This window comes from Gymnoscopelus microlampas, assembly GCF_963454915.1.
Source record: "Gymnoscopelus microlampas genome assembly, chromosome: 2".
In the NCBI taxonomy this organism is placed as follows: domain Eukaryota; kingdom Metazoa; phylum Chordata; class Actinopteri; order Myctophiformes; family Myctophidae; genus Gymnoscopelus; species Gymnoscopelus microlampas.
Window position 1 is genome coordinate 35,562,518 of NC_139939.1, and position 70,304 is coordinate 35,632,821.

A 70,304-nucleotide genomic window follows, 5' to 3' on the forward strand; every position below is an offset into this window, starting at 1 on the left:
TCTAACGGAAAGCTACCCACTGAGTGGAGCCTACCTGCCTGGCCTGGCCACTGTGGCCACACCTTTGGAGAATAAACATGCATGAAATACTTATCCTATGACTGATGCTGGTCTTCATAAGCTGACATGGTTATTGTTTGTTTCCACAACACAAAGCACTCCCTGTGCATAATCTCTCTTTTCATATCCAGTATTGCTGCATAAGCTAATGCACACATTTTATTGATTGATTGATTGATTGATTGATTGATTGATTGATTGATTGATTGATCGAATACTTTATTAGTCAGAAATTTAAACAGCTCAGTACAGTAAGAAATTAAAGCTAAAACGATTAGTGGGGACTTGTTTCCGTTGTGGTCCTTTCTATTAAATTAATCAACATAGCAGCATACACACATTAACACGATGTCATCAACAATTACAAACACTATATGTACGAAAATTACATTTGCCTCCACTTTTGGTGTCCTGATGGACAGGTTTTTCAGGGCAATTTGCTGAGTTGTATTTGTAGGTTATTTCCCTAGGCCTAGGGGATCAATCAAGCCAACTGAGTGAAACTAAGAACCATAGATATCCTAGCATCATACTAGGACACTTTACCACTCTACAGGCTTTTAAGCTATATTCTACAGCTGTAATGTGTCAGGGGTCAGCACATATAAGACAAGCCATATTTATCATGAAATAATGAAATTATTTACAGTTATGAAACTTTTGACACTGCGTGCTGGGTATAAACATGACTAATTGAAACAGGCCTTATGCCCAAAAGCAAACAACAACCCATTACAGTTATGTTTTTGTATTGATATTTGAACTGTGGTGCCACTATGACTATGAATTGAATACCAAGGACCTCATTGGAAACAAGACCGCAAGGACTTTTTTAAATGGACCTTTTAGACAAAGTATTTGAAATGTAACTGTGCTGTTTTACATTTTTGCCTAATAAAATATAATCAATCAATCAATCAATCAATGGGTCGTGGTTTGCTTTTGGGCATGGAGCCTGTTTTTATGAATCCGTTATTATGGTACAGTATATGTATGCTGGCTCTATGCTCATGCTGCGTGGAACTATGTTATTGTTACATTATTGTTTCCTAACCCAGAGACACAACATACTGTTCCAAGAGATGGTGATGTGGTGTAAGACCTTCATCACTGTAGGTGACTCAACCCCTTTCAGCTTGTCAGTAAACAGAGGGGGGGAATTGTTACAAAGTGCTGTACAATGGGGAGGTGGACGTCAAGTATGTTGAAATCATACAGTGCTTACGGGAATTTACTTCAGTATGTAGACAATGCTGATGTTGGTTTCAGAAAACGGATGCCCTGTGATGTGTCTGTGGTGGAGTGGGAGTTAACAGCCTGGCTCAGCCACCAGTTTCTGAATAACTGATCACATTGCTTCAGATTTCACTGGAACTCAGCTATATGTTCCATGCAGTTTACATGAAAGGCATGGTGGCTGATGAGTACACAGGATTGCAGCAATCATGTTTAAAAGTGGTCACCTGTCCACCTGACCTTATTCCGTTACACTGAAAAGGTAACAAGGCATTAATATGGTTTAGCCTTGTTAACTAACTGTATCCCATCTGCAGTGTTTTCCCTGTCTTGTTGTCTACATCTGTGTCATCCTATAAGCTGAGCTAATGTATATAGCTTGAAGAACCGAATATAACAGGGCGCCACTTCTCCATTGAACTCAATGGACGTGGTCGCCATGTTCTTTTCTGTCGCTTTATTACATTGAATGGTGTACTCGTACTTGATAAATGATGCTGTACAAATCAATTGTAGGCCTATTACTATTGCTATGCTAGTACATCACTGGCATGGTTATCTAAATGTATGTCTGTCTCACTCACTGTCTTTATGTCTATGTTTAAAGGAAGACTTCACCACTTTTCAACATATCTTCATATAATAGGTCCTCTCTAATGCTCATGATAAAATGGTACAATTTTTTTCTAATCAGTCTGTGTCTCAGAGGAGGGCTGTAGACAGTTCAGAAACCCGTCTACCAGTGACATCATCGATGGGGAATCCAAGCTAATAGAAACTGCAGGCTTTGTATTCCTGGAAAGTTGCAATGCAATGATAGATCCCATTGTTCTCGCCTTAATAAAAATCTGAATACATTTTTTAAAATCTTTTTGGGTAAAAAAATCTTGCCTAACGATGATGTCACTGGTAGACGGGTTTCTGGACTGTCCACAGCCCTCCTATGAGACACAGACCAAGTAGAAAAAAATTGTATCATTTTATCATGAGCATTAGTGAGGACCTATTATATGAAGAACCTTTAGACTCTAAAGGTTAGTTGTTACTAGTTCTCTCAGGCTATTTAGAGAGCCTGCCAGTTGTTGTTTGTGTGTGTGTGTGTGTGTGTGTGTGTGTGTGTGTGTGTGTGTGTGTGTGTGTGTGTGTGTGTGTGTGTGTGTGTGTGTGTGTGTGTGTGTGTGTGTGTGTGTGTGTGTGTGTCTTTCCTAATGGCATAGAAAAATAATCATCCCATCCGTCCTCAAGGATTTGTACTCACCACATCTTCATCTTCCTAGCCTCATCTGCCTCATACTTTTTCTCAGTGTGTGTGTGTGTGTGTGTGTGTGTGTGTGTGTGTGTGTGTGTGTGTGTGTGTGTGTGTGTGTGTGTGTGTGTGTGTGTGTGTGTGTGTGTGTGTGTGTGTGTGTGTGTGTGTGTGTGTGTGTGTGTGTGTGTGTGTGTGTGTGTGTGTGTGTGTGTGTGTGTGTGTTTCAGTCGTGTCCGCCTATGCACTTGTGTTTCTACATTTGTGTGCCTGTGCTGTTTTGTCCCTTTGCACTTTACGTTTCAGCCACCAAAGTAACCACAAATGTCTACATCCTGTAACATGACTTCCTGTTTTTTATGACTGAACTAGCATCTCTTCCATCTGCCAGAATTGAAATCTCACCAGTCGGATCAGTACAACAACACTAACCCCAGATCAACATTCAGCGGCCTTAATGTGCGGTTATTAAGTGATCAGTGTGCTGTGTAATGCACAGAAGCGTACCGAACCGAGGGTTTGGGAGATGCTGAGACAATAACATGGACGCACATAACATGGACGCACATGAAACTCGAAACGTCTCAAGACTCCTCTCAGGTAGGCATAGAAAATATCTTGTGTTTTATGTGTGCAATGGAGAGGGGGAGAGGGGGGGGGAGAGAGAGAGAGAGAGAGAGAGAGAGAGAGTGTGTGTGTGTGTGTGTGTGTGTGTGTGTGTGTGTGTGTGTGTGTGTGTGTGTGTGTGTGTGTGTGTGTGTGTGTGTGTGTGTGTGTGTGTGTGTGTGTGTGTGAGAGAGAGAGAGAGAGACAGCAAGAATGAGAGAGAGAGAAAGAGAGAGAGAGAGAGAGAGAGAGAGAGAGAGAGAGAGAGAGATAGTAAGAGACAGAGCGAGAGTAAATTATACGGTATATTCACATTCATATACTGTATATATTCTTGCAGGTTACATTTACTACAGTAGCCTATACCATTCATTTTTGGGTTCTCAAATATCCTAAATAAAGTGAGGATACATAACCTTCTTCCTCTAACGAACATCTGTCTTTTTCGATACTCATGGTGGTTGAGCCACTTCCTGATCAGTTGCTGAGTATAAACACAAGTGTTACATCTGCCTTTTCTAGTCGAATATTTCCTTCGGCATATTCAACTTTACAAAGTCACATGATATACGGTATACGTATATATTCAGTATATATATTGCTATTACATTCTTTTTTATTGTATTATATTTATTAGACTCTGTGTCATTGTTTGACATTGTCTAAGGCTTAGAGACAATATAGTAATAACAACTTTTTATAGCAGCGCTTAGACTCTAAGCACTGCTATAAAAAGTTGTTATTACTAGTCTCACACATCTTCTCTGTCCAGCCATTTTCCACATGTGAACCTTCTTTGTTTCCACAGAGGAAAGTGTTTGCTCCAGCATTATGTCCAGCGTGTCTGATGACTATGTCTACCATCACACCGAGATCTTCGACCAGCTGCCAAGCTCCCAGGCTGCACGGCCCCAGCAGGCAAGACCAGGGGAGCGGGGAGCCTGCAAGGGCCCAGAGGAAAGGCCCAATGCTGGGTTCAGCCATGGTCCCTTCTCTGGTGGAGCTAAGGACAAGGCATACGTCGATCCTCCCAAGAACCTGGCTGAGCCTATGCAGGGGAGGAGAGAGGCCTGGTGAGAGATTCAAAACGAATTTAAGTAATTTATCTCATGCTTTTAGAATGCTGAAGTACGGCTATATCACAAGATAAGGGGGGAAAAAACTCTGTCTACGCTGTTTCTTCGCTCTTGTCTTGATAGAATAATGACTACTTACTACTTAGTAGCTGCTACTTTTGGAACTATTGGCTGTTTGGGACCTGAATTGAAACATTTTCTACTGTTGAAGAACAGTTGCTCTTTGTAAAAGTGTCAGCTGAATGTACCCAATCTAACCTATATGATAACATAACGTAGTGCAATTTAAATGCAGCATCCCCCCAAAATGATAATTTCTTTCCACTTGGGTACATCTGCCAATGAGGGGGTGGAGGAAGCTGGAGTTTGAGCGAGAGAGAAGAACTATTGGCTATTGGGAATCTTGGAGGCGGAGCCAGAGTATCAACAGGAAGAGAGTGTGGGCAAATATGGGAGAGGCTTTGCTGAGCCTGTTGCCATGGAGAAAAGTTCTCCACACCATTGAAAGTGAGAGGGACTTCACCAGATCATCATTTGTGCTCTATATCATTTGACCCAGGGGTTGTGGCAGCCTGGAGCTTATCCACAGTAAAATCCTAAGTGCTACTTTTACTCTGAGAGTATAGGCCTACAAAATGTTACAGCAAGACGAGACATGAAATCCTCAATCCTCTCCTCTTGTTGTTTTCCAGGTAGATTTGGTGTAGGTGTCAATGCCTACTTTGTGTTCCTGAGGTATCTGCTTTATTTGAACCTTCTCCACTGTGTCATCATATCAGCATTCATTGTAGGACCAACAGCGTTTTATGGCAGGGGCTACAGCTCTGGTGAGTCACGCTACCAGTAGTAACATAAATTATTTGGTTATAAAAATAAGAATACAGTTATAATTGCTTTCATTTTCATACCACAAGCAGGTTTAGTTTAATCATTACAGTGATAAAATATGCCAGCAGTAATAACAATATTAATCGAGAATCATGAATCAAGACGGTTTATTTGTCATTTACTCATACAGGTACGTGCAGCGAAATGTTAGTGTGACATGTTCTGCAAGACTGTGCTAACAAGCAGCAATACAACATACATGAGATAATAATAGAGCTAATACTACATTGTAATGACAGAACAAGAACAATAATATAAGATCAAGTAAGTAAAAAGGTTAGAAAGTGCAGGCTGGGCACACATTCTGACCTTAAAAAAACCCAGCAGCAATGGGGATGTGCAAAAAATCAATAAAAGGGGGGCATAATTTAGTATCAGATTTGTAGAAGGTGTATTACATCTAATACATCAGTACACTTATACAGACTTATAGAAGGTACATCCATCTACAGTAGCCTATACATCAAGTACGTGTATGTATCTCTGTACATTAGTGCAAGTAACAGTGAGCAAAATTAGCAAAAAGTACAGTACAGTATGTTTATTTACAGATGAATACAGTTTTGTTTTGTTTAATGTTTTAATATTGAAAATCCTTTTTATTTGTTTTTTAACTGTATACGGTATACAGTATATACATATTTTTTATATAGCCTAATGTAAAGCAGATGTGGACACCTTGAAGTAAACTTTTATTTTCTTGATTTTCTTCACCTCTAGAATCACTGAACTTCAATGTCAACGACTCAGTTCTTGACTTCTTCCTGGGAACAGTGAGTGTGTGTTGTTTGATTCTGTGAGAGTGTGTGTGTGTGTGTGTGTGTGTGTGTGTGTGTGTGTGTGTGTGTGTGTGTGTGTGTGTGTGTGTGTGTGTGTGTGTGTGTGTGTGTGTGCGTGTGCGCGCGCGTGTGTGTGTGTGTGTGTGTGTGTGTGTGTGTGTGTGTGTGTGCTTTATTGTCACATCACAGGTTTACAGGTGTAAAACAGTGGGTGAAATTTGTTTTTGTGCAATTCAGGAAAGTCGTTTTCCTGTGTTTGCTATACAGACATCACTGTCCCGTTTCCTCTCTGTTCTTCAGGGCATTCTGCAACGTTCTCCGGTCTTCTACAGTTTCTACACGCGAGGTTCCCTGAAGCTGTCATGCTTGAACACACCTCTACTGTACCTCAGTGGAATCCTCACCCTGCTCTTCATCAGTTTCATCCTGGTGGTCCGCAGGTCAGCCCCAAACAACATACTAACATTGTTGGTGAAAGTATTGAAAAGTACTTAAAAAATGTGCTTAGGTCAGCGGTTCCCAACCTTTTTTGGATCAGGGCCAACTTCAAAATGTCAAAGGTGTTCACAGCTCACCCATCTGACCACTTGGCTGCCGCGGTCACCTTTTCAGAGCATGTTTATTTTAATAACCAATCGATCGATTGTGTTCCGGCTTGGATCAATTGAACTAATGCAGGTACTTTCAGTTCCTATTAGTCAGTATCAAGTTGTTTTGTACATTAATTTCTTATTATCATTAAAAGCAATATCCTGACAACCCACCAGTGGTTGGGAGGTTGGGAATCGCTGGCTTAAGTTACGATTCTCATTACAATTATTAGAAGAAACTGAAAATGTTATGCAAGTATAATTATATGCGAGCTGTTCTAAGATGCTGTTGCTGTACACTTGTGTGACAGACTGGTAGTTGGTTACAAACACAGTTGGTTGGTGGGGAACCGTTACCATGACATTGTGAGCTTCAAGGCGTTTTGTGGATGGGACTTCACCATACAGGACCCTGATGGGGCAAGGATCAAACACGGCATCATCAGATATGACCTCAAGGTAAGGTGAGGCACGCACGCACGCACGCACGCACGCACGCACACGCACACACACACACGCACACACACAGAGCCACGTTGATGCTAATGTCTCCACAGCTGTTCCTAGACGAGCAGAATTTCGGCCTGCGTGAGGCAGGGAGGACGCCGGGACAGTGGGTGCGTCTCTACCTGCTGAGGATCGTCTTAAACCTGCTGGTGCTCACTTTGCTGGCTGGAGCCTTTTGCTTGATCTACTTTGCCACGGTCACATTACAGCTAGAGGAGCAGCAGGTGAGATTGATACATATTATACAACAGGTAGTTCCGACCAAGCAATCTGATTGGTTGAAATAGCTTTCTAGCCGTGCTTCAAACCAGCATCATAGCACGGGCCTAATCACATTAATAAATCACTCCGCAGTGCAGTCCAGTCCGCACCTGATTAGACCATTATATGGCACAGCTGTGCTGTGAAGTCACTCTGTCCCACGGTAGGAAAACAAACAGACAGTAGCCTGACCCACCGCCGCCACCGGAGAACAAACAGCTATGCAAAATGGACTATGTTGTTAATTTGGTGGATTTACGGTTGATCAATGGTTAGAAGGTTATAAATATCCTCCTGTGTAAAGTAAAATGACTCCCATTTCGTTAACAGTCGCGACGCGTTGTCAGCTTGTAGATCAGTTATTTTGGCCGCGTGACACGGTCGTACGACGGAGCATATAGCCTACTGGAATTCATTCCACTGCGCAAGCATTGATAGCTCAGCTGTGTTGATGAGACGGTGCCTCAAACTCAAAGCACTGCTACAGGGACTATTTAATGTCTCTCAGTCAAAAACTCTTCTCTTTACAGGGAAACGGACAATAGCGAAACATTTTTATTATTAATTGCCCCACAATATGAATACATTTGGATGTGTTTTGTTGGTAACTGTTGTATAATCGCAATATTACACTCGAGGGTGTGCTTTACCTTACATTATTGGCACTTCAGTGATGCTGGCGGAACTCGGCTTCGCCTCGTTCCTGACCGCATCACTGGCGTGCCAATAATGACGGTAAAGCACACCCTCTCGTGTAATATTGCTTAAATCGGTGTCGACACCGGCATACTACAGAGTATTACTGTACTTATACACCGGACACCAATGACATGTGGTGGTTTTGGGGGGCTTGTCGGTTCAACTTGAGGTACTGTTTTTATTATGATGTACCTATCTCTCTCTCCATGTCACCGGTGGTTCTCTTCTCTGACTTTTTTTATTTCATTTCAATTCAGTATGCTTTGATATCATAATCATGTATGCCAGAGGGTCTGAATACAAATGTTGGGAAAACAGACAAATTGATAGAAACAGTGATCATTTGACTTCTGTTTGTGTGTGCGTGTGTGTGTGCGCGTGTGCGTGTGCGTGTGCGTGTGCGTGTGTGTGTGTGTGTGTGTGTCTCTCAGAGTCATTATTGGTTGGTCAGCCTGGTCCTTGAGTACCTCCCTGCCATGGTTTTCACGCTGGTCAATGCCACCTTACCTTGCATCTTCAGAAGGATTTCATTTTTTGAAGACTACTCCCTCACCATGCAAGTTAACGCCACCTTGGTCAGGTAAGGAGGGATACGGGAACATGGTACTGTAATGGTCAATGGGCTGTGCTCCAGCCACTGAGGAGAACCGGGCAGAAGAGATTTTGGATCACACAGCACAGAGCTTTGTAGAATTATAGGATGATACAACACCAATTGGTATTATTGAAGGGGAATTATTTGTACCCCACTGCAAATTAGGTTTATTGGCAAAATGTACAAACTGTCATCTCTTTGCAATAAATCAAACAATTTAAATAGCTCAGCACAACCAATATGACAAGTGGTTTCTCCAAATTCAACACAAACGGCCAATTTTAATGATAGCTGCAAATGATTCAGACCCTTCACGACAAGCGTCTTTAGTACTTAGTAGAGCACTCTTCTGCTGTGACCTGCCGCAAACATGATGCATAACCTGACAACAGCTTCTAGCAGTGTTCCAGAGGAATCTTGGCCTCCAGTTCGCTGATATTCTTGGGTTTGCGTTTTGCAACTGTCTTCTTCAAATTCCTCAGAGATTTTCTATGGAGTTCAAGTCATGAGACTGACAGCCATTGTAGAATCTTCCAGGACCTACTCAGACCTGTTTTCTTGTTCTTTCACTCAATTTCTATTCGTGTTTTCTCCCTGAAAACTGCAAATGAAGGGAGCTTATACCACCTGTAACCTGTGTGTTTAAGCTTAAGTTGAGCTGTGGCAGGGATCAAAACTGTGACTACTGGATAACAGGAGGGTCGCTCTGGTATCTAGGCCATGCTGCTATCGCAAACATTCGCGAGTCACCATATCTTTGTTCCCAGGAGTATCTTCTTGAAGTTGGCTTCTCTGGGCATCTATACGTTCTTCCTGTTCTCCGCCAGTCAAAAACAGAAGGTCAGTTAAACTGGATTGAACAACAATCTCACTCAAAACGGTATAGTGTTGATGATCAGGGAGTATGTGTTAAATTAAAAAATGAAATGTGTTCTTACTTTTGGGGGATTTTCAATGTGTTTTAATGTGCGTGTGTGCGCGCAAATGTGTGCATGCTTGTGCCGGTGTACCTGTTTATGATTTTGGTTTGTCACAAAGGTTTGTATATAAAAGTTTTTTGTGTAGGAATTTACTTTGTTTTTGAATATTATACTATTATACAGTATACTGTACACAGTATGTTGTTGTTTTGTGAAGCATTTAGAGATTTGTGTGTATAAATGGAGTTTTGTGTGCGCCTATAGTGCCGGGAGAACCAGTTTGGTAAAGAGCTATACAAACTCATGGTGTTTGACTTCTTGACCTGTTTCTGCGAGACCTTCCTTGTGAATCTGCCAAGGATGTAAGTTTGAATCAAACAAATAACACAGCCACTAGGGGGCCAAAAAAAAGAAAAAGTGTTTTAATTTATTTATTTTTTAATTTTAACTTTCATATTATAATTATGTCATGTATCTCCTATCCAACAACTAGCGTTATTATTTTAGTGTGCAATAAAAAATTACATAATGATTTTATAATGGGGGTGTTTGGGGGGGGGGGCACCAAACAAAATCTTGCTTAGGGCCACGAAAATCCTAGGGCCGGCCCTGCACACATTTCAAACTCCAGGCAGTTGTATGTTTGTTTGTTTGTTTGTGTATGTTTGTCTGTTTGTGTGACCACAAAGATTATCAAATGAATATCAAATGTAATAATAATCTTTATGGGACCTCAACGTACACGATTGCTACATACATGTCCCTAGAAGGCAAGGCTAACTGTACTAATTATTACTTATGTGGCTTGCAATCAAATCAAAATTCATGACAAGGGTTGTCAACCAAAATAATGCACCCATACATCACATCTAATTCTGTAGAATACTCTGTAGAATACAGAGAGAGAGAGAGAGAGAGAGAGAGAGAGAGAGAACTCTTAAGACTTCAGTCCTGTATTGTCCAACCTCACGCTCCAGTTGCTGTTCGTTGTCCGAAGCAATTTCTTCATTACTCTTTCACATAGGCTGTTGCAGAAGAAGTACCCTGAATCCTGTCTGGGACGGCTGTCCAGCAAAAATCACTTCCCGATCACCCACAATGTCCTGGACCAGGTGTCAAATCAGACAGTTTTATGGGTTGGTGTGTACTACTGCCCCCTCTTGCCATTCTTTGGTACTGTCAAACTGGTGGCCACATTCTACATGAAGAAGGTTGGTTGATTGATTTTGTTAATCTCTCTCTCTCTCCCCCCTCTCCAGTGCCGGCTGCAGACAGTAATAAGCAGGGGGGCATTAATTATTCTAGGGGGGGCACCTGCCTGTCCCTCACGCACGCGCGCGCAGCGCGCGTGCGTGAGGGACCCGTGCGCGCCGGCGCTTCGCGCCGGCGCGCGCTTTTTTTCGGTTATTGGATGGATATTTTACTTTTTTGGGGTGTTTTGTAACTCTATTTCGGTTAATTCGGTTCATTTACCTTGCCCCTATATGCACCAACAACAAATACAATTACAGCATTAGGCCTATAATGTCTTTAATGTAATGTCGGCATTGCATCTCCACAGGCACAGACTCCACAGCGGGAGAAAAAAAAGGCAGGCTATACTGCGCTGCGCTGCTTGAAAAAAATTAAAAAAATAAAAACATCTGGCCAATCTGAACTGGGGGGGCACAAAGTCTAATCTGGGGGGGCATTGCCCCCCAATGCCCCCCCATAGGGCCGACACTGCCCCTCTCTCTATCTATATATATATATCTATCTATATCTATATCTATATATAATCTATAAACAATATTACTCACCTTTGTTTGTATATTTGTAACTCATTCTCTATCTCTCTCTTTCGATCTCTCTCTACTTTTCTTTCTTGTTGTTCCCGCACCTGTTTCTATATAACTGTATCTCATCTGCTCCCCCACCCGCCACAGTTCTGTGTTCTGCGGTGCTGTGTTCCAAAGCAGAAAGTGTTCCGAGCCTCCAGTTCCTCCGTCCTGTTCCACTTCATGTTACTGTTGGGCCTCACCATGGCTGCTGCCTCACTGGGATTTGCCCTCCACCAGTAAGAAACTGATGGAACATTCACACTGTGTGTGCTCATGAAACTGTACTCAATGCCCTTGATGTGAATTCCTGCTCAAGTTGAAATACAACACACACTCGACCACTCCCGGTGGAAGACTTATGGTTTTTATAACATTATATATTTGACATATTTGATATTTGATATTGTGCCTTGACAATTATTCAGTTACATTCCTTTATTATCATTGCAGGTGCAATAAAAAGTCAAATTTCTCCCTGTTCCTAAACCTTTCATTATACTCTCTTCCCCCTGAGGTTCTCTCTGTCATCTACTTGTGGACCATTTGGGGGCGGGTCCAGTGTGTATAATGTGACAGGGGATTGTGTGGACACTTTACCTCGCCCTGCCCAGAATGTCCTGCGGTACCTGTACTCGGAGGCTTTCGCCATGACACTCATCCTGGCAGAAATGTGAGTTCTGTCTGTGACTGTCAGTTCCTCTCTCCATGGTGTCTCTCTAACTCAACGTTTCTGTCTATGGCTCTCTTCTCTCTCTAGCCACAGGCCTGGCTGGAAAGTCGTTTCTATTGCCCCGCTTTAAACAAGTGCTTTGCTCTTGTTGCATTGTTTACATTTGCATTGTGTTTGTGTTTTTTCTAGTTTATGTTGAGTTCTGAATCTATCACTACTGCCTATCACTAGCTTTTAGATTTAAACAAAAACCCACACTTAAACATACTCGTAGTCGTATCCAATTCTGTATGAATAATTAATTTGGTATGATAAGCTTAGAAGTAACATTTACTACAGTGATATTGCTCATCATAGGAGAAGAGACAACCTGTTTATATATAGAAGTTGTCTAACATTGACACAAATTTTACCGGGAGAACAAGTTCTTGAAAACCTGTCGTGTCACAACATACCACAGGGCATCCTGTAATCCTCCAACACTGTAAAATCCTGAGAGATGTAACCAATGGGTTACAACTCCCTCAGTTACAAATACAGATAAATTACCATTTTACTGTGAACTTGAATTATTATATAATTATATAATTGAATTCCTCATTTTCCTTTCTCAGAGTAATTCTGACTTCCTATGTCTCGAGGGGACGAGCCAATCAGAAGACCATAGAGCGACTGAAGGACATGTTAGTGATGGTAAAGACATTATCCGTTTGTGTGTGAGGTGCATGCAGTGCATCTGTGTGTATGATGTGCATATTAACCACATGAACCCTAGTAGTATCCGTACTCTGGGGCAAACGTTTGCTGAAAAAAGCTGATCCACGAGCTCACAACGCGTCACATTGCGAAGCGCTGTGACCTCGTAGATTGGTTATTTCCGGCAAAGACATTTGGTGTAGAGGGGGAAAGGAGGGGGCCTAGTATAGACCTCTGGCGGACTCCGTTCAACAAAGTTGAACATAGGGTTGAAGTGTTTGAACTGCTCATCGTATTCCTAAACATGCACGTCATTCTCTACACAGGCCAGTTCAGACAAGCGTTTCCTGGTGAAAGAACACACCACACTGAAGAGGCAACCGAGGAAGACCCCAAAAACCATCTATGCAGACACTGAGCAGGACAGCCATTTGAACCAGGAGAAAGAACCCTCTCCACACAGCTAAAGACATTCAAGATGGTTGCTAAATGTGCATTTCACCAAAAGAACAGAGATTACTTCTGCTCTACCGACAACACCCATCCATACAGCAAGGCAAAACAACAGACTTTTAAGTCCATCTATTAAAAGCATGTTGAGGTTCAAGATAACATGAAACACATACAAATTTACAATATGCCACATAATAACATCATGGGCTGAATGGGAACTTTAAGCAGAGATGAATAAATAAACGCTTGCACACTCAGGGCTCCAATGCGACAGATGCTTTATGGCCTTGGTTCTCAAAGTGGGGTCCGGGGACCCCCAGGGGTCCTTGGTGGGGTACCAGGGGGTCCCCAGCAAAATGTGTGTTATACTTTGGCTATTCAAAAATAGCAGATATACAAGCTCATAGCGCGGCACTAGCTTGTAAATCTGCTAATTCTTTTTTAATCGTGGAACATTTTGAGAATCTTTGAATATCTTTTATTTTAAAGCGAACATTTAATAACACAAATCTTTGCTTCTGGGGGTCCCTGGCACAAAGCATTTTCAGATGGGGGTCCGCAGCCAAATACATATCATTTTGGGGGTCCTTGACACGAAAAAGTTTGAGAACCATTGCTTTATGGCACCAAAAAAGCTGTGACGTTTCGAGCACAAAGCTCTTCCTTAAACTTATTTTGGGGCAATAAAGCATCTGTCGCATTGGAGCCCTCAGTGTGCGAGCGTTTATTTATTCTTCTCTGCCTACTGTTCGTCGCTCAGCACCTGCCCAAGCTTGGGTTGGGGATGTGCATGTTGTTTCTCTTTTTTTCTGAATGGGAACTTTACCAGTGTCCAAATTGTGTTATAGGACACACCCATTATTCCTCCTATATCAGCCATTTCAGAGTTTCAGTATTACAGTCTGGACATGTGTGATGGACGTCCCTGGTCTATCAGCCCCGTCAATGTCTGCTCACACCCATTCTTAAGAAAAACCTAAGTAGCTTTATAGGAAATACCAAAGTGAACTGAACTTACATAATTTCCTGTGTCAGACACATAAGCCATGGCTAGATGGCTAGAGGATTCTGAGTAGAGTTTGCACCCAGAAGCCACAGCTCTCTATCTGTGAAGAAAATAAATCTCTCATACACAGTATATCAAAATCATATATGAAAATCATCATCATGATCATCATCATCTCGCCCAGTGGTGGAAAGTAACTAAGTACATTTACTCAAGTACTGTACATAAGTACAATTGTTAGGTACTTTTACTTTACTGTACTACTTTTACTTTTACTACTACTCCAGTACATCTCAGAGACAAATATTGTCCTTTTTACTCCGCTGCAATTATTTGAAAACTTTACTTACTAGTGACTTTGTAGATTTGAATTATTATTACAAAACATACATTAACCACTTCAGCCCTATTTAAACTTTGGCTATTTGAAAATAGCAGATCACAACGCGTTGCAATGTGATGCGTTGTGAGCTTGTACATCTGCTATTTTCAAAAGATTTTAATACATTTTATATGATACCCTGTGAAACAGCACATTCTGCATAATGAGTACTTTTACTTTTGGTACTTTAAGTATATTTTGATGCCAATACTTTTGTACTTTTACTTTTGATTACCGAACTTTTACTTGTAACACAGTGTTTCTACATTGCAGTATTGATACTTTTACTTAAGTAAAGAAATGTAGAGCTTTTTCCACCACTGATCTTGCCTAACAACACTCCTTATCATGTATGGGAGAGATAAATCAGAGGCTACTCAGCTTTCCGTTGAAGGATATGTAATGCTCAAACACAGAGACTTTATGTCCCATGCATTGTCCCATGCATTATTCTGCATGGGTTTTCATGATCCAATGTTTGTATAATTATTTAATTTCACAAAGGTTGTAAGCAATAAACCTTGTGTACCTAGTGGAGTTAAAATGTCACTGAACTTCATAGACCGTTACGCAAGTTACGGCAAACGTACAGCACACACTTAGTATGTTATCTATCTGTAGCATACAGAATGTGCAACACCCCTATCTTTTTCACACAAATGCACACAAATGTGTGTGTGTGTGTGTGTGTGTGTGTGTGTGTGTGTGTGTGTGTGTGCACAGGCACACACACGCGCCCACACATGAACGCACGCACGCATACGCACGCACGCACGCACACACACACACACACACACACACACACACACACACACACACACACACACACACACACACACACACACACACACACTCAACCTAGTTAACAAAAACATGCCCTCAATTGATAGACCACTGGAATGACGAATCTTGAGGCACTTTATTTCTTGCCAGTTTTGGGTGAGTTAAAAGATTGCTGAAGAAGACATTTTAACCAGACATTTGATAGACTAATGTTATGAAAAAATGCTTTATTTTACAAAAAATGCTTTTTCTTCTACAGTTTTGGCAAGTTTTGTCTTCCAGACAAGTAAGTTTATCAAACGAGTAATCTGGCTCTTTCTTTTTTTGTTACTACACTAATAGTCGAGTACTATATTTTACTACTATATATTGTGATGGCATTGTATAGGTTGATACATTGTGACCACATAAGTCTGTCAATACTGGAAGCTTTTGTAAAAGTAAACATACCACATGTTTTCCAGTATCTAGCCTGCAGACAGTTCAAAACAAACGGTACATTTTAACAAAACTCTTAATGAATCCTATCCATCCTGTTATCACAGAATCTTTGTAACTTCTACAAAAAACAACTTTGACTTTATTTTCTTGGGTTGGAGCAAAAAAGGAACTTTAAGTTACAATACTAATCTGCACATGAGCACATGTATAGCTCTCTGTAGGAGGTAAAGTAGCTGCTTGGGAATCTGAAGGTTGCATGGTTTCCTCTGCTATCATCAAATAAACTGCCTTTTTGTGTCACTCTTCTTGAGTTCCCTGTAGATGTCCAAGCATTAGGTTTATGGTTAAGCTTGTGCATCAAGGTCATTCTTCCTGTGTCTACTCTGTTAGTAGATGGATCACTTTCTCCACACACAGTGCTGACTGGTCCAGAGATGGCCTACCTGGGTTCCAAAGTTGCATTCGAGTGTAAGTCACTTGACTCCTCTACACCAATCACCTACCAGCTGTTGAAGGACAGACATCACCTTGTCCCTACAAGCACCGCTCTCCAAGGTGACCAAATGGCAACGTTCTTCTTGAAGGTTGCCATGGGGACGGAGGGGTCATACCACTGCAAGACGACGACAAAGCAGGGCACAGCAGTGAGCAACAGCATCAGGCTGATGGTAGTAAGTGAGTAATACGGAGGGGATAGAAAACAAGGAGATGGTATGCCGAACTTGGCATGAGTTGCATTCCAACATTTTACATGGTAACACAAATATCTTAATTAAAGTGCCACACAAAAGGTGGAGAGTCCTAGGGTTCCCAAGGAGGCAAAAATCCAATGCAAAAACATTAGAGGAGAGAGACCACTGTAGAATGCAAAAGAATAGTTTAAAGGCCTTTTTTGTTTTTTGTTTTGGTAAATGAAACAAACAATTCTTCCTCAGGCAGCCTGAGCAAAAGTTCTTGTGCTCGAAACGTGTTGCGTAGTCTTTAATATTTTAAGCCAAACAAATTGATGTTTGAAGGCATTAAAACTATTATTTTGCAATGTACAGTATTCTCCCTCCTTGTTATTATTTATTCAGTCTAAGAAACTCCCCACCCATCAGTGATCACATCTTTTTCAGTTCCTGCCTCAGGAACCAGAATCACCTCTGACCCCTCGCCACCCATCCTGTTTGAGGGGTCACGGCTCCTCCTCAGCTGTGATGTCACCAGGGGATCCCACCTGTCATACACCTGGTTCTACAACATGCAGGAGCTGACATCATCAACCCCACTTTGGCTCCAGCCAGCAGGAAACAAGCTTCTGGTGGAGAGGGTGACCCCAAAGCATGCCGGGAATTATTCTTGCATGGCAAAAACACTGACTATGGTGGGGGGTGACAGAAGGTTCTCCAGTAGTGATGTGGTCCAAGTGATAGTCAAAGGTAAAGGATGACAATAGTTAGGACATAGTAACAACAACAATCAGATTCATTGTTGATGTGAAATCCACACAGTATCCTCAGTGTCAATGTATACATTTGTAACTCTGAGAGTGTACAAATGTAACCAAATGGATCCATACAAGTCCATTTGGTTATTTTCTGTACACTCTACTGTACACTGTGTACCTTCCTCATCATGACGTATGATCTTTAAAGTACAAACTTTACTGTTTGCCTTTGTATAGGGCACCTTTGTCTTGATGACATTTGTCTAGGATCATCAGCACAGGGACAGCAGGAAGATACCTTGTTCTGCTGGCAGGGTGGGGTCATGTGAAATAGAAAGTGAGAATTGTGGCTGAGCAGACTTTGAACACTTGAGCAGACAAGTAGAGCACATGTGAAAATGGTAAAAGGTAATAATAAATAATTAATCAAACTTATATAATAATAGATAATAATATAATAAGCACAGTGAACAAACACTAGTTGGGGCAGGAAAAGTAGAAAATAGAAAACTGCAACAGTAGTGTAAATAACAAAGCAAAGGTGGAGAATAAGCTAGTAGGAAGTATAGGATAGTACTGAGAATGGAACTAATGATCTCTACTTCTCCATTTCTCTGTCCCTCGCTCCATCTTTCTCATTCTCCCCCTCTACTCCCTCCCTCTACATCCCCCCCCCCCTCCTCCCCCAGTGTTCTTCTCGACACCCAGGATCGCTTTCTCTTTCTCCAAGGAGGGTTTCGATTACCATGGTAACGTTACCTGCTGGTCTTCGAAGGGGAGCCCTCCCGTGACCTTTCAGTTTTTGCTGGACAACAGAGAAGAGGGGTTGAAGGTTGAAGCGACCGGGCCCCTGGTCGCCTCGTTCCCTGTTGCCATGGTACCCGGACGAGACTTCGGCACGGCCCAGTGCAGGGTGGAGAGTGAGGTGCAGCAGTCAATGAGCGAAACTCTCACTTTGGAAGTCGGTACGAATGTGTGCGTACTAACAAATATAGTGTAGAAACATGCATGTATTGTCCAAATGACAAATAATAGGCGTTGGACCAAAAAACACAATAATTATAATTTGGTTCCCACTCCTTGAGGTGTTTTCGTTTGTCACTGCATAGTTTCACATATATGTGAAATTTGTGCTCTGCATTTTAACCCTCCTATGACTACTAGGAGCAGTGAGCAGCCATTGGTCGTAGCGCTCAGGGAGCAGTTAGGGGTTAAATGTCTGTTCAGGGACACTTCTACACATTGTAATTGAACCTGGGATCTTTGGCTTCCCAGCCATTCAACCATTCAGCGATGGCCACCCTCTCTCACTATGAAAATAGAAAAGTATGCACATAGCAATGATAAAAACAATATAGTGAAGTCGGCACTTGGCACACTAGAAGAAAAACGTGTAAAGTCTGCACACTAGAAGAAAAACACTGAAAAGAAGGGGGAAAGCGCACTAGGGTGTCTGTGTCATCTCTCTCTCTCTCTCTCTGACTTTCTCTGTCTCTTCCTTCCATCCTCCAGCCCCAGTGAGTGGCCATGTTAAGGTGGAGGTGGAGCATCTCTACAGAGCTGATTACGAAATGTCTGCCATCATGCTGCACTGTCACCTGAGCAGAGGAACCTTCCCTTCCTTCTCGTGGCTCCTTAACAATTCTCTCCTTCGCGTCGAGACCCACGACACAAACCCTCGTCTCCACCCATCCTCCGCACCTCACTACACCTTCCATGACCATGGCCGAACACTCATCCTCCTCCAGCTGGGCCAAGAGGACTCTGGGTATTATAGCTGCAGGGCGAGGGACAGCTACGACAACTCCTCCCCTTGGGTGGAGAGCGAGCCAGTGCTCATCAACATGACTGGTGAGATAGACAGTGCTTTGGTTTCTGATGAGAACCTTTGGCTAGGGTTTTCATTCAACTGTCATTTTTTTTATTGTCTGAAATATACACACTCACACACACACACACACACACACACACACACACACACACACACACACACACACACACACACACACACACACACACACACACACACACACACACACACACACACACACACACACACACACACACACACACACACACACACACACACACACACACACACACACACACACACACACACACACACACGCACACATGCACACACTCTCAAATTATTATCATATACCCAGCCTTTCTACGCCCTGGGTGAGGGCCAAGATGGTGATAAGCTTGCGTTGATTGGTCAGTTGCATATCTTCCCCAGGGAATATATAGCAGCTGATCAATCAGTATGCAGCAAATGTTCCACCATGCGCTGAACTTGCACTGTGACAAGGACAAAACTCGGGTGACGGTTTGGTAGAATTAGCAGCTGAGAAGACACGGTTTACAGAATGGCTGCATACCAGCAAAGGTGAGGCACGCCAGACGTGTTCTGAGCCAACTCTCTCCCCACACTATCGTAGATAGCGACTATTTGCTTGATCAAATGTTATTTTCTTGTTGTCTTTGTGAATAAATAAGGCTAAGGGTATGTGATAAACAAATCATCACCCGGCATTCATCACTGACCTCATATTATCCCGCCTCAGGCAGGTGGCATCAGCCCTCGCCTACCAGCTCAAGCTGATATGCCTACCCTCAACTGAATAAGCTTGGGGCAATGATGAATGCCCAGATGATATTATTTATTCATTTATTGATAAGAGTTGCATTGAAATTAATATGTTGAATACCTAGACATAAAATGGAGCAATGTTATAACACATATCCATACAAAATGGGAATGTTCAAGACTGAATGGAAAATAACCTTGTTTACCTGTTGCATTTCAATTTGCTATTTGTTGAATAGATTCTTCTGTGATAAAAAAAAAAAACATCTCCCATTTCAAGCAAATCCAGCAATTTATTTGGTTAGTTAATTAGTCTCAAGTTCACAAGTAAATGAAAGTAAAGAATGGCCAGATTAACAGATCTTTTGGTTGACTAGGTCTATTCCAACATGGTTAACACACTGGCAGAGCGAAGCTACTGTAAATGTCTTACTGTAAATGTCTTGCCTTTTCTAATGCAGAGAATTACAACTCAGGAAGGCACTTCTGCCTACAAAATGTTTTGAGAGATTGATGACAGATAATTAATTTGGGTGTACATTTTCTTTTCTTTTAAAGTGGGCACACAGGCTTCACCAAGCTGTATATTGTCTCATACAGTGGGCGCCATGACACCCATCGAGGTCTTTGCCATAGCGTTCTGCTGCTTCTTGCTGTTGGCTCTGGCAGTGGCCGTTGCCTGTGTGATGAGGATGCTTGACCTCAAGAAAGGTATGTTTGTGTGTGTGACTGACTGACTAGATGTGCGTCTCAGTTTTGACAATGTGTGATAATAAGATTTTGTTATTTATTTAAAAAGTGCACACTGGTTTAAATCGCCTCCCCCACCTCTTCTTATTTCTTCCATGATTGTACTTGCTGTCCCATCTACCCTCTTTCACAGCTAATGGTGCCATGAATGCAGCCACAAAGTAAGCTCTGTCTTCTCTTCTCTCAAAAAATATTTTTTTGTTTCTTAACCACTTAAGCCCCATATACAATATTCAATTATTAAACTGTGATATTATTATCAAAGATAAATATCAAACATATCAGACAGTCTACATTTCCCCAAAAGGAAAGGCATTTAATTCATTCTGAAAAGAAGCAGGGATAAAACATATCCCCACCGGCAGTGGTGGAAAAAGTACTCAAATTCTTTACTTAAGTAAAAGTACCAATACTGCAATATAGAAATACTCTTGTTACAAGTAAAAGTCCAGAATTCAAAATTTACTTGAGTAAAAGTACAAAAGTATTGGCATCAAAATGTACTTAAAGTACCAAAAGTAAAAGTACTAAATATTTGAAAATAGCAGATCTTCAAGCTCACAACGCGTCGCGATGCAACGCGTTGTGAGCTTGTAGATCGGCTAGGTATAAAATAGGGTTTTTTTTTTTTTTTAACATCTGTTTATTGCAGTTTTTTTTTTTTTCACATAATAACAGGATTTGCACAGATAAAGAAAATACAAAAAAAACCAACATGAAACAAAACAGAGACATACAAAACACAACAACAACATACACAACTTAACTAAACTGAATGACATACAAACAACATGAGGCTGATGACAGTACACATCCAAAGGGCAAAACGAACAGCATCAAGATCTAGTAAAATATAAAGGCATACAACAGGTACCACTCCGGGGGCAACACGACACTATATTCACTCAGGTCATCTCATCTAGCAACCCAATGATAGGTGCCCAGATTTTCTGAAATAGGGGCTCCCTATCAGAAAGAGTGAACCTTATCCTCTCCAGGTGCAACACTCCTCCCAGCTCCCTTAGCCACATATTGATTGTCGGGGGTTTCTCTGATTTCCAGGCCTGTAGAATTAACTTCCTGGCTAACAAGGTAGATAGTGAGATAGCCTGGTTTACATATTTACTGAGGGCCATTCCTGGTTCCACTAAAATAGGGTTAAAGTGGTTAATGTATGTTTCATTATATCATAATTTATATCTGAAAAGTAACTAGTAACTAAAGTTTTCAAATAAATGTAGTGGAGTAAAAGTACAATAGTTGCCTCTGAGATGTAGTGGAGTAGTAGTAAAAGTATTGGAAATTGGAAATACTCAAGTAAAGTACCGATACCTCAAAATTGTACTTAAGTACAGTACTTGAGTAAATGTACTTAGTTACTTTCCACCACTGCCCACCGGTAATAAAAATGAAAATGAATGAGTGGTTGATATCAAAAGCAGAGGCCTGGGGATCCCCCCCCCCCGCCCCCCCAGCAAATCGAACCCTGCAAACATACTGTATATCAGCTATTACTGTATATAAAATGTGACAGTGGTTTGACGGCCCACGTCTCTCTTCTTTCCCAGCTCAGAGGCATCTCCTCTGTCTGACGTCGCTTCCAGGTCTGTGGGTAAACATGCAGACCCCTCCAGCGTGGACAATACTGTGCACAACCAGGTACAGTACAACACTGCTTATTGACACGCAGTACATGTACTCAAGTACAATTCTGAGGTATTCTTTACTTTACTGCAGTACTTCCAATTTTTAATAATTGTACTTCTACTCCACTACATCTCAAAGGCAAATATTGTACTTTTACTCCGCTATAATTATTTGAAAACTTAAGTTACTAGTTACTTTGTAGATTTTGATTATTATCACAAAACCACTTCAGACCTATATATATACTTTGGCAATTTGAAAATAGACGATCTACAAGCTCACAATGTGTCACAAAGTGACTATTTTCAAAGGATTTGTATACATTTTATACATTTGAAAACATGTGAAATGGGACATTCTGCATAATGACTACTTCTACTTTTGGTATTTTAAGTATATTTGATGCCAATACTTTTGTACTTTTACTCAAGTACATTTTTGATATCAAACATGTTCTTGTAAGAGTATTTCTACAATAGGGTATTGATACTTTTACTTAAGTAAAACATTTGAGTACTTTTTCCATCACTGCTGACACGACATCAGTGTCACTCTACTCATTAGAACAGCAGCAGATCAGACTGATTACAGATCAGAAACACGTTCATGTGGTGAGATGGCACAGGGGAGGTACAGTCTGGTGATTTGATCTAAGGCCAGCAGGGGTAAACTGGGGGGTCTAGAGACAGGGTTCATGACCCCAACACCAACAGGCACACTTTTCCCTCCATTTTTGCTACAGTCAGTCTCAATCTGAAACATGTTGAACTAATATTTGATTCTCTGTACAAGAACAAAGAATGACTGCTGTTTCTATTTTCCTGTTTCAGACCATAGAGATCACAGTATGATGTGATGTCATCATCATGAGCCTTGGAACGCACACATCTCCTCCTCCTGCTCTTATCTCATCTCAACATCTATATATCTAGTTTTTGAGGACCCCCTCGAAAACGAGAGGCTGCATCTCAAGGGGCTTATCCTCTAGTGAAATTTCTAAATAAGTCTAGCCAGCAGCCATTTATTTGAAAAATAATAATGATAATAATAATGGCCAGGTACCCCCATAAGAGAATATTTGTGTTGTTAAAAATAATAATAATAATAATAATAATAATAATAATAATAATAATAATAATAATAATAATAATAATAATAATAATAATAATAATAACAATAATTATAATTGTTTTAATTTGTTCAAAAATAGCAGATGTACGAGCTCACAACGTGTCGCATCAAGATAGGTGGTGAGCTTGTTGCATTAACCACTTTTGCTGGGTAGCCTCTGGAACCCCTTCAAGGGCCCCTTGGGGTTCCTGGACCCCACTTTGAGAACCAGTGCTTTAGAACAGTCGAGTCGAGTCGAGTCGAGTCGAGTCGAGTCGAGTCGAGTCGAGTCGAATCGAATCGAGTCGAGTCGAGTCGAGTAGCCTCTACGTGCAGTAGAGTAGAGTAGAGTAGAGTAGAGTAGAGTAGAGTAGAGTAGAGTAGAGTAGAGTAGAGTAGAGTAGAGGTGCATTGAGAACTGTCTTCCTCCCTCTCTGCTCTTCAGTTTCCAGTCTCTCTATTATACTGTGGATGCAAAAGGAAAAAAACTGCTTAAAAATAAGAGAATAGAACAGTGACTCAGACTTTTAATTAACATACCTGTACATTTAGATATACATATGTTTATCTGTACTTAGGTACAGACTTATTTCTGATGTCCTTGCTTTTAAAATGATTGAGTCATGTTTTCTTTTACCAATTAGGCAGAAATGCCTTGGTAGGGTTTTGGTATTGACAATTAGAACTAAAATACTGTATTTAGCCAACCTGACTTATTTTTATGTAATGATTTTGATCAGGCTTTTAGGATTGCATTGTTGTATTTGGGCTTTGTTGTACAATGCATATATATATATATATATATTTTTTGTTTTTGTATGTGTTTCATACTTTTGACATTGTCCTTTACATTTTAAAGTTTATTTTTCATTTAGTAAATTCTGCTTTTGTGTTTCTATTATATGTGTAAATTTAAAAAGAAGTATCCATAAAGAAATAAACAATCTTGCTCCTTGGTTCAGTGTTCCATAATAAAAATATATTTAAAAAATCTAAAAACGTGTCAAATTGACTGCATGAATTTGAATTATTAAGCTGAAGAACGTGGGAGGGTCTATGATGGGGTGGTCTACAGTAGGTCAACACTATCAGTCATTTGCACGTTTTGAAGTGCGTGTGTCTGTGCGTCAGCATCAACTGTTTTACCCTCATAGTTTGTCCTTCCATTCAAAACTGCCATGCCTCCAGACTACTATCGTTCATTATGGAATTGGGTCACTTTTATCGGTTCGAAATTTGATGCCAAATTTCTGTGTCTCATTAAGGAGGATTATATTTTTTCAATACTCCTCTAGGCAGGATTATTTGGATAAGTTTAGAGAATGTCCTGTCGTATAATTTTGGTCATCCTGGGTAAGATAGCCAAGTCATTGGTTGTATTATGTTTGGTATTAGCTAAAGTAAACTACAAGCCAGCAGTTTTATGTTATATTTTAAAACTTTTTCATTTTCCCCTCTTGTTAGGCCTGTGCTGCTGCAAGGAGATCAGTAAGTTATTTGTGCACTGCTGTGTGTGTTTGTGTGTTTACTTGTACATACTGTAGTATACATGTGCATGTTGAAGTCCTCTGCAGTGTGTGTGCGTGTGTGTGTGTGTGTGTGTGTGTGTGTGTGTGTGTGTGTGTGTGTGTGTGTGTGTGTGTGTGTGTGTGTGTGTGTGTGTGTGTGTGTGTGTGTGTGTGTGTGTGTGTGTGTGTGTGTGTGTGTGTGTGTGTGTGTGTGTGTGTGTGTGTGTGTGAGAGAGAGAGAAAGAGAGACAGACTTTTGAGAAAATAGAATATATTTTTGTGAGTCTGCATTGTTTTTTCTAGGTGCCTCATCTCTGAGTGTTCCAGAGATATTTGGTCCTGAGGTAGCCCTGAGTGGTGAGGTTGGAGAGTTCAATTGTGATGTACAGAAGTACGAGGATGAACCCATTTTGCTGCAGCTGTACCAGTAGGTGTAGTTTCAACTGGTTTCAACTGAAATCTTAGTGGAGAAAAGCAAAACAAAATATATGGTCGCAATTGTACTAATACTGTCAGTGTTGGGATTTGGATTTTCTTGTGTGCCATGTATGTTAAAATTGTATGAACTCTATGCTCTCTATATTCTGTTTCAAGAAGGAATTCCATATAAAAGCACTTATCTGCTTTTTTATTATTTTGTTCCTATGGGCCTATTTAATACCTGCAAATCAAATCAAATGCCCATATTCTCCAGAGAGGAAGACCAATCCAAGCCTTTTGGTGATTACACGTCCATAGATGGAGACATGGCAAACTTTCCCCTGATTGTCACCACAGCCCATGACGGCTACTGGTTCTGTAAGGCTACTGTCCAAAACGATTCTCTGGTTCAGCCTACGTTCAGCACCACACACTACTTTAAGGTGATCGGTGAGTAGCCTACAGTTTCTTGTGATTGTAGACTTAGTTTAAGAAATGGGTTTTCCATAATAATATAATATGGAATAATGTCTTTGAAAACAAAGTGTTAACTATTCAATAACAGGGCATATCATCATCAATCAATCAATCATCAATAATTCCCCAAACCTCTGTCTGTCCCCATAATCGTGTCTGTCCCCAAAATCTTTTCTGCCCGGTTCTCCTCAGTGGCTGAAGCAATTGATCTGTATTTGCACACGGCCATTGACCATTAGCATGTGCATGGAACAGCAACGCCCGTTTTTCACTTTCCCAAAATGTAAGCTGTTTTATGTAAAAGAATTCGGGCTATGGGAGCTATTGTCGGCATGCTTACAGCCGTCGTCATGGTTACAGCCTCCCCATAATTTAGGTAAAGCCAAGCAACCAGACAAACTTGGACCCATACAAAATTTAATACAATACAAAATACTCCACAGAGCCAGTGAAGGAGTCGGAGCTTATGGTCGAGTCAGGTCCAGCAGAGTTTTTTGAGGGGAAGACTCTGGTTTTGAACTGTAGCATCACCGCAGGAAATTACATCTCCTACAGCTGGTTGGTCAATGGACAGCCGGTCCCAAAGTCTCAACGCCACGCACCACTCCAGGACTTGCTCTACATATACAGGTCAGTGCACTGGTACATTAGTGCATCTGTTATGATTTATGATTCATAATTATCTCTGCAGGAGTTGCATTTTCTATGTTAAACCAATAAAACCATGTGTTTGTATGTATATATTATTATATATATTTTTTTATACCTATCATACCCCACGGGTGAACTTTAGGGCAGTTAGGGGTTAAGTGTCTTGCTCAGGGACAGCGACACATTGCTGAGAGCTGAAATCGTGCCTGAGACCTCCGGAGTCCTATAGGCCAGGCAGGCAGGCTCACTAACCATTCAGCTATGGCCGCCCCCATATACATGTATACTCAGCATGCATGGAGGGCCACGGCAGGAGGCCATGAGGCTACAAGAACCTTCTTGTAAAAATGTCACACATTCAATCCCCACTGTAGTCACTTGTCCCGTCTGATTTCCCTTGAGCAAGACACTGAACACTAACCTGCTATAATTCATTTGCTGTAACGTCTTTGCTTGTGCATTGTTTTGACAAAGTAAAAATGAACTTATTTAACTTATCTAAAACGTTTTTTTTTATTATGGTAATGTTCTTGTAATGCTGTACCTCTCAGGAGCATTCCTAGAGACAGTGGAACCTACACGTGTGTGGCCTCCAATCAGCTCAATGAGACACAGGTCTACAGCTCAAACAGCAATGAGGTCATCATTACTGTCAAAGGTCAGATCCAAGCTCGACTCTTTTTATTTCATTAGGTTTTAAGTCCAAAACTGTGACCTGAAGTTCAGCATTCAAAATGTGTTCATTATATCATTTCGTCAACAAATTGTAACACGATTGGATTTTGTGTGATGTCATTGGTTGAAATATATTCCTACTTTGTAAACGGCTTAGTATTTGAATAAACCAGGCCAAAACTTGAGTCATTTCATCAGCTCACCATCATCTGTATCTTCTGCCTGCTTACCTCAGAGTTAGTATCAGAACCTGAAATCTCCTTCACTGTGGTCAAGCACGAATTACACAACATCTCAGCCTTGGTCACCTGTCAGTCAACCCAGGGGACTCCACCCATCACCTTTTCGCTCTACAGCACGATAGAACTCACTACTCACGAAGTAATGGATCGGAACACTACGTTCACAGTTCCGGTGATTTTGGACAGGCACATGGGCTTGCAATGCCAGGCAAAGAATGGACCAAACCTGACCACAAGTCAATGGATAGACCTGGAAGTCGGTATGTAGACCTTTGTCTCTGTATCAATATTATATTATTATTTTATTGTTTATGTTTTTATTTTATTTTAAAGTGTATTGTAATTGTATTGTCTCATTTATGTTTACATTTGCTGTAATTTTATTATATTTATATTATTTTGGATATGGTCTATTTTGTTATAAACCTGTTTTATTATTCATTGCAATTCAAATATGATTTCCTCCTAACAGTGTCAGTTAGTGGTCCTGTGATGATGCATTATGACTATGATGTTGGAGAAAACTTTATTATAACCGGACTGAGGTTCTACTGCAAGGCAGCCAAGGGAACCCACCTACGGTACCAATGGTTCCTCAATGGATCCCTCCTGGAGGGACAAGGAACCTTCTACAGGGTGGACCACCAACCATCAGAGCAATCCATTCTCTTCCTGGCATTGAGAAGGAGCAGTGCAGGAACGTACCACTGTGAAGTGTCACACAGTTTTGATAATACCACCACAATAAGGAGTGAGAAGCTATATGTTGATAAAGAAGGTACTAAAAATACATTTTCAGCTTTTTACAACCACTACGGTTGGAGATGAGTATTGTTTAACCCAGGATGTGAATTGTAGCATTTTATAAAAAGTAATAGTAAAACTACTAAATATAAGTTAAGTTACAATTAACATAGAATTTCCCTGAAACAAAATATTAAAATACAGTAAGCTAACATTTTCAGAATAGTTATTATTTATGAAATACAAATAAACAATGCAAATTAGCGCCATCAATATTCACATTATCATGTGGAATTAAAGGCAAATGCAAGCATTACAGAAGTACATCTGGAATACAGGTTTGTAACACTGGATAATATAATAACATTGGATAATGTACTATGTTAATAGTTTTAAACAACTGCAAACAGATAAAAAATATTCTTACATCTCAAAGTTAAGTTTGTCAATGCTTTTCATTGTATTTTCACTGTATTGTATTTTATCATTTGAACTGAAAATGGGCAGCAACAGTGTTGCATGGCGTAGCACTTCCTGTTAATTCTGTTTGCTTTTCAGTAAAATCATTTTATAATTGCCAGTTACTGATGCTAGTCAAGGTCTTAGATAAAAAAAGAGCACATTGTAGAGTGAGAGATGTAATCCATGTATCCATGCACAAGTTTGTTTGTGCAAAAATGTGTTTTTTTCAAGGTTCATATACTAAGATATATTATGTCATTTTTCTTTGGTTTTATCTTCTCTCTCGTCCTCTTTATCCTCTTCCTCCTTCTCCTCTCTGTTCCTCCTCTTCCTCCTACCTCCATATAGTGCTCAACCATCTACCTGTCTCTGTGGTAGTCGTGGTCTTTAGCTGTTTCATCCTTCTAGTGTCCTTGGTCTCAGTTGTGTGTTGTATTAGCGTTGTCTACAGTAAGTTAATTTCTTTATTATGTGTCAAATTCTGGATCCATTCACTCTCTTTCTGTTACTGTTGTGTCTCAAAACCTTGATTCCACTTACAATGCTGTTTTCTTTTTCAGGGCGAAATCTCTATGGAGAGAAAGTGCTGTAAGTTATTATTTAAATCCCATGGCTAAAATTCTGTTGTGTTTCTTGGCCACAACACAGTAAAATCCTGAGTGTTCATTTATCCATTTGTACACTCTCAGAGTTAAATCAACACGCAGGATTTTACAGTATTCAGTATGTACTGTATGTGACATTGTTATCTATTGTGTCCTTCTCTGTCAGGTGGGGTGAGGAGATGGAGAACATGGTAGTTGCTTATGAGGATGAACTGGTGAGTCATATTGTCATAAAAAATATTCCTATTTTTACGCACATACACATGGTGTATTGAAATGTCCATTTCTTTATTAGGATTCGGATGAGTACAGAGAGGATACAGATCTGGTTGAAGCCACAAGAATAGATGACAATTATCAGGTAAGGTCAATCAATCAATCAATCAATCAATCAATCAATCAATCAATCAATCAATCAAGCAAGCAAGCAATATGACTGCCTGCATCTGGGGTCTGTCTGTCTGTCTGTCTGTCTGTCTGTCTGTCTGTCTGTCCAACTAGGCCTACTTATTCAATTATTCAAACTCAAAGTAGTAAGCAGTCAAACTCAATTCGTTTCACTAGCTTTCTTGTGTTGTTTTCTCTGCAGGGGTCTATATCATCCATAGATGACATGCAACCATTCCAGAGCTTGAGGAAGCATTGATTGGAGGATCTTCAATCCAGATGAATAGATAGCTCTAATGGGACATTTTAGTTAAGACTATGAATGTATCCTGCGCATAAGCTCCAATATACCCAAGAAGAGCTTTTGACAATATTGCAAAATTGAGACACTAGTCACAATTTGACTTCAAGTTCCCCAAGTGGTGTGGTATAAGGAGGAGGACACGAAATCACTAATCTCGCGTTAATTACAGCAGTGAAATAATGGAAATGAAGTACGGCTAATGTGCATGATTGAAGTGAATACGGCTAGGAAAATAGATTTCAAATAATTTAACTGAACTGTATTTTATATTCAGTAGAATATAGGCTTACTGTAATTTGGGCTTTTTATGAATAATCTCTAACGAATTGCCCTTTTGGTGAAATTCCCTTTAAGAGAGGCATTATGTCAATGTGCGTCTAAACAAGCTGTTAAATAAATATGATTTATGTTGTTCCAGATGCCCTGTGCTTCCACCTGGTGGTCCCTCGCATTTGTATTATTTCCGTTTCTATTTAAAAAACAATATTAATCGCGCATCGCTTGATAAATACGAACGAATAGAGTGCACAGTAGAAAGAACACAGCTACTCTGCGAGATTGGCCGTAAACTTTCTAGTTTCAACTTTGTCATCTAGTGAGACGAGGTAGGCTACTCAGAACAAGACCGGAAATACAAGGTTTTGTCTGCAAAATACACAGCCTGCTTTGACAAAAAGAAATAAACCTACCTGTTGTTTCTTTGGGTTGATTGACCAACATTTGTATTCCAAAGTCAATGGTACAGATGGGGATAATTTTATGCAAAAATCAAGGGCGCTGTATAATGTATTTGTTTAATAATTTGTGTAATAAAAACATTATATGTGTTTATTTTTACTGTGATTCAGATTTTATCTTTAAATGAAACACTGTCGGTGTTCGTGGACATTGGTTTTATTTTGACATCTATTGCCGGAAGCTTTCTCTTTTTTTTATTGTGGTTTTTAACGTTCGAGTTTTACAGAGGCGATGTGCACCTCACCTCAGTGTTGCCATGTCCGCTTATATAAGTGACTTTTTTGGGCTTGTTTTTTCTGTAAAGTTGCGGTTTGCGTATTTTTTTGGCCTTGTTTCTAAAGTGTACTCGCTTATTTAGACTTACTTCCAAATGTTTTAATTATTATTTAAACCAGTAGTTCTCAAATATTTTCATGAAAATGTTTTGTGCCAGGGAGCATTTGTGTAAAAAAGCAGACATATAGTAGTAGATAGATATATAATAGCAGATAATGTGAGCTTGTAGATTGGCTATTTTCAAAGAGCCGAATCAGCCAATGCATACAGGTTTAAAGTGTATGTGGCTTATAGTTGCTTCTTTTGGGCTTGTTTTTAGACCTGGTTGATTATTTCTCTCATAAAATCTGGCAACACGGCTGTTTTACATAGGCGTTTTTTTCACGGGTGCACCTCCTGCCACCTCCTCGCCTTCGCACTCAGTCGCGGAGGCTCGCTGGGAAAAGCAAGTCATCAAACCAGTGGCAGTGACTGTCAGTGAATATCACGGTGTTGTAGCTTGTAACGCAGAGGAGCGGCCGGGTGAATATAGTGAATAAATACTCTTATTCCCGGAGAGACATGGAGGAGACGGGCGGTGCAAGTGCTTACGGTGCGTCGCTCGCAGGAGGAGGCTTTGACCCGCACAAGTTTATCCGACAACCGCAGACCATCGTTCGGCTGCTGAGCTGGGTAAGAGTTTGACGAGTCATGAAGGAGCGCAGAGCGTAGTCAATGAATTACACAATATATCCACACTGGTCAAAGTTTGAAGGGACAAATACGCGACGCACTGGATCCGCGTTTGTTTTATTCATATTAACAAAGGTCGATATAAAAGATAAAGTCACAGCATGGGCTACACACACATTTAGAAATATTTTTGGGAACGGACGCGCAACTGCAGTTGGTCTTGAATTAGCCCTGAGACATGGATGAACTTCAACCTGGTGTTTGCACTTCCTCCATTTACAGCCCGTACATCTACTCAAACGGTCAGATTTCTAATATAAAGTGCTTACCCCATGTTCACAGATGTTACAATTCTGTTCGGCCCCATAGAAGTACCCGCATCTTCCGTTTTGTTCAATAAAAAGCTATTTAATCCGATCGGTGGCCATTTTCTCATAGTTATTTGGGTATCAGAGTGCAATACACCTCCCAACCGATGGGGTTGCGTAGTTGAAATGATAATGGCAAAAATACGGAGAAAATGGCCACCGATCGGATTAAAATGCTTTTTATTCAACAATATGGAAGATACGGGTACTTCTTAGGGCCCGTACATAATTGTAACATCCGTGGCCATTGGGTAAGCACTTTATATTTGAAATCTGAACGTTTATGTAGATGTACGGGCCAAAAAAGGAGAATAGTGCAAATACCAGGTTGAAGTTCATCCATGATGACTGTAATATAATATATGACAGTAATATATGACAGTCATGTTTCAGGGCTAGAGTCGGTCTTAAATCAACAGGTGGTGCGCGCACAGACTTGTTGAAACGCGGACTCCCGGAATCCGTCATGTTTTTATTGAGTTACCACCGGCTGTTATTTTACCAACTATTCCTGTTCTGTCACGTTTTTATTTAGTTTGCAGGGTGTTATTAACCATTGTCCTGTTGTACAGGCTAATGTTTTTATTCACTAAGAGGCTGCTAACCAATTAGTGCTATTCTGTAATGTTTTATTCAGTACACGCTGCTATTTACCAACTAGTGCTGTTGTTGTAATGTTTTTATTGAGTAACGGGCTGCTGTTTCACTTCACCCCCCACGGTGTCGTGTTGCGTGCAGCTGGTGTGTGACACCAGGACCAGGCTGCACAGTGACAGCACAGCACGGCACAACAACACACCGCCATACAAAACTACAGACTCTAGTCTGAAACCGGAAAGAAATAACCTCAGACGCAAATTAGCTTACATACAGTCTGACTTAACTTCCAGTGTTAGCATTTGACCTTTAAAACGCAAAACTTTGTAGGCTAGGCTACTGTCGTTTATCTACGTGGGAAAGGCTTGGAGTTGTGTGTCCATTAACAAATAATACTGCTTAAGAGTTGAGGCAAGAATTACAACCAAGTAGTCTTAGTCTACAAAATACAAATGGAGAACCATTATTGCAATATATAGTTGTGTGTGTAGATAGACATACACGTTTGTATTCATACTATAAGAATTACAACCTATTAGTGTACAAATTGATGTGTGTGTGTGTGTGTGTGTGTGTGTGTGTGTGTGTGTGTGTGTGTGTGTGTGTGTGTGTGTGTGTGTGTGTGTGTATGTATGTATGTATGTGTGTATAAATATATACAGTGTAATATGTATGTGTATATATACACACATGTGTATATATGTATGTGCACACACACACACACACACACACACACACACACACACACACACACACACACACACACACACACACACACGTGTGTGTGTGCTGTAGGTTGAGACATGTTACAGTGAAAGTCTTGGGTGTTTAGTTGTTGTCAGTTGTTGCTAGGTAGGTCATGTAGTAGGACATATTTGTATCTGTGGTTAGAATGGAGTGCTCTGGGATTTCCAAACTGAGCTTCAACCACATAAGAAATATTTAACTCTGAAAGTACAGGTGAATTTTTACACTTTCACAGTTCATTTAACACAAATGTTGCTGGGTTGAAGAAAATATTAAACCAACACTGTGAATAATAACAATATTTATAATATAAGTAACACTTATAAGCAGAGATTCCAATGTGCTTTACATCAGAAGACCATATCAAAATACACTATTGCCAAGTATAAATACATGCAGGGGAGGGATTTTCTTAGACCTGTGATGCAGGGGTAGCCCAACCTTAGCTCTGGTCCATAGCGTTAGAATGAGTTCTCCTAGTTAACGCTATGGTACTTTCGAGCCTTTCCCCTCGCACCACGGTAGCACAGCCTCTCGTCTGCAGTGAAAAATACAAAATACACTTTTGCTACTCACCAAAACAAAGACTGTTTTATGGAGTTGAAAGCCTACTCTACTAAGTGGAAACACTCTGAGCCCCCCACCTCACGTCTAAAATACACTTTTTGGCCAGAAAAGAAAATATTTCACCGGAAGGAAAAAATGTTTTTGGTTACTCCACAGTGCCCTCTACAGATCTGGTCAATGGAATTTTCCTCTTGACCAGATTGATTGATTGAATATTTTATTAGGCAAAAAAAATGTAAAACAACACATTTACATTTAAAATACTTTGTCTAACAGGTCCGTTCATAAAAGTCCTTGCGGACTTGTTTCCAATGAGGGCCTTGGTATTCATTTCATAGACATATATAGTGGCATCACAGTTCGAATATCATTACACAAAGAAAATAAAAAAACAGCAAGAATATATATATATCTATATATCCATATATATATCTATACACATATATATATATATATATATATATATATATATATATATATATATATATATATATACATACATATATACATACATATAATACTATGTACAACAAAAGAAAATAAAAAAATAAAAAAGGGGGGGGGGAGATATGTACAAGAACAGGGGGGGGGGGTCGGCTATCTAATGGGAAAATGGTACTACCTCCTCTTTTGGCCTCCTGAAAGGTGATTTTTTAAGGCTCTTTTAAATGAGCCCAGCGAACTGCATTTTTTGAGGGATGGGGTTAGCCCATTCCAATCCTGGGTGGCAGTGCTGTAGAAGGAGAATTTGCCCATGTTTGTTTTATGGGTGGGTGGTACCAAATTGTTGTTAACGCTCCCTCTGGTATTGTGACTGTGGGTGTCACTAACCTTTTGGAGGTATTTACTCAGATATGCGGGAATAGGGGGCATATCGGGCAAATTTTCGTTTACAATTTTGAAGGCCAGTCCCATTTTTAGTTGTTTAACCCTGTCTTCCACCCTGAGCCAGCCTAGGCTGGCAAAATGGGCGGGAGAAAGGTGGGTCATGGGCCCCAATCCGAGGAGTAGCCGAATCAGTTTGTTTTGGGAGGTTTGAAGCTTAGTCTTCAGTGACACTGAGGTGTTGGAGTACCAGGAGGTGCTAGCATAGTCAAAATGTGGTTGAATCAGGGCCCCTGAGAGGGTCCTGAGGGCCTGTGGGTTGACAAAAGAGGAAACTCTGCCCATAAATTTGGTTCTCTGGTTTACTATTTTGACCACCTTTGTCCCCATGCTTTCACCCGACAGGTATTTGTCGAGAATACAACCCAAATAGGTAATCTCTTCTTTGCTAGCGATAATTGTGTCATCGACTTTGACCTTGAAATCATTTACCTCCATCTGTCTGAGGGAATGTTTGGTCCCAAAGAGAATGGATTCAGTTTTCCCAAGGTGTAGTGACAGTTTGTTATCGGTAAGCCAAGTACGGATTTTTGAGAGTTCAGAGCTGAGCGCCTCCTCAACTTGCAACTTGTCCTCTCCCGAGATCAGGAGTGCCGAGTCATCAGCGAACAGGAACAATTTGCAGTTACAGGCAGCATTCATGTCGTTAATGTATAAAAGGAACAGTAACGGCCCAAGAATGCTGCCCTGAGGAACCCCACAGCTCACCGGGAGGGAAGAGGACATGGTTCCGTTGATGTCAACCACTTGCTCTCTGCCCTCCAAGTAGGATCTCATCCAGTTTAATGATGCTTCCCTCCGGTGAAGTATTTTCTTTTCTAGCCAAAAAGTGTATTTTAGACGTGAGGTGGGGGGCTCAGAGTGTTCCCACTTTGTAGAGTAGGCTTTCAACTCAATAAAACCGTCTTTGTTTTGGTGAGTAGCAAAAGTGTTATTTTGTATTTTTACTATAGCCGAGAGGCTGCGCTACCGCGGTGCGAGGCGAAAGAATCGAAAGTACCATAGCGTTAAGGAGAACTCCTTCTAACGCTATGGACCAGAGCTAGCCCAACCTTAAACAATCAACACTTCATGTAGGACTACTGACAAAGTGCATGATAGACATTTCAGAACGTGCCTTCATACAGTAGACCAGTGGTTCCTCCGCGACCTTGCGGTTCCATTTGTATACTGTCAGAGTTACAGACTTGTATGGGTCAATTTAGAACCCCCTCAAGGAACCCTGAGAGTCCCTGGACCCCACTTTGCAGTAGAGTAGACTATACAGCAGAGAGAAGACTTGCAGCTTAATGGATGACAGTAAGCGGCGAAGCGCTTGTTAGATAAAATGTGGTAGACATCAGAACGATTAGAACTAGTTGAACTTCTGGATCGTAGCACAGATCACACTTAACACATTGAACGAGTTGATTGCTGCATTAGTTTTGAATCTGTTTAAAAATGAAGTTTGCATCAATATGCTTGGCTTATTCTGCTCTGACAAGATTCTATGAACTACTAAATTGACTTGTGCTTTTCTGCTAGTTTTTGTCAACACCACATCTGTAAAAAAAAATCACACCCTGTGTGAAGGAAGCGGTGCCTTTGGGGCGGGGCTTCACTCATTTCAGTTCGTCCCTATTGGTGGTCTGAGTCCACTTACCAAATTTGTACTTGGTAGCATGCTGCAAACTGGAATAATGGCTGTTTAAAGCCCAGCCAATGGGCAGACAGAGGGGGCGGGGCTTAAGTAATTACAGTTTGTCCCTATTGGTGGTTTTAGTCCATGTCCAAAATTTGTACTCCGTAGCATGCTGCGAACTTGAGTTATGGTCAACTGGTGGCAATCAAAAGAGGGCCTTGTTCATAGCTTTGAATGGGAGGCACTGTGTGAAGCTTGACTAATATCAAGGTATCAATATTGTTGATACTTATTGTTTCAGTCTTTTGTGTGGTGGGTGTTATTATTCCATATGAAATATTTTATTTTGACTCGTACACAAATGATGTGTGTTTTCTATAAGCCTTTTTGATTTCAAATTGGAATCCCAGCACAATAGCAGAAGGCAATTGTTCAGCTATACATTTTAGTTTCTGGAATCAAATAGGCTATTCAAATATACAGTAGCCTTCCCTTAATGCATTTATGCGAACTAATTTGTGTTTAAAGGAAAACTTTGCAGATGACATGCATTATGTACGCTGGATAACGTGAAACTGCATGTTTTTGATGACCTCGTTTTGTGATAACATTTTGAGGAGAAATCCACAGAAGACATGTGGTATGTTTTCCCGCACTTTCATCAGAACAATGGGATTTAGGATGAAAATTTGCTTAGTTTCCTTAAAGAATCACTCAGTAAGTACTGTAGCCAACCGTTGGCCTAATATTATTAGATGAGATTAGATTGTATTTAATTGTCATTTCAGCACCCTATACATTATATCAAGGACCATAAAAAGACGATGTGCTGTGTGGCCCCTGGCACTGCTGGCAGACACACTTTGCCCATTCAAATTACAGAAGTTGGTGTATTTCAATCTAGGAGAGAGTTTCATCCACGGAACTGTTTACGACACAGTGTCAACCACTTTGCACAATACAGTATACCTTACCCAGAAAAAAATGAATAACAGCTGTCACTGCATTGGAAAGCGTAATTTGGTAATTGGTTGTCAGAGTAACTGTCCTGTAATGAAAATCCCTACCTGCTGACTCACTGCAAGTGGCTCCTGATAAGAGCAGCAGCAAAATAACTGAAGCGTAACAATAAATGGGCCATGATCCCTCGTGCATCTATTTATCTAGAGCCATTAGTGTGGCAGCAGCAGTCAAATCCACACGACTTGCATAGGACAATTATTGTTCCTGGCAGCCAGGAATTTCACTTATCGGTTTGCACTTTTCCACACTCACTCTCTCTGTATTTCAATGAATTGTTTTCTTTCCCTGCCCCCTCTCTACTTTCCATCTGTCAACAGAAAAACTAGAAATCCCCCCCTATTCTGACCCCACAATGGTCTCTCTCTCTCGCTCCCTCTCTCTATCAAGGCGATATTCATGATTGTCTATGACATGGTTTCTCTCCCTTTCTCAGCTCTCAGAGAATTCTCCCTCTCCTCTCTCTTCATATAGGTGGAATTAAAAGGCCTACGTATCTGTCCCTCTGCCCTCTCTCGCCCCACATCCCTCCTCTCTCCCAGGCAATTCCACTCTCTTCTTTCTACTGCTTTATTTCTCTCCCGCCGCTAATCCCTCTTTCCCCTCCACTCCCTGCATACCCTCCCTCTCTTTCTCCTCTCTCACTAACCAGTAGTGTCATAATGAATGTAGTTGGGAGAGCTGGTGGCGTCTTTCTCTTGTCACATGGCAGGCAGCTGCACTGAGAACTAGGTCACATGGTTAAGTAGGGAAGCAGCGCAGACAGACACACCACAGGCTCACACCAACAGTAGCTCTTCTCACCTCAATACCAGACTGAAAAAAAAAGAGTATTACCCAGTTGGCTACGTATTTGAAATGACTTGTTTTGACAACTTACCCTTTAAATTAGGGCTGGGCAATATATTGATATTACATCAACATCGTGATATGAGACATATGAGATATAAGTTATTGCTGGAATTTGGGATATCGCAATATGGCATAAGTGTTGTCTTTTCCTGGTTTTAATCACATATATATATTGAAATTCTTTATTAGGAGTAACCCCTTGAGATTCAGGATCTCGTTTTCGAGGGGGTCCTGGAGACAGCAGTACAGTATACAGTAACATATAATAAAACAAATAACAAAAAACTGTAAACAAAACATCAACCGGACAAGAAACAACACGTAGGACAACACAATCAGGGTATTCTACTCTAAGCAAGCACAAAAAGATGGATCATTTGTTCAGAGTCAGATATCATTGTCATTTTCAACGTCAGCGATTGTTTACAGAAGTAAAGTGTAGTGATGTAATGGTCACGGACATGTACAAGAGATTGTGTTATAAGAAGCCAGTGCACTTTTGAACATATTGAAAGATGTTATGGTTCGAATATTTACCGGTAGATTGTTCCAATCAGAGGGGGCTTTAAACATGAAGGCTCTCTTACCTAATGATGTGGAGACTGAAGGTACAGAAAAGTAAGGCTGCGTGGAGTGCCTCAACTGGTAGTTGTTAGGGGATGGTCTTAGAAGCTGTTTGAGATATTGAGGATAGTTGAAATGTATACATTTAAAAATAAACTGTACATAAGCCTTATTTTATACTTAAAAAAAAAAAATGCCGATCTACAAGCTCACATGCATTGCAACATTTTGTTAGCTTGTAGATATGCAATTTTCAATATTTATGAAATGTTTTGGAAATAATAATCAATAAAATCGCCACAATACTGTCATTAGAATATCGATATCAAGGAATTTGGTCCAAAATATTGGGATATTTAATTTTTGTCCATAATTGCCCAACCTTATTCTAAAGACTGTATCTAGCAGTCTATCTAATAAGAACGTATTTTTGTTATTAGGCTAGTCGTTTGTTTATGTGCTAAAAGTGTGATTTCAAGATGTGTTTTGCCATGCAATGAGTGAATGGAATCACTACTCACAGAAGCAATACATAAAGATGATTAACAATGTCAGGCCTTGCATCTTGCCCTCTCTTCTTTCTCCTTTTAGATCTTTTCCATCGTTGTGTTTGCCTCCATAACCACAGAGGGCTATGTGAACCCACCCTCCAGTGCCCATGCCAAGTGTATCTTTAACCAGAATGACTCTGCGTGCCACTATGCTGTGGGCATTGGAGTCATTGCTTTTATGGCCTGTGTGGGGTTCCTGCTGCTGGATGCTTACCTCCCACTGATGAGTAGCGCACAGGAGAGGAAGTATGCTGTCATGGCTGACTTGGGCTTCTCAGGTGAGCTCAAATGGGTATTTCAACATACAGAATGATAGTGATAGGTCTTTCACGTATGTCTGCTGTAGAATAGAGTATTAAAACTGTCTGTGTTAATCCAAGTGGCAAGACATAAATGGGGTTAAAAGGCTAAAGTGTAACTTGGATAGCATGTTATGAAGACAAATTATCACTGCCTTTGGTCCCATAAACGACTCAGGTTGTTCTTCATACTGGTAGATTTATTGCACTCTTACTGGAAAACAATCCAACAACGTAAAACTGTACAAAACAAAGCATAAACAATACACGCACATAAATAATGGAACATTAAAGTATAAACAACATGAATGTAACAAACACATGACTGAAACACAAACACACCTCGCTGACTGCACATAAACCAAAGGGAATGAGTGAGAATCCATGGTCAACAACAGCAACGCACAACTGGAACAAAAATACATCTTATCAACATAAAGAAGACATGATAGGAACGTAAATGTACACATTTATAAAGCAAAGACAAGTACCTTATTCCGTCCCGCACACGCTCAAACAATACGCTCCTTAGTGAGCGGAAGTGTATCAGTGTAACACGCTTGTGGATCTGCATGAAACTACACCTTATAAAGCGTTCCGGCTTGATCAAGACAATTAGACGTTCCGGTGCTACAAATACATGGTAAACCCAAGTTCAGGGCAAATAAATGATATTACAATAGATAAATGAAAAATATAACAAATTACAACCCATTATGGCAGTTACACAAATGCCAGGTCATTGTTGACCTGGCATCCTATAGTTTGTATAGTTTCAATGTACAGGCTGAGGATAGGTTCTTGGTTTACGTATGTATTAGTTATTATTAGATTATTGGTTTACTTATGTATTACTTTATTATTTACTATTTCTATGCATTTCATGTATTATTGATGTATTATCTTGTGTCCTCGCTCTGGATTAAGAGCATCTGCTAAATGCCTAAACTGGGTCTGTCATGGAATTCTGGATCAATCAGTAATTGATGAGGCAATTGGAGTCGAGACAATATTCTAGGTGGTGATGATTATGCTTTAATGTACATGATATCATGGTGAGAAGTACAATAACACTCAGGTTGGTGGTCCTACAAGGACAAGCTAAACGATAACAAGATGGGCTGTACCAAAACAATAGCTATCAGGCCTAGTGGAGACATCTAGGCTCTTACAAGCTACCAAATATAACGTATTATATAAGTACAATAAGTCATGGTAAAATATAACGGTTAGATATAAGCAACCATAATAACAATAAAGTATAATGAATAATTCTCCTGCAGGTCTGTCTTGTATTTATAGAAGAGTTTCTTACCTTCAGAGTGAAATGAGCTCACAGTGAGCTCACTGTATTGTCAGTCCAGACATAGTCCTACGCTATTTTTTTTCGCTTTTTTACTTTGTAGGTGTCCAGATGGTAAAATAGTTCTTCAAAATTGAATGTGGTTAAAAGTATGCGTCATTATGATGTATACATGTCCTGTTCCTAACATTTCTGCTATTTCTGTGCAGAGATCACTTTACCCATCCACTTAGGGAGGCTTAATCAGATACTTACAGTATGCCCCATCAAAATAATATTCCTTTTATAGTGGAATTCCCGTTTTAACACTTCATTTATATCAATATCTGACAATAATTATAACTATTCCTACGCAAGTCAAGTCAATTTGACCTAGTCTTTTTTTTACACTGAAAGGGACCTACATACAGAGAGGCTCCCAGCGCAGTTGAACGCGGACAGATCATGTGACATTTGACTGCTATACAATAACATGTATAATTCATATTCCACATTATTCAGACAGCAGTTGGCGTGAGGGATGGAGCGTGGGGGGCAACATCGTCATCATAGTCGTGTTGAATTTTAGCATTCAGTGAGACAGCTGACAGTCAGTCATTCTTTAGTGGAACAGAGCAGCATTTTAACTGCTTTGCAATAATTGCATGTGGTACTATTCATCAGATGGCTATGTTAGCACTATCACTTCAAGCGTTGGCCAGGGTATCGTACGGAAGGGTGGGACAGACAGATGTCCTGTATTATGTCCTTTGATACTACGTGCATGTGTCTGTACGTGTCTTTATTGTGGCACAGTGGCAGTATGGCTTTGAACCTGTTTTTCTATCAGTTGGCTGTAATTTGATCTATGAATGAAACCTGTGTGTGTTCTAGGGGTGTGGACCTTCCTATGGTTTGTCTGTTTCTGTCTGTTGGCCACCATGTGGGGGCGAACTCATGAGGTCAGTGGAATCCCAGAGGATGCTGCACGGGCCACTGTGGCGTTCTCATTCTTCTCTATCGCCACCTGGGTGAGGAGGACAGCTACTGCACCCTATACTGACCCATTCAACAGCTCCCCTTTTCCTTCGATGTGTTCTTGTTGAATAAATCTGAGGATTATTTTTTACTTTAATTGTTTTAGGCATTTCATCTTTTTTACTACAAGTTACAGAAAGTGCGGCTGAACTGACCTTTTGACCTTGCAAGTAGGTCTTGTGCTACAAGGGCACCGGCTGACGATTAATGCCATTTCAAACATTATCTGTAATGAATGGGAAGTTTTCAGTGCAACAAGACATAAAGCAGCCAGTTAGTGTACTTCCTAGATAAACATAGATACATATGTACCTGTTTCATTTCACCACTGAATTGTTCAGTAAATCTAAATTTAAAAAGCGGAAAACCTTCGAAATCTTTGAGTTTTTGCTGATTTGCCTCTTCTTACTCTGTCTGTATGCAGGGAATCCTGACCTACTTCGCTTTGGGTCGGTATCGCCGAGGTGTGGATGAGGTTGCTGTGCCAACCTACGCCGAGCCCCCACAACCAGATCACCTCCATACCCCGTACCCCGCAACCTATGCCCCCACCTCCTACACCCCTCCGACCCCCTACACTCCCACCACTTACTCAGCCTACCCCTCCAGCGGTGGGCCCGATGTCTACCAGCAACCTCCCTTCTCCTCAAACCCTCAACCCCTGGGAGATGGAGGCTACCAGCCCCCCAACTATTGAGTCCAGAGGGATGGGAGTGGGTGGGTCACTGATTAGGTGTTCCAAGTCACCTGTTGATAGTCACTGCAGCTGCTTGGCACACAATCATTAAGGTGGACATGGAGGTCATTGTGTACGCTCATCCAGGTCAGGACCACACAATTAGTGGAGTTTAGTTGTATATCATGATTCTAAGTTTCCACAATAGATAATTCATAACATTGGGCATATTTGCAATATATTTAATTTAATTTAATTTGGAATGACCACTGAGGATGACAATTGCATTTTATATAAAATACAAAAATGTCCTACAAAATAATTTCCCTCATTAGTCTTAAAGACTAATCATCAAAAGTCTAATCATGATAAATCATGACTAAGACTTATTGTGGTATTTGACTAAATTAATACAGTTTATTAATTAAGCCATAATGGTGAAAATGTTCATTAGTAACTGCAATTATTTATTGTATTATTATTTATCACTATTATTGTAATATACAGTATAGATAACTCATAATCAAGTGATTATCAATGATAATCAATAGCCAAAGTGGTGCAGCCTTGATTCAGTTGTGAGATCTGAGTATGAGCAGTGAGACTTGGAAAACCGGTACATTGAATTGTTTATAAATTGTTAAACAGTTAAGGATTAACAGTTTAACGCAGTGTTGCCAAGGGGGTCACGTATATAATTTCTGATCTGTGGTCAGATCTTCAATACAAAGATTTGTAAATCTGAAATTAGTGTGTGTGTCAAATTTAAATTTTTACCTCAAACATACTAATTGGGAAGAGATAAACGGAATGTCTGTGCGGTCCTGCAATGTGAGATCACGGAAAGTATCAGCCAATAAGTGCTCTTGTGGAAGTGGCCAGCACTTAATTTGTGTTCCTTTCTTCCTTCTTCTCTGTTCTGGACATTGAACTCTGGTGCCTTTGATGCAGAAGAAGAATGTGTATCTGTACATAGATGTTCACTATGCAAAGCTACCATTTTTTAATGGTTCTATGTGCCTGTGTTTTTTATTTAGTTTTTGTGTTATTTGTTTTATGTTGATTTTTGTGTTTAAGAGAACTTATGAACACAATGCTTAGAATGAATATGATTTTATTTAATGCAGCAATACCTTGAGACACTTGACTGTGAGACTACTGGGAACAGCCAACTATGAAACCAGCCTAATTCCCTCCTACACATAGACACTCTCTCAGTTTGAGGAAGTGTTTGTGGCCTTACATGTTATCTGTAGAAATGACGACTGCTGTTTTCATTTCTATTCTTTGCTTAATTTCTCAGATGACCTGATAACCATAAGGTCTCCCTAAGAGGGAAGACAATACACAGAAAGTATGCCCATGTTCACCCTCATAGCAGGTTTTATTATTGGGTATGTTTTTCTCAATAACATGAAAACATAGCAAAGTCCACCTACTCTCCTTTGATAAAGCTTTTAGCCCAGCTATTGTGATCTCCAGTGGGGAGGGAGCTGAAGATAAGTGTAGGAATGTTTGAACCTACAAAGTCCTGACAGAATACTGGAGGTATTTATTGCCATTTAGATAAGTGTAGTTAGTAATTCAATGACTTCATCCTGTGGGCCACCAGGTGTGCCCCTCATACTAAACGGTAACTTCATGGATAACGGATAGATTGTCCTGTACATGTAAGGTCACAAGTTCAGTCCCCTGCAATTGACTTGAACTTGAATATGAGCAAGACTGAGGTGAGTAGACAAGTACTAACCACCATGTCTGCTCACTCGTGAGCCACTCTGAATGAGAATATCAGATAAATATATGGCTGATGTAAATCCGATGCCCTCAGTCCCAGGGCCACACAATTTCTGCCGACTGTTCATCTTGTTAATTTGGTCCAGATATAGATTTGTTTAGTCCAGTACTTCTCCAACCCTTTTTGTTCAATTCCAAATCTGGCCCAAATAATAATTTCAAAACTGATCATTCTAGGATCACAGGTGTATGCAGTAGTCTGACCATTATACATTGGACAAGGATGTCAGCTAAATGCCTTTGATGGAAATGTAATTTAGACAGAATGTATGTGTATGCCAATGGCAGATGGCTTAAACACATTAGCCATTTAGTATTATCAGGATTAAAACCTGTCCTCTGTGTAGGTTGTATTCACTGTACAAGGGCAAAGTGCACTAATTGTGTAAGGAATGAAGTTAACAAAGATTTCTTGTTTTGCCCATAATATTGGTGCAGATACCATGTCATTTTGACGCATTTAAAGGTATGGTGTTTGGTGACATGGGATCGATACCCTAGTCATGATGTTTGTCACGGTTCAATGGTCAAAGTAATAAACGCTTTTTGACTTTGTAGGACAAAATACATGTGCATATTATGCCATTATTATTTCATTCAGCCAAATGATGTCTTCTAACATGCCCTCAATATCATCAATTTGTTTCAACAAAGTAAAACTTTTAAGTGTTTCATTAAGGATTTGGGTGGTGCTATTGTTTGAGGTTGTCCCATTACTGTTAGGCCACAGGCTTAATTCCCTTTAAGTATGCATTGTCAACTACCCACTTGTCCATCAGTAAAGCACAGCCCTTACCCAAGTTGCTCTGGTGAAGCGGATTGGCTAAATACCTAAAATGTAATTATTATTTTTTCACTGTCTACTTATACAAGCCTACTAAGTGAACCCTGTAGTTATTTTCGCTTACTACTGTAAATGGAGCATGTGGTGAAAATGAGATTTGCTGATTGTGATTGATGTTAAACGAATGAGTAGTAAATCAGTGAATTTGAGTCTTGTGGATTTTTGTTTAATGTTCATTTTGCCTGTTTTGTATTTATGAATTTTTAATTTGAATTGCATTTATTTAATTCAGGCTCTCGTTGCAGATTTGAGATATGAATCAGATTTGTACAGTGAATGTTCTTTAAATCGGGTGATATCTGCATAGATTTGTTTGACTCAAAATGAGTACTGAGTAGAATTGCACTTATTGTGTTCCGTAACTGATGTCTACATGCACAAAAATCTGTTTCATCAAGTGCATACAGTACCATTACAGTGCTTTTGATGTTATATGCCATTTTGTGAGTTGCCATTCCATGTCATTGACTGTGAATAGCACAATAACACCCATTTTAACAACCCTGTCCTTGAGTCATGGAATAAAATCATACACAGAATAGTCTTATTGAGAAGTGAGTTCATAAGTTTGGAGCAGCTGTTGCTCAGGAGGTAGAATGGCCGTCTTGGAATCGGAAGGCCTCCGGTTCGTTCCCTGCCTCCTCAAGGCTTCGTGTTGAGGTCTGTGAGCAAGTCCCTGAGCCCCACATTGCTCTGTTTGCACTCACTTGGACCAGCACACAATTTCTAATATGATGGGTCAAATGCAGAGTATTTTCCTCATAGGGATCACTACAAATACCCTTTATGCACACACTAGAGACGAGTAAGTCATAGAAAAGGAGAGGCCAGGGGCAAAATTCAAACATAGCACTCTTGATTGTGATGTCCCAACTTGGAACACAATAACATATCTACTGCCAAACTCCCTTTTGCTTAAACATAAAGAATAAATATAAAAGTTGCAAATGTTTATGCTTCATCACATTGAAATGTCGCTCGCCAAAATAAGTAAACAGTCATGCAAGAACAAACCAGGCTTTAGCATTGCAATTAGCTGTAGAACCGGTCTGTAATTAAACAGGCCATCTTCGTCCAATGTGGCTGCCGGCTGCATTGAATTACAGTACATGACGCAAACACTGAGGTTGCGTACAAAGATGAATGAAGCATACATTATAAACAGGATATTCTTATATTGCTACTTTGGATGAATGTTTGTACACACCACGGCACCAGGGTTAGCTGCTGCATATCCTGGATATTCTAGAAACATTTCAGCAGAATACATTGCACACACTGCATGTGGCTTGATATTCATTAGTTATTTGGTTGTACGACTCCTTTAAAACCAAGGTTTTGCCGATGCTTAACTCATACCATTCCTCTTTATTTACATTTCATAACTTTCCTCCCACAAAGTAGACAAAACATTTAAAGAATCACACATTTTAAGAACAAAACAAATAGGCGATAAAACAAATATTAAATCTGATGGATATCACTTCCTGTATTTGTCTCCATGGTTGCAATTGAGTAGTGGTACAGTACTTACAGTACAAGTTTCACCGTATAGATTGTCATTACATTTTCAAAAGCATAGGTAAATAACAAAGCCCCAGGTTTCACAAAACCAGGATTACATGTACTGTATAACCTATAGCTTAGAGGTCTAGTGGCTGCCAATTCCAACTGCAGTCACATAACCTGTCAAGTCAAATGCCTAAATGGTGACAAACAACATACATCTCAATAACCACACAAAGGAAAAGAAAGCAGCAATATAAAATTTACACTAAATGTAAACTGTCGCATTTAAGGTATAGAATTAGAATGTTTCTATACCACAATGGCTTCTACCGACAGTCATTTTCTAGAGTTAAAATTCTCCATAACTCAGCTTGTGTTTAGCTTCATACTTGAAAATCAACATTGCCGATATTCTACAATTATTAACTAAAACTGCTGGTGTATGTTACATTTCCATTATAAAACTAAAAAAAAAGTGTAACATTCCATTGATAAAACTACACAAGAGTAACAACAATGCATTACACAAATATCTACTGTATATACACACAAATAGATATTGCTCTTGCAACTGTCTTCAATTATCCCAATCCTATCTTTGACTGTATTGGTCACGTTCAGAGCTGTAGGGTGGAGAAGAGCCTCCTGGGAACACCAGAGTCTAGCTGTTTTGTGGTTGTGAGCGCTTGTGGTGGAGTCTCCTCCTTCATGGGGGAACAGTTCTCTTTGCTGCACATCATCAGCCCTCCGTAACACTTCCGACATACTGCCTGATACATATCTGCTCCACCGATCACCTCTACCTATGAACAACAGTAACAAAACGGTTGACTTTGTGTCTTACATGCACATACATCTATTTGGATTGGAGAATTGGTCAGACTCTGGGTAGCTTGCTCCAGTGTCAAGTCACCAACTCACATTTGGAACAAACTATTTGTAGTTTTTAACATTATTTTGTTTAATCTCACTATAGAAGTTACTTATACGGTTCTGTTGAGGAGATTAAGCGCTCAAACATAATCTTATTGTTAAAAAACGTTGACTCTTTCTTGATAACATACTGCCAACAGATCAGTTGATGACAATTACACAAATTGTTGCCTCAGTCAATGTCTAAGTTAGGATACACTTGAAATGGTAGAAAATCTACCATTACATGGGCCATGGCATATTGGCTCATTTCATTTTTTTTATTGCCCATCTAAACAGCGAGTCTCCTCTACCACTGGTATCTCCTCGGCGTTAGCCACAGCACAGGATGTTTGTTTCATTTCCTGCTCTTGCAATGGATGGATATGCAATAAAGTACGCAACAAAAACCAAATGTACAGATTAGTTGAATAAATAATCAACAAATCAATCAATTAAGAGAGTAAATGTTAATTTCAGTCCCGTTTTGGATAGTTTAGAAGAAAAGCTAAAATATAGGAGTTGCAAGGACACCATTATCTCTGAGGAAGGCCTTGCGCCTGCTTTCACTTGACAAAAGTGGCAAGCTGAAGATTAGCAATGGCTACTTACTTATTGAAACTAGTTACAGTACTTTGAATACTTGATTACAAGTGTAATCACATCTCAGTGTTTGAGTCACCTTTACAATGTGTAGTCAAGTGGGGGTCTGTTCAAGACTTTTTTTTCATACAGTCAATGGTCTAAGAAGCGGTATGATTTTGTAACATCGTTTTGATCCATACATCTCAGAAAACTCCTTAGCACAGGCTGTACAGACCTTGTGGGTCCCTAAACCCCTACTTTAAGTTCAACCGTACAGAAACAATCTACACTAGTCACCACTTTTGTTATACACAAAATATTTTCCAGTAGAATTAGAATTAAACATGTTATTTGCCTTGACTGCAAAACAGGATATGTTTTTTCACATAAGATGAAGACTCATAATACTCATTATATCCAGTCCATAGAGTTTGTCCAACATATTAAATGAAACCTGCACCAAGTTTACCTGATTTTAACAACACACACGCACACACTAAATTACCATTACCATTTTACTACAGAAGAGTACCTGTTTATCATCATACTCTCCCTGCCTCCTCCATTATCTCATCCACCCCACTCCTTCTCAACCTTCACTCCACTCACCTCCTTCTCAGCTCCCAGTCTCTTTGTGTAGGAAGCCTCTTTGAAACACTGCATACAGACAGCATTAAGCTTCACCACGCTCTCAGCCAGAGGAACCAGACTCAGGATATTGCCAAACGGCTGAGGAGGGACAAAAAGAAAAAGGTTAGACTTAGGCTACATGCAAGCTAGGTGCCATTATTACATTTCGTTTCAGATTTTTTTTTTTCAAAGGTGCGTGCCTGACAGCATGATAAGAATCCTGGCATACTGGTATGCCAACCTGAGTATGGAGGTCAAATGGGGCAATTGAAACAAGCCCTCAGGGCTTTTTGTGTCATCTTAGCATTATTGTAGTCTCGTATTGTAGTGCTGCCTCCCACAATTTTCAAATGTTTCCGGTCATACAGTCTGGGACTCAGAAGCTCTGATCATGAATAAAATATAAAGCGGATGTGAAGCCTCCTCCCCACGTCCGTTTCGTCTTTACAGACGTGCAAATGTATCCTAATATATATCAAAATCATCTAAGCATACATAACTTGATGCTAAGCAGAAATGGAAATTAAAAAATAAAATGTAAAGATATTTTAGAATATACTTTCGTGAACGGAAGTGCCAGCTTCCTCTCTCGGATTTCGGGAGGTGTAGTTCCAGACTCTATATAGCAGAGGAGATTGTGGAATAGTTGTCTGGCTACACGAGACTAGCATTATTGTATAACTGTACCTCTGTACTTTTTGCAAATAAAGTATTCAATCAATCAATCCCCCTCCTTTGGCACTGGTAATGATTAGGGCTACTTAACCACCCCTCTTCTAACATGTATTGTACATGAATGATTTGAACAACTAAGAGGCTTCAAACTGGTTGTATTAGTTAACACCATTTTCAATATATATTCTGATTATGGTGTCCAACAGGATGTGCTATATAATGCTAAGAACTAGAAGAGTGTTATCATGACATGTAGAACAAAAGGGGAAGGCCCTAAACTTTCCAGACTTTATCTTTCAGGGCGACTGCTATGCGTTTGTAATAAAACAAAATATGTAGTGCACTTACGTGAAAAGGCACCACTGTATATTATATGCTCTGACATCTTGGCAACAACATTCTACATGTGTTCAGACCATGTTGAGATGAGACTCTTTAGAGCAAAGCATTGAATCTGCACTCTTCTTTATAATGTCCCTTTGTGGGCCAAATTTAAAAAAGGCAAGCATCCATAAGCTTCAGGTTGCCAATAATGTGGATATTACTTAAGAAACATACAGCAGGTGGTGTAGTGCAAGCGACTTGTTCTGTAATGCAGGAGTGAGTAGGAGTCAACAATGTTCAGGCTCTAATGAGTAACCTGATGTACAAATGTATCTGAATGATTCCCAGAATGCCATATTCATGCTGCTAACAAATCTGAGTTAGTGTTGTGCGATACCAGCCGCCCCTGTTGAGACATTGGTACAGCTGCCTTTTATGAATGTTTCTCTTTTGTTTGAGTTCACTCACTGTTGTGTGTGTTTTTCCTTTATTGGACTACTACGAGTCAAAATAAAAAGTTGTTCATTGACTAAGTAGGTCTATTAACAGCAGTACCGTACATGGACCTACCTACAGGACACAACATTAAACCTGTCACCTCTGACAGGCCATGGTCTGTAAAGACTTTCATTTCCTGTATAGTGGAGTGAGCAGAGATCACTACACAAGAGCGCAACTCTCCATTACTGGAACTGCACACAATAGGTCCTAAAATAATAGACAATGAACTGGCTGTTTTACATCTAACTATGGGTTTTGTTTAGTGGCATTACGCACTGTCCCCACAGTCACCTATCCTTCTCCGAACAGTGTTTACTTCCCCTACGCCGTCTTGTTTTTAGCTACACCCACAGTGGCACTTTGTCTGCTCAAACAGTGGCTGTTTGTGAATCTGAATAGTGAATAGATAAGTAGCCTATCACATTTTTGCCTCTCATTGCCAAAACACACACCTACCTTTCTCTGGAAGGTTGCATCCAAGGCAGCAACAATGATGGTCTTCCCCATGTTAGCCATCTCTTCACAGAACTCCACTGTGTCAGGGAACTGTACTTACAGAAATGGAACAGCGTCATATATACATATTATAACATTAGATGGATACAGTTCAGTGCTTTAGAATAAATGTTTATTTTATGGTTTAGTAGGGCTGTACATTTATTTCTATGGATTAACCAATGACTAAAGTTATACTCACAAACTGGCCTTCATCAATTCCAATGACGCAGGCTTTCAACGCCAGAGAGCGCAAATCTCCCAGGCAGTTAGCAGGTACTGCTTCCATTGTGTTTCTGAACCAAAAGAGATAATTTTAATACAATTTGCATTCACACACACACACACACACACACACACACACACACACACACACACACACACACACACACACACCTGTCATGTGTGGCCATGCCTTTCTCAGAATAGCGTGTGTCTTTGGCATACTTGACCACCAGGCAGTTGTACTGAGCAACCTGGAAACGACGCACTCTCCTCATCAGTTCAGTGCTGTAAAATGAAAATAAAGAAACATCACCATCAAGCTAAATGATACGAGTTTGTGATATGAACTCCAGCCAGATTGTGATGATAAGACTGAACTTGTGCACTCTGGGAGGAAGCAAGCCTCGTTTTCTGGGCCAGTTTTAGCAAGCTAAATTTATAGTAAAAACACACTTTTTCTGGTAAAATTGTTCACGCGTTTGAGGAATTTGGGTTAATATCTAACTCTGTAACTGAACGTTGCTCTGGTCCATGGACCAGAGCTAAGCTTTAAGAGTAGGTTGCAGGCTGCTTCACTGTACAATCATATTTGGCGGGATAGGAGTAGGACTATAGGCTACTGTAAACTAAAGACCCGCACTTTGTCTGATATAAACATTACAAACAGTTAAGAACAAGACAGCTATGCAGCTTACACTGATAATGATATGTTACACACAATGCACAGAGATAAAGAAGCGAATACAAATAACACACCTTTTGCCAGAAAACATCGGTCCAAAGATAACCTGCAAAATAGGCAATCCATATAGGAAACGGTCAATATATGGTCAAGAAAATCGCAGGTTTGTGTTTTGTTTTGTCAATGTTATTATTCACCACATAACATGGCTATTAACAAGCATGTTTGCCGTGAGACAATGAATCATTGTCCATATAAACTGTAAGTTACGAACCTGAATTTGTCCTCTGGCTTTCCGTGGGGAATTCGGTAGAATTCTTGGGACGCCCGAAAAACAGTCCATATTAGATAGAAATGTTTACTAAAACTCGAACTAAAAAACAAAACAACCGAATAATAACAAGTTAACAACACAACTAACTTATGGCAACAATGAACACAACTGAAAATCCGCGCCGAGGCTCACAACTGGACCTTTATACAGGAAATAGCCTTGTCCAATGGTCACAGAGCCACGTGACAATCGGAACCAATGAGGTGGTACTCTGATCAACAACCAATCAGAACGTACTCGAGCTAGGCGCGAGACAGACAGACGTCCACAGCAGCTGTTTGTTTAGTTAAATGCTAGCTCAAACTAAGGTAAAATACTCAGAGCATAGAGGCTGATTTAGGTAACATTAACATTAACCAGCATACAAGGCCCCTGTATGATAATCACATTGAAATGTAGTGGCTACTGGCTAGGATTTAAACTTTGACCAATGCAAGTAAATTATACTATGATAAACGTATCAACACAATGTGACCCCCCTCGAACTTTTTTACTGTACATAACTCTTATTTTTCTTATTTTTCATTTCTAAACTGTTTATATATATGATGTTCTGCATAGTAGTGTATATCTGTCTGTCATTTAATGTCACTATGAATTGAGTACAAGAGGACCCCAATTGAAACAAGCCAGTGGCTTTCTTGGGCTTTTTTTAAATCCTATTTAGTTGACCTTGTTATCTGAACTGTACTTTCATGTGCATTTTGTCTGCAAACTTCTAAATAAAGTATTCAATCAATCAATCAATCGATTTGACATAAACATTGTTTTATGTCCCCCCTTCACTTTCACTAGACTACTCATGCAGTACAGCAGCAACTTTGATCTTTTGCAGTAGATTAATTTAAGTCAAAAATTGTAAGGCAGATCATGGTTTTGTTCGCAGCTGCAACATAAACGTATGTTGTCTTCTCTGACCAGACCTAGACATTTGGAAAGGGAGGGGGTCGGGGGTGGGGGGCATAGCAGCAGATGGAATGTGCTGACCTTGGCTACTGATTCACATAGGCCAATGATCTAAAGTTCAGCCTCAGGGTCACGGGTGACATGTACCCTGGTTCCAGACCATAGACCCCGCCCACTCTCTGAGAGGGGCTACTCTTGGTCTGGTGTCATAATGTGAGCCTATGGCTTTTCACGTTAGAAGGAATACCCCAAGTAATCGACTACAGTGCAGCCAACGCACCCAATCAGACTGATAATCAGGCTAGGTAACGTGGACATTCTGTCTCTGCTGCACGACGGACTCATCCAGCTAAAGGTAGTGGGGGAAAACATTACAGATTTGAGAGAGATGGAGAAAGATGTAAGTACAAATGTGTCCTTATATTGGAAGAAATCTTCACAGTTAATAGAGCGACTTTCAAATGCACGATCAGAATAATTGGGATAGGCATGAACTTTAGTCAACAAACAACATAGTAAATGGTCACGTGCTAGTACAGCAGAATATGATATTACTTCCTCAAGCCAAGGGACGATTACACACAAAATATATTCAATTTATGGCAGAACAGGAATTCTTGCAATCTGTTTTGTCGAGCTTTGTTACTTAGAATACTGAGCTGTAACTTCATGATTTAAAGGGATTCTAGGTAACTTTAAGCCTACATTTAAAAATATTATATATATATATATATATATATATATATATATATATATATATATATATATATATATATATATATATATATATATATATATATATATATATTGATTTCCCCCCCTCTATCAGCCACTATATACGAACTGCAGGCATTGTTTGACAACAGTTTTTTTCTTTTTTTGATCTCTGAAGTTAGAATCCCTCTAAACGCCAGAGAGTGCTGTTCACCATAGCAGCGCTGTTTGACAGATCTTCAGCAGCTGCTCAGTGCTCACTAGACAGACACAGGGTATTTATTTGCCTTGTTTAGAATCTGACTGTTGACATTGGCTTCAGTGGCAACTGTTAGAATAAGCAGAGGGTCCAATTAAATATTTTCAAGTTTATAGCCATAATACTAATGATAATAATATTAATATTCAATACACTTATATAGGCCTACAACTACAGCTGTGAGGAACATATCTATGTGTCTTACAAAAATGCATGGGTAAAATAAGGACTATAAGCACACTAGCCGAGCGGCTTGTTGTGAATGTGAACTCTCTGCTTCTCGCCCCCGTCGGACAGGAGCTCGAGAGGCAATACTCCCCAAGTCAGTGGTCACACAGAATGTCGGCGGACGACGTGATCAAAGCGCACGTCGCGGCGCTCAAAGAAGGTTTGGTCGTTTGTTCTAGGCTACGTTTGTTCCGCTTTACATTCATTATCAGATCAGATATTTGATTTGAACTGGCTGGAGTCTAGCGCTACTGCTGCTGAGATCTGTCAGTGGGTGTAGCCTACGTACGGACTGGTTAGACTTGTTGTGAAGGAAATACTTGCACTTGCTGCACATTATTGTGTTTATTATAGGCCTAGCCTACATCAATCAGTGCATCCCGTTCTGCTACCGACGGACTAACCTTTAATAGAATAAACTAAACAAAGGGATGAAGTGCTTGTTCGATTGATTTGATTGATTGATTGATTGATTGGTTGGTTGGTTGATTGATTGATTGATTGATTGATTGATTGATTGATTGATTTACTTTATTTAGTAAGACATGACAAAAACAGTACATGGAAGTACAGATTCACAATACAAGGTCTACTAAACTAAGCTTGTTTAAAATGAGATCCCCACACACTCAAATCATGATGACATATAAGAGACAATTTAAAAAGCACTCACTCTAAGTGTTTAAATGTCAATATTGTGAACGTTTTTGTGTGTGTTCATTTGTAACGTTATCCAGGTACTGAACGTGCTCGTGGCCTGGCCCAGACCTTGTTGAATGTGCCCTATGGAGATGGAGAAGGAGAGAAACTGGATGCTTACATACCCAATACCAATTCTCTGGGTGAGTTAAGACATCCCTTTATTGTAAATAAATAAGGTTCTTTTTGCATATCCCACTTTAGATGTAGGCCTACACTACCACTGGTTTCTGTAAACATTTGCACGCATTTGTTTCTACAGAGAGGTCATAGTAGCGGGTTGCCTTCAATATGGTGCCCCTGACACAGTCTTAGGGTTCAGCGCCTTGCTCAATGGAACTGTGTGTGTGTGTGTGTGTGTGTGTGTGTGTGTGTGTGTGTGTGTGTGTGTGTGTGTTAGACCATAGATGCCTATATATATATATATATATATATATATATATATATATATATATATATATATATATATATATATATATGTGACAGTTTCACTTCCAACAATACTTTGTAGACTCTATTCCGTTCAGTATATTAAAGGGATAGTTCACCCCAAAATGACTTTTTTTCTATGGATTAGTCACCCCATGGAGACTTGAATTCATGGATATTTTTTTGTTTTTGTCGCATTCCTAAGCCAATAATTTGATGACCGGCAGCGGTTCCGTTAGGAGACACAAAGGTCCGGTGGTCATCAAATTATTGTTTTAGGAATGCGACAAAAACAAAACAAAATTCAAGTTTCCATGGGGTGACTAATCGATAGATTTTTTTGGGGGGGTGAACTATTCCTTTAACAATGCATTAAAGATGTTTTATCCCCACAGTGATACTGAACTAGTTCTGTTCTGTTCTGTTCTGTTCTGTTCTGTTCTGTTCTGTTCTGTTCTGTTCTGTTCTGTTCTGTTCTGTTCTGTTCTGTTCTGTTCTGTTCTGTTCTGTTCTGTATTGTTGTCCTCTGTTCTATCATATCATGACTAATTAATCTCCCTTTGTTTTAGACATGCCCCTGGTTATCTACATACATGGAGGCTACTGGCAGTTCCTCAGGTAATATTCTTTTTTATGAAAGGGCTGCACAGTATTCACCAACATATTGACTCTTATGCATCACAGAGTTGCTTCAAATGAAAATCTCACTGACCGTCTCTCTTCACATACAGTAAGGAGGAATCGGGCTTTATGGCAGTCCCACTGGTCCAAAAAGGTGTGGTGGTGGTTGCTGTTGGATATGACGTCGCTCCCAAAGGTAAAGGGTTGGCTTTTTGTGCCATAATAACTGCAGTGTAGTAGAAATTCTGACCCTTTTCTCTTCATTACTTACTTACTTCTCAGGCAATATGGACCTGATGGTGTCCCAGGTGCGTAAGAGTGTGGTGTCTGTCATTCAGCAGTACTGTCACATCAGGTACTGCACTTTGCTTGTTCTTCCTAGCTTCACTGGCAACTCTTTTCAAGCTAATCTTAATGCAATGTGTTTAGGTTGGCTGCTACAACAACCGATTCATCCTTCTTTTCCTTTACCTGCTGTATGGGTGGTGAAAGTATTTTCGTTCTTCTGAGATCCAACACATCTCTTCCTCAGTGGCCTGTACCTGTGTGGTCACTCCGCTGGTGCTCACCTGGCTGCCATGATCCTGTCCACTGATTGGTCACAATACGACATCACCCCTCAGATCAAAGGTGAGGCCTACCAGGTGAGAGGAGAGGGCAGGAATGAGTGTTTACAGCTTCCTTGTGTAGCTGACACTGTTATCGAGAGCAGCTCACATGAGTGAGCAGGCAGGTAGGTAAGTAGTGCCTTTCTCTCTCTTGTTCCACTGCTTCCCTCACATCTTGTCTTAGTTATCTCTCTCTCTCTCTCTCTCTCACACACACACACACACACACACACACACACACACACACACACACACACACACACACACACACACACACACATCCCAAATGCCTCAACAGGTTTCCCGTCTACCCTTACACCCCTCAGGTGCCTTCCTGGTCAGTGGTATCTACGACCTCCTGCCTATTCTCCCCACCTACGTCAACGAGCCTCTCAAGATGACAGAGTATGTACATGTTGCAGTACACTCACTGCTCTCAGTTTCGGTCTGATGCCTGATTTATACTTGGTTGAGTGTCATGTTGCGCACCAAAAATAGCAGATCTACAGTGCAAGCTCACAACAGCTTGTAAATCTGCTATTTCTAGCATGCAACACCGACTTGCAACAGAGTATAACTCAGGCTTGAAGGAACTGTTTCGTGTGATTTGTTTTTGTGTGAGCATTGGTTTTATGTGTAGTGATTTTACCTGGATAGCTCAACAAAGTTTAACCACTGAAGTCCTATTTAAAAAAAAAAGTCACCTTTTGGTGACTAGTTTTTGCCGTTCAAGCGTATTGGTGGAGTTGCAAAGTTACAACATTTTCTTTCTTGTTTTTCTTTGTGAATGTAGCACAGTATATGTGTGTCCAGTGTATACTCGTAACTATCAGTGCCTCTCAGTGTTTGTTTCCTCTGTTCTTTACAGGGAAGTAGCAGTGAGGAATAGCCCCAGTAAACTGGTCCCCCAGCTCAAACTTTCTTCCTCCAGCTGTAACATTGTGGTTGCCATGGCAAAGAACGACTCCCCAGAGTTCCGGAAGCAATCAGAAGATTACTACAAAGTTAGTATTCCATAGAGCAGGGGTTCTCAACCTGTGGTCAGGACCCCCAGGGGGGTCCCCACATCATTTTGACAGTAAGGTGACAATTTAAGGACTTATTTTATAAGACCTTTTTAATACTGAAAGAAAAGAAAAAAAGGCCATTACTGCATCAAAAGTAATCAACAAACAATCTATAAAAACTGTTCAAACATTGGCCAAATTGTCAAATAATATAAGAAATAGGCAAAAAAAATATGTACACTATATTTTATCTGTGGAACCGATCTAAACAAAATGTAGTGCTCAAGTCCTGCAATTCCAAGTGATTGTCAGGGTGGAGGGTCCCCAGTTAAAATATGATTATTTTGGGTTGTCATGGCCTGAAAAGGTTGAGAACCACTGCCCTAGAGCACCAGAACTGTCTGTCTACCAGTTAATGACATGGTTACTTAAATGAGCACCTACCAGCAGGTGGCAGAAATACTCTTTTATTGGTCTCTGTGAAGGTTAGCAGGCCACCAATGTGGCAAGTTCATCATCAAATAGATGACTGATACTAGCCTTACAACACAGAAGTGTTTTTCATCATGCCCATTCAACCGTTTTCTTCTCTTCCCTTCCCTGACCTTTAAAGGCACTGGCGGCTTCAGGAGTAAATGTGACAATGGAGGATGTGCCCAACACAGACCACTTCAATATCATAGAACAACTGGTGGATGGGGACTATCACTTAACAATGGTACTTGCTACACACACCAACCCCAGTTAATTAGACAGGGAATACAGTCCAGTGCATTAGTTATGATGTTTGTTTGTTTTTATATTACAGTAATATTATTACCCTAGTGATAACTGATAACACATAAAAGAAAAGTCGTACAAATAACTGTTACTGTTGAGCAATTTTATAGCAGATGGCATTAATCAGTGTTGGCTTTTTTTTACCTTCTTTTCTTTCTATTTTCCTACCTTCTCTCCATTATTTCCTCCTCCATCATTTCCTTCCTTCCATCCCCCCTATCTTCTTTCCTTATTACTTTCGTTCTTAGCTCCTGTTGAAAATGATGGGGAAAGGCTGAGAAGAGCAATTTTCCGCCTCCATTTTCTATCAACATAAACACCTCTACACAGAACTGCCTGTTACTGAGCGGTTACTGAGAAAAGAAAATCAGTGTTATAGTAATAATCACTGTATAGCCTATGTCATGGATTGGCCAAAACATGTCTGGTTCAGTCACCACACATAGTAAGCGTGGCATGTTAATTTCAGGGTCCCCACGGTCATGAAATTCCTGGAAATATTTTGAAAAAAAAAAAAAAAAAATCCAGTACTGGAAAAGGTTTGAAATTGATCAAACATCATCAAAGGTCCTGGAATTTATCAAGGGTCCTGGAAAAATATTTGGCTATGCATTGTTTTTGGCTATTGATTTTGTTAAAACAAAACATTTTCATAAACATGAATAATATTACACGAAATATGTAACATAAGTAGTTTTTCGCCGAACGGGCTGTGTGACGGCAGCCTAATGTATGTCTCAAACTTTATTTTTGCTACACTGCCTATCTTTGGGCATTCTACATAGGAGTAAGAGACACATTATTGCGCCGAATGATTGTTATATAGGCCTGGAAATTGGGCTAAATATTCTGGAAAAGTTTTGGAAAAGTTTTGGAAATTCATTGCTAAAAATGTGTGGGGACCCTGTAATTTCAAAACAATTGACATTGTATTATTTTATTTTCTGTGTTTCTGACTATCTGTAATGCCATGACAATGAATACTGAAGTTAGGATAATATGACCTCATCATATCAAGATATTGCAAATGTCATAATACAGCACATCAGGCTGGGAATTGAATGATAGTTACTGATAGGTCTAAACAACTATCTATTCTATGAATGATCTTGGTATCTGTCATCATATCATATTGTAGCGTGCCATCTTGGCATAACTCAAGTTTGCCTTCCAATCCTATGATTTTATTAAGTTCGAGGTTGTACGGAACGTATCCTAGTATTAGTTCTCCCCTTTCCTCTAGAGACTGCATGTGTTTTGAGCTGTACAGAGCGCAGGCCCTCCGAGGTCACTGATTATCTCTGGAGGAATACAATAACAGCTCATTGGATTTAACTTGACCATCTATGACAAAGCAACAACACCTCCAGCGACGCTGGTCAGAGCCGATTCAAAGTGCTGTTCGAGACATTTGGACGCTGTTTGTCCAAGATGTCCACTGTCACACCATCACATAGCCATCTTCTCTCTCAACCTTTGAGCGGGCTCTACATAGCCAGCTGTCATCGTCAGAGCTGATATCTTCCTTTGTGTAAAACTATTATGATCATTGACTGTTTAGTCAGAGGGATATTTTGCTGTACGGTGCCTCGCTCGTGTATTGATTCTCCCTCTTAATACAATGTCAACTTTTTAACTTGAGAACCAGCCTGTGTCTGTTTGATTCCGTCTCATCTTTTTTACTCTGGGTTTTCTTTTTTACTCTGGGTTTTCAGCTGTTTAACTAGAAAAAGGTTTTTATCAACATGGAGCAGGATTTTCATTCCCTTATCAGCTTTATCAGTTACTTTAGTCAAAAGTGTCACCCACACTTGGCTAACATCTGTTAATTGTGTATTTTTGCACTTTTCAATTATACATAGAACGACACCATATATATATTTGTAAGGGAAAAACAGTCACACAGTCCACAGTCAAGCATCTTAAAATAACTGTTTACATGATTGTTGTGTTCACTGTTATTATTGTAGGATTATGAAGAACATAAATAAATGTTGATATTTGTCTCTGCTGATTTCTGTTCAATTATAATGGGTGTATTGGTGAGATTGGAGTTTTGCAATAAGGCTGTTTATGTGGGTAACAAATGAAATGGTCCATTATAATTTATTGCTGTTCCCCCCAAAAAGATGGGCTCTTGCACAACTGTGACATCAGTAACTAGCTAGACTTTACCTCATGAGAGACATTAAGCAGATGGGTAATGGTTTCTTGTGACCTTGCTGGAAAGATAAGGACATTTGTTATCACTGTCTGAACAGATGGACAAACAGCCCCTCATTTCAGCCTGGAGCAAATGGACACTGGACAGTGCTGCAAGTTACATACAGTAGTGTAGTGTAGGCCTATTTTCCAAGTGGCGTCTATACTTTAGCACAAGTGGTGGAAAAAGTGATTACAGTACATTTACTCAACTGTGCTTTAGTACAATGTTAGATACTTTTAACTTTACTCGAGCGTTTCCAGTTTTTGAAACTTAATAGTTCTACTTCACTACATCTCAGCCAGTGGCAAATTTTATATTTTTCACAAAAAATATTTGACAGCTTTAGTTACTTTGCAGATGTATATAGAAAAACATTCATTAACGGATAGATTATGGTGTATTATTATGTTAAGGCAAGCTACCCAGCAGCACAAAGTAATTCATATCAGCCCCACCCTTTTACCAGCTGCAATAACATTAAAGTGATGAACAGTGAACACATTAATGCATTACTAATGCCCAGTAATATGATGAACTGAAAAACTTTCCACCACTGTTTTGGCATATAGCTTGATGGAGCTCTCCCTCTAAATAAAGGTGCTCATCAAGAGTTAAGCATGGAATGGCATAGATCAGTGGTTCTTCAGGGTTCTTTTCTTTTAGGGGGTTCTAAATTGACCCGTACAAGTCTGTAACTTTGACAGTATACAAATGGAACCAAATGAACCCTAAACGGGTCCATTTGGTTCCCTTTATATACTGTCAGAGTTAAGGGGGGTCGTTTAAATCTTAAAGTTTGAGAATCACTGGCATAGATGATGTAGAACCGCTTCGTACGAAAAAGTATTATATTTAAATATTTTCGAGGGAAAAAATGAATAGCTTTTCAGTGCTATGTCATCATGTGAGCAGATGGGGGCAGTGGCAGTGCGTCACACAGTATCAGTAACATCATTCACTGAGCTACAGTGGTAACATTAGATATGATCACTGTTTGCATCAGGAAGTGAAGCGCTGGTTGACTCACAGACCACTGTGTGCAACAAGCGATGGAGCGGCGATAGGGACGGAGGAGCACCCACCAAACTCCCTCCTATCCGAACGGAACGACCCGGCGCTGCGGGAGGCCAACGACACGGAGACCATTGCTCATCATAACATAACCGGGTAGGTAATAAACACATGGAACTTTTGAGACCCACATTTGTTTCGACAAACGTGAAAGTAAAGTGAATAATCGACTTGACAGACAGCCTACCCTGATGAAGATGCATGAACGCCAGTTGGCTAAAGTTGTTAGCTAGTGGCATTAGCCAGAATAGCTAGTGTTAATCATTTTAAACTATGTGGAACTACTTACTGTTCCTTGTCTAGTGCTTTACTACTGTAACAACACCTACAGTTGATGACGTGCTTCGTGGTAAAACTGCTAAGCTTTCCTGAGGTATACTTTCTCTTTTACACACTTGGACACTTTTTGAGGGGTTCGTAGGTAGCAGTATGTATAGCTGCCAAAGTTGACCAGCCAGCTGGCGTGTCTTCGTGGCCCTCTGTGTGTGTGTGTGTGTGTGTGTGTGTGTGTGTGTGTGTGTGTGTGTGTGTGTGTGTGTGTGTGTGTGTGTGTGTGTGAGACTGGGGGGGGGGGTTTAGGAGGGTGTGGGAAAGGGGGCTGCACAGATGAACCACACACTACTTAAATAATCAATTATGGTATTTAGTCACACCATGTTATAACTAATAGGCTACACTATGACAAAAGAAACAATTTGAGACACAGTAGTTCGTTGCTGTAGTATTAACATGTCACAGGATAGGAGCTTTAACTATGAACACATACTTTTTCTAAAGTTGCAGGATCTCAGTGTTAAAAGGATACTTTAACTTGGGACCTACTGCTGTCTTTACTCTTCAGGTTATATGGCACATACTGTTTGCATGAAACCTAATGCAAACATGGCTAATATGCAGAAAGGCAAACCTAGTGCAAACACATTAGTAGTGAGGAGAGAGTGAGACAGAGACAGAAAGAAAAATGGGCAGATAAAAATAAGCCAGAGGTTCAGAGGACAGGGCTAGGAGGCTAAAGTGTCATGTTTTTTATGGGTTGCGTGCGAAGGGAAGCAGCATGCTGGTGTCAGAATGCTCATGGGAGCAAAAATGGTGAATACGCTTCAGTGTGCAGTGCTTGTGGTTGCTGCTGTGTGCAGCTCTATTGCAGTACACAGGTGAGTCTGGACAATCACTATGACTGGTTAATGATGACAGGTGTCCTCCATACCGTTGGTTGCCGTTGGCAACACTGATTATATAATAGGAACTATGGGACAGGCCACAGCTTGTCCTTGGTGTGCCTTTTTCCAGCAGGTATAGCAGGTTTTGGGTAACGTTACTGGTACTGTTACTGTTGTACCCCCACCTCCTACTGTACCTGTGTTTATTATTCCTTGGCTTGCTTTAGCTGTTTCCAAAGCCTGTTGTTACTGCAAAATACATTATGACATGAATTGTTGTGCATTTAGAAAAAACTAATCTAAATCTAGGGAAGGGATTATCCTTACACAATACCCTGTTAAGGAGACTACTGAGGTATTCTTTCTTTCTTTCTTTTATAATGTACTGTTTTCAACTTCAGCAAGTTGTCTTAATGGAATGTTAATGTACATGTAATTGCCAATGACTAACGGTGTAAATTAATTTAAAACTATGCCAATTATTATTTACATGGAAAATACAAAGACACGTGGTCATTTTTATTTGAACTTCACATGACAGAAGCAAGAGATTGATGATTATCTTAATGTGAATGAGTCGACGATCATATGAAAGATAGAATCTTCATTTACCCATTGTAACTCAGAGTGCAACTAAATGCACCCAATGTGTTTTAACAGAGGTGAATCCCTGAAAAATTACTTTTCTGCTCAACATGCCATTGTTGTTCCTTTCACACTACAGGATTTAAGGTTGTAAATATCGAACATGTTTGATGTTTACGATTTGAGATCGGGGAGGCTTTGAGTCAGTGACGTAAGATTATGTCTGTGAACCCTTCACACTACAGGATAATTAGGGCAGTTAATCGGTACCGACCAACCTTGAATTGGGAACGGACCAACCTTGAATTGGGAACGCCCCCCCCCGCCATTGTCAGGAGGGGTGAATTGGACCAAAAGTCGTGCCAATTTATCTTCTAGTGTTGGGCCAGCTTTAGTGGGAACACAGAGGTCAAATAATGTGTCCTTTGCTTCAAAGCAGAGCACTGTATCATACACTGTAGATTCTTCAGGCCATAGGATGTAGGAGGTGCCTACTGGCTAGTTAGTATTCCTATTCACACGCTCCACACAGACAATACACAATGGCCTGCAATGAATAAACAATGAACAATAAGAACATGGCCTATTTTTCCAAGATCTCCATCTCTCTTTCCCTTCCCACTTTGTTACATTTGTTTCGTACTTAACACATTTGTTTTGTAAGCAACTGCAAGTTCACAAATTACTGATTTAAGACACTGAGTCTCTCCTTAACACTCCACCACTCTCTCACTCTACATCCTTTGGTTTCTCTTTCTCCCCCCCCCCCCTCTCTCTCCCTCTGTATCTTCCAGGCTATTCCAGCTGTCTGTCCCTCTCTCCTCCAGACAGAGCTGATGATGATGATACCGGTGCTTCTATGATCTCATTTCGCCTGATGGTGCGAGGCCTCCACCAGGTCCTCCTGGCTGCTGCGACCTCCGACCCTCGCTTCCACCTCCGATGGCGGGCCATCACCGTGGTAGCGCTGCTGGCCGTCGCCCTCCTGTTGCTCGTGCACGGCCCTGCGGACGACGATGGCGATGACAGCGTCATCACTAAAGGTTCCTATAGCAACAGGCTCCATGGCTGGAAATCACAGCATGGAGGTAGTGATGATGACATCCTCACCAGTCAACAAAGTCTCGCCGTTTCTGATGGAACATTCCAGAAAGTGGCGAAACGCCAACGTTACAACGACACATACCCACTCAGCCCGCCGGAGAGGACAGAGCGCGGTGTCCGGTTCCGAATTGCCGTGATCGCGGACTTAGATACTGCCTCGCGCTCCGTTGCCAAGGAGGCCACCTGGTTCAGCTACATGAAGAAAGGTCACCTGACTGTGTCGGAGACGCTGGATGTGGAGTGGGATGCTGAGATGGTGACCGTGGAGGGACACCTGGCTGAAAAGGGACGAGGTACAGGGTACACAGTAACGTAGTAAACTAACTTTGGTTTTGTTTGGTGTAGTGCCATTACATGGGATAAGTTAAATGTTATTGCTTCTCATGTGGAAATCAGTTACTTCATCATTGTTAGTACAGTCAGGGATACAGTAGTATAGTTCCTTATGTTCTTTGTCATTTAGTAAGGTTTAATTAGTCAGGCTTACTTTATAGCAGTCTCATATAGTAGTGGTTCTCAAACATTTTAATTTCAAGGACCCCCAGTTTGGTTTGCATTAGGGCCTAATGCAATGCCGATTAGGCCATAGTCCCCCATAACTGTGAGAGTTTACAAAATACAAATGGAAGCAAATGGACATGTAAGCGTCTATTTTGTTTCTTTTGTAAACTCAGAGTTACAGACCCGTAAGGGTCTGTTATTTGGTTCCTAACCCACAATAATTTAGCTGGGGAGGCACTGGAACCCCCTAAAGGATCCCTGGGGTTCACCGGACCCCACTTGAGAACCACTGCTCTATAGACCTCTGCAAGTTTGCACTACATCTCTACTGATGGTGTTTGAAAAATGAATAAGACCAAACTAATTAGACTGCCTCCTCGTCCTCTAGCTATAAAGTAGTTTTTTCTCTTTCTTATGATACTGTTCTTGCCACATTGCTGATTTATTCCCTGCACTTATGGAGTTGTCTGTGCTGTCTTGTCTTGCTCTGTCTCTCTCCCTGTCTCTTCTCACTGTCTGTCCCAGGTATGGAGTTGTCTGAGCTGGTGGTGTTTAATGGGCACCTGTATAGTGTAGACGACCGCACGGGGGTGGTGTACAGAATAGAGGGACAGCAGGCCATTCCCTGGGTCATCCTGCCTGATGGAGATGGATCAGTGTCCAAAGGTCAGTTAGAACTTGAACCTATTAGCGCTGAATTGTTACTGCTGTATTGGTTATACAAGGTCAACAAACGCTACAGTAATACAACTGTACTACCAATTATTGCTGGACATTCATTACAGTACTTTGCCCAAATTACCACAGTGGAAATGTATTCTAACTTATTATATCCATACTGGCTATGTGGGGTTGCCTAATGATAATCACAACTGTCCCTGTTCCGTAACCAACATGTCATAACCCTGAACACCGGGGCCTCTCTTTTCCCCCTGACCTGACACTGGTAGGATTCAAGGCAGAGTGGTTGGCCGTGAAGGATGAACACCTCTACGTGGGTGGACTAGGGAAGGAGTGGACCACCACTTCCGGAGAGGTCCTCAATAACAACCCTGAGTGGGTCAAGGTCGTCGGTTCCCATGGAGACGTGGAGCACGAGAACTGGGTGTGGCGCTACGATGCTCTGCGGAGCGCGGCAGGAATACATCCTCCAGGTACTGATTTAGCTGCTAGTGTGAACGCAGCATCAAGCCCTATTCAAACATTAAAAAAAAATAGCCAATCTACTAGCTCACAACGTGTGGTTTCCGCAATGCATTGTGAGCTTGTAGATCCGATCTTTTTTTAACTAAAGGTTTTAGGTGCGTTATGTAAACTGTAACCCCTTTAACACATGCTACCCTTCTTAGCTGGTGTAGTGGTAAATCTTAACACGTTGGCATCAATCATGTTGAGAAACAAGAATAGTTGACATTAATGTCTTTATTTTGTTCTTTGATATAGAATAGATGGAACATGTTATCTAACCAGAATAACAGTTTGTTCTCTGTCCCTCGGGGGAGAGAACTGTGTGTCTAAAGTGCTTCTCCCATGATATCATTTAATAAACTTCTAACTTAGAAATACTCAAGTGTTTTCTGCCTCAACATCTTGATTGCGCTGGAATTCCTCAGTAGTTTTCACAATCACCTGTGTCTTTGTACAAGATGTAAGCTTGGCCAAGCCGTCTGAATATCACGAATTAATGATGTCACCATCATGCCCCTAATTAAAGTATTTGGACATAGCATATTATTTCTGTATAAAGCTCTACAGTTTTTATCCTGTACAATCTCATAATGAAATCCAATGCCTCCTCTAAAGTGTTTCATAAGCTCTTTGCTGTTTTGTATTTATTATTCATGTCTCTTTCTCCTCTCTCCCCTCTCCCCAGGTTACCTCATTCACGAGTCAGCAGCATGGAGCGATCATCTCCAGCGCTGGTACTTCCTGCCACGTCGTGCAAGCCACCAGCGCTATGAGGAGACAGCCGATGAGCGTCGAGCTACCAACCTGCTCCTCTCTTGTCCCGGTGACTTCAGCCACATCGACGTAAGGTATGTCGGACCCCTAAACCCGACCCACGGCTTCTCCTCCTTCAAATTTGTCCCAGGCACAGATGACAACGTCATTGTGGCACTCAAGTCAGAGGAAGACGCTGGGAAAATCGCCACCTACATCCTGGCCTTCACGTTGGATGGCCATGTGCTGTTGCCTGAGACCAAGATAGGAGATATCAAGTATGAAGGTTTGGAGTTCATCTAGATTCTAGAATCAGCAAACCTGAGTGTGATTGACCAGTGGACCATATGAATGGGTGTTTTTGTCTGGGTTTTCAAATTGCTCCTCAATTGACCAAAAAGTGGTCGGGATCGACCAGTTGATCTTAAAGACGTGGTTGTCCACTCCCGATCTAGAAATTAGCGCTGTACGCAGAACCAGCTATATTAGTTATGTTTCCATCCAATTGTCATCAAATCTTCTCAAGTGGCCTTTTCAGTTGTAAAAAAAACAAAGTGAATTAGCTAAAAAGGCTACAGAAACGTCTGGACATACAGTACCTTCAGCCAACATTGATCGTAATCCCCTCCAAATAGTTTCCTATTTAATATGACCTAGCTATATCATCTAATAACAGTGACATGGATTATTGTCACATGTCACACCGCCTCTCTACCCTCTCTTGGTTATCTCTCCTCTACACTATAGCAGAAATGCCTTAAAGCTACAATCTGTATATTTTATGTCCATCGTCTCCCTCTCCCGACAGATTTATGGCCATCTGTGGCCCTTTATTTGACACTGGGGTCGAAACTTTTCAGAGGAAGAGTAGGGATGCCACTTCTCCCTACTCTTATATTGAGACGTTTCGATCCTGTGGTAGGGTCTGACCACTACTGGTTGACAAGTGAAGGTCAAAATTCAATTTATCCCCTGAGTAAGAAAGTGAGCTCTATAAGGCAAGCCCAGAAGTAAAAATGTAAGCACTTTTGCAGTGCAGCTTTAACATAAATGTCATTTTATTCATTTAAACAAGCCCAGAATGGCTGCATTAACAACATATTTAAAGAAAAAGAGGAAGGACTCAGTGAGGAGAGGTGGACCGATGAGAGGAGATGGTAGAAACAGGGTCAGCAACTGCAAAACACCTCAACTTGCCTGTGAATTCAGTACTATGGTTTATCCTGCCTAATACCTATCACTTAACATACAGTTCTGCACTACAAAGCCAAAGAATAAGTGCATTTCTTCAAACACTGGCATTACATCTGTTCTGCCAAAGTATTGTGGGTAGAGTAGACGTACATTTCTTATCGTTGAGTAGCATTTAGTTCTATAATTTTGGTCTGTGAAACCTTTACGACACAAAGAAAAAGCTGTTTGCCTTTGAAGGGCAGAACTGTCTTCAAACTATCTGCACTTTGCATAATGTTTGGTATCATCTTCCTAGCCTGAAACTAAATTCTGCTGGTCAGAGACTCAGGGGAAGTTCAAAAAACAGCAACATCCAAAGCATTAACATTAATAATTTAAATATTAATTTGGGTATAAGCAGGCATGACCTAGAACATTAATGTAATGTAAAACTACCTGAATCTTTTTTGTTTTTAACTTATTTTATAGTCTTATATGTGCCTTGAACATCATAATGTGTGTACTCTACATTGAGGTAAACCTTGTAGTACACATGCGTTGGTAACAATTCTATAAAGGCTATGATACTGTTGAAGGTGTTCTTTACAGTGACAATGACTACTTCAGTTTTACCAATGGAACACAACTGCACCTCTTACCTACTGTATCACTGTCATATGCAGTACAAAGACCACACACACTCTTGGGTATTTTAGTGTTACATTCACTTATTATGCAGGAAGTTTCTTCTTATTTACACTAGATCTAAATAATGTGTCAGCCAGCATTTCATCCCATAATACATGTGAATCTTGTCTGAACCTTATGTGTAACTGATTCTCTGACACACTACATTTCACTACATTATATAAGTAATATATTCATAATTTAAACATGTTCCCAGCAGTATTGGTCCATGAGGCTTTAGCCATTTCAGTTCTTATGTTTTCATTTCACTTTATTCAACGTAAGGAATGGGTGCCCATCTAATGACATCACTTGAAGGACAAATTCACAGTCATTGGCAAATTAATGGGTTCAAAACTGCTTACAGATTTTCAAATTATGTGTGAGATTATGCACAGCATCTAAAATGTTCAGTGAAATGCCCCTTTCACAAATTCTGACTGCTTAATTTCAGCTCAGTTAATCGATTGTTTTAATCCTTAAAGGGACACTGTCATGGTGTTGATGTGCATTTCAGTTCATTGTTGATTGTTATACTCTTTTAAAATATTGTTCCTTTATTGTATTTTGACAGAAAGTTCCCCTTTGTCTCCATATGTCATTTTTTGTGTTCTTACAATTGTCATGGTGCATTTCCTGGACAAACACTGGCCTGGCATGTCCATACAGCAAGATCTCCACTAGCAGTTAAAACCGAGACAGTAAGGTTTTTTTTAGTTTTCACATTTATAGTTGCTAATGCTACATTAGCCCAACAAATATACAATATAGAAACAATGTTGAAAATTGTGTCCCTCTAAGGTCAGAAAACATAAAGGTCATGGTCAACATGTATTCCTACAAAGTTACTCAAGTGCATTGCGCACAGATATTAAAATGTGTTTTATTGTTCTTGTGTCTTAAGGTTTTTTTTAAATATTGTTTCAACACTAGTGAAATGTTGGAAGATTGTCACTCTCCTCTATAATTTCAGTTTCTGAAAACAACCCTTTCATCAACTGTCACTGGACAAACATTTTCAACAGAATGTTGACAACACTTAAAATATATTATTGAACATGAATTTATCAGTTAACATAAGATGCTGAACACTGTAATGTGTCATCAACCATTTTATTTAGCCACATTAGATACACTTAAATGTATTAAGGCATTTGTCATGCAGTGTAAAAATAATCCCTTTACCATTTATACAATTTACAACTTAATTCTCCACAACATGAATAGTCAATCATCAATAGTTTCCACAAATACTAATTTACCTGTGGTGGTTTAGTGAGAATCTTATAAATTATTAAATTGTTCCCACTGTATTTATAAGCAAGCACATACTTGAAATTTGTCCTCTACATTTACCCATCCAAAGTAACCATTAATACTGTACTCGGGGAGCAGTTAGGGGTTAAGTGTCTTGCTAAGGGACACATAGGCTGGGGCTGGAGGGTGAACCGAAGACCTGTAAAATGTTTAAACAATCTATAATTTTATCTCACATAAACTAATACAAATATAACAAAAATAAAATATAAAGAAATCTGACTGTGGGGATATTTTGATTTTCCACTATAAAATTACTTGAATTATTCACATCCATGTTCCCTTATTTAACAGATAAGATGTAAGACCGGAGGGCAATACTGA

General features: G+C 40.3%; 8 protein-coding genes across 12 annotated transcripts in view; 5 read left to right on the top strand and 3 right to left on the bottom strand.

Annotated features, from left to right (window-relative positions):
• tmc6b (transmembrane channel-like 6b) overlaps positions 1-42 on the bottom strand; it is a 28,510-nt gene extending 28,468 nt beyond the window's left edge. Inside the window, exon 1 of one of the 2 annotated variants that reach the window (XM_084075870.1) lies at positions 1-42. This exon is cut by the window's left edge and continues 97 nt beyond it. The gene's annotated coding sequence lies outside the window, so the exon portion shown is untranslated. The other variant, XM_084075872.1, reaches the window with a different exon arrangement.
• A 2,906-nt stretch (positions 43-2,948) lies between these two features.
• tmc8 (transmembrane channel-like 8) lies at positions 2,949-15,027 on the top strand. 2 transcript variants are annotated; one of them, XM_084044903.1, is made up of 16 exons: positions 2,949-3,142; positions 3,957-4,221; positions 4,571-4,731; positions 4,917-5,051; positions 5,833-5,885; positions 6,192-6,331; positions 6,817-6,940; positions 7,039-7,212; positions 8,380-8,528; positions 9,311-9,383; positions 9,728-9,825; positions 10,488-10,674; positions 11,389-11,519; positions 11,798-11,953; positions 12,568-12,646; positions 12,976-15,027. In XM_084044903.1, the coding sequence occupies exons 1-16, from the start codon at positions 3,085-3,087 to the stop codon at positions 13,114-13,116; spliced, it is 2,124 nt and encodes a 707-aa protein (XP_083901029.1). In that variant the 5' UTR covers positions 2,949-3,084; the 3' UTR covers positions 13,117-15,027. The 2 variants fall into 2 exon arrangements, with proteins under 2 accessions (XP_083901029.1, XP_083901028.1); XM_084044902.1 differs by having other exon boundaries at positions 2,951-3,142; positions 6,793-6,940.
• A 242-nt stretch (positions 15,028-15,269) lies between these two features.
• Positions 15,270-30,512, top strand: LOC311062164 (Fc receptor-like protein 5). Of its 3 annotated transcripts, none has more exons than XM_084081005.1 (18): positions 15,270-15,429; positions 15,533-15,559; positions 16,105-16,389; positions 16,815-17,135; positions 17,833-18,108; positions 18,656-18,994; positions 24,708-24,731; positions 25,055-25,178; positions 25,446-25,621; positions 26,092-26,278; positions 26,851-26,957; positions 27,210-27,476; positions 27,689-27,994; positions 28,771-28,872; positions 28,983-29,010; positions 29,194-29,242; positions 29,323-29,388; positions 29,617-30,512. In XM_084081005.1, exons 1-18 carry the CDS (start codon positions 15,390-15,392, stop codon positions 29,671-29,673), a joined length of 2,781 nt encoding a protein of 926 aa, XP_083937131.1. In that variant the 5' UTR covers positions 15,270-15,389; the 3' UTR covers positions 29,674-30,512. The 3 variants fall into 3 exon arrangements, with proteins under 3 accessions (XP_083937131.1, XP_083937130.1, XP_083937132.1); XM_084081004.1 differs by adding an exon at positions 15,738-15,768 and having other exon boundaries at positions 15,323-15,559; positions 16,833-17,135; XM_084081006.1 differs by lacking the exons at positions 15,270-15,429; positions 15,533-15,559; positions 16,105-16,389 and having other exon boundaries at positions 17,042-17,135; positions 17,852-18,108.
• A 613-nt stretch (positions 30,513-31,125) lies between these two features.
• On the top strand, positions 31,126-45,256 carry syngr2b (synaptogyrin 2b). Its single transcript, XM_084068807.1, has 4 exons — positions 31,126-31,404; positions 39,217-39,454; positions 41,652-41,788; positions 42,220-45,256. The coding sequence occupies exons 1-4, from the start codon at positions 31,294-31,296 to the stop codon at positions 42,490-42,492; spliced, it is 759 nt and encodes a 252-aa protein (XP_083924933.1). The 5' UTR covers positions 31,126-31,293; the 3' UTR covers positions 42,493-45,256.
• Positions 45,257-46,041: 785 nt separating this feature from the next.
• Positions 46,042-52,115, bottom strand: tk1 (thymidine kinase 1, soluble). The gene is made up of 7 exons (XM_084083073.1): positions 51,925-52,115; positions 51,725-51,756; positions 51,140-51,253; positions 50,946-51,039; positions 50,705-50,794; positions 48,728-48,847; positions 46,042-47,424 (listed from the first exon to the last, which is right to left on the bottom strand). Exons 1-7 carry the CDS (start codon positions 51,991-51,993, stop codon positions 47,239-47,241), a joined length of 705 nt encoding a protein of 234 aa, XP_083939199.1. The 5' UTR covers positions 51,994-52,115; the 3' UTR covers positions 46,042-47,238.
• Positions 52,116-54,092: 1,977 nt separating this feature from the next.
• Positions 54,093-59,879, top strand: afmid (arylformamidase). The gene is made up of 10 exons (XM_084076503.1): positions 54,093-54,251; positions 54,829-54,933; positions 55,789-55,837; positions 55,951-56,036; positions 56,123-56,195; positions 56,373-56,470; positions 56,775-56,853; positions 57,317-57,452; positions 58,069-58,173; positions 58,484-59,879. The coding sequence occupies exons 1-10, from the start codon at positions 54,203-54,205 to the stop codon at positions 58,511-58,513; spliced, it is 810 nt and encodes a 269-aa protein (XP_083932629.1). The 5' UTR covers positions 54,093-54,202; the 3' UTR covers positions 58,514-59,879.
• Positions 59,880-61,440: 1,561 nt separating this feature from the next.
• On the top strand, positions 61,441-69,554 carry cant1b (calcium activated nucleotidase 1b). The gene is made up of 5 exons (XM_084046977.1): positions 61,441-61,608; positions 64,052-64,654; positions 65,388-65,528; positions 65,813-66,016; positions 66,736-69,554. Exons 2-5 carry the CDS (start codon positions 64,117-64,119, stop codon positions 67,104-67,106), a joined length of 1,254 nt encoding a protein of 417 aa, XP_083903103.1. The 5' UTR covers positions 61,441-61,608; positions 64,052-64,116; the 3' UTR covers positions 67,107-69,554.
• A 136-nt stretch (positions 69,555-69,690) lies between these two features.
• ogal (O-GlcNAcase like) overlaps positions 69,691-70,304 on the bottom strand; it is a 16,208-nt gene continuing 15,594 nt past the window's right edge. Inside the window, exon 17 of the mRNA XM_084046960.1 lies at positions 69,691-70,304. This exon is cut by the window's right edge and continues 827 nt beyond it. The gene's annotated coding sequence lies outside the window, so the exon portion shown is untranslated.

Bases quoted from the DNA above. Each gene is read 5' to 3' on its own strand.
- tmc8 (XM_084044902.1), top strand. From the start codon at position 3,085: ATGGACGCACATAACATGGACGCACATGAAACTCGAAACGTCTCAAGA. The intron at 3,143-3,956 runs GTAGGCATAGAA...TTGTTTCCACAG, and splicing joins CGTCTCAAGACTCCTCTCAG to AGGAAAGTGTTTGCTCCAGC. The intron at 8,529-9,310 runs GTAAGGAGGGAT...CTTTGTTCCCAG, and splicing joins GTTAACGCCACCTTGGTCAG to GAGTATCTTCTTGAAGTTGG.
- LOC311062164 (XM_084081004.1), top strand. From the start codon at position 15,488: ATGAAAAAATGCTTTATTTTACAAAAAATGCTTTTTCTTCTACAGTTT. The intron at 18,109-18,655 runs GTACGAATGTGT...TCCATCCTCCAG, and splicing joins AACTCTCACTTTGGAAGTCG to CCCCAGTGAGTGGCCATGTT. The intron at 25,179-25,445 runs GTAGGTGTAGTT...CATATTCTCCAG, and splicing joins ATTTTGCTGCAGCTGTACCA to AGAGGAAGACCAATCCAAGC.
- syngr2b (XM_084068807.1), top strand. From the start codon at position 31,294: ATGGAGGAGACGGGCGGTGCAAGTGCTTACGGTGCGTCGCTCGCAGGA. The intron at 31,405-39,216 runs GTAAGAGTTTGA...TTCTCCTTTTAG, and splicing joins TCGTTCGGCTGCTGAGCTGG to ATCTTTTCCATCGTTGTGTT. The intron at 41,789-42,219 runs GTGAGGAGGACA...GTCTGTATGCAG, and splicing joins TCTTCTCTATCGCCACCTGG to GGAATCCTGACCTACTTCGC.
- tk1 (XM_084083073.1), bottom strand. From the start codon at position 51,993: ATGGACTGTTTTTCGGGCGTCCCAAGAATTCTACCGAATTCCCCACGG. The intron at 51,040-51,139 runs GTGTGTGTGTGT...CTTTTGGTTCAG, and splicing joins GGCATGGCCACACATGACAG to AAACACAATGGAAGCAGTAC. The intron at 48,848-50,704 runs GTAGGTGTGTGT...GTCCCTCCTCAG, and splicing joins ATGCAACCTTCCAGAGAAAG to CCGTTTGGCAATATCCTGAG.
- afmid (XM_084076503.1), top strand. From the start codon at position 54,203: ATGTCGGCGGACGACGTGATCAAAGCGCACGTCGCGGCGCTCAAAGAA. The intron at 55,838-55,950 runs GTAATATTCTTT...CTTCACATACAG, and splicing joins GGCTACTGGCAGTTCCTCAG to TAAGGAGGAATCGGGCTTTA. The intron at 56,037-56,122 runs GTAAAGGGTTGG...CTTACTTCTCAG, and splicing joins ATATGACGTCGCTCCCAAAG to GCAATATGGACCTGATGGTG.
- cant1b (XM_084046977.1), top strand. From the start codon at position 64,117: ATGATCTCATTTCGCCTGATGGTGCGAGGCCTCCACCAGGTCCTCCTG. The intron at 64,655-65,387 runs GTACAGGGTACA...TGTCTGTCCCAG, and splicing joins CCTGGCTGAAAAGGGACGAG to GTATGGAGTTGTCTGAGCTG. The intron at 65,529-65,812 runs GTCAGTTAGAAC...TGACACTGGTAG, and splicing joins AGATGGATCAGTGTCCAAAG to GATTCAAGGCAGAGTGGTTG.